At 34.3% G+C, this 72,089-nt stretch overlaps 4 protein-coding genes across 5 annotated transcripts; 1 reads left to right on the top strand and 3 right to left on the bottom strand.

The window, feature by feature from the left end:
- Positions 1–19,212: 19,212 nt before the first annotated feature.
- LOC145036651 (germacrene A hydroxylase-like) lies at positions 19,213–21,056 on the bottom strand. The gene is made up of 2 exons (XM_078985116.1): positions 20,142–21,056; positions 19,213–20,056 (listed from the first exon to the last, which is right to left on the bottom strand). Exons 1-2 carry the CDS (start codon positions 21,003–21,005, stop codon positions 19,439–19,441), a joined length of 1,482 nt encoding a protein of 493 aa, XP_078841242.1. The 5' UTR covers positions 21,006–21,056; the 3' UTR covers positions 19,213–19,438.
- Positions 21,057–40,671: 19,615 nt separating this feature from the next.
- On the top strand, positions 40,672–45,200 carry LOC145036648 (Alkaline-phosphatase-like family protein). 2 transcript variants are annotated; one of them, XM_078985113.1, is made up of 17 exons: positions 40,672–40,912; positions 40,981–41,074; positions 41,318–41,362; positions 41,454–41,621; positions 41,697–41,781; positions 41,844–41,950; positions 42,034–42,114; positions 42,246–42,298; positions 42,379–42,469; positions 42,588–42,719; positions 42,802–42,898; positions 42,980–43,124; positions 43,189–43,282; positions 43,357–44,208; positions 44,292–44,384; positions 44,461–44,732; positions 44,819–45,200. In XM_078985113.1, the coding sequence occupies exons 1-17, from the start codon at positions 40,788–40,790 to the stop codon at positions 44,946–44,948; spliced, it is 2,664 nt and encodes an 887-aa protein (XP_078841239.1). In that variant the 5' UTR covers positions 40,672–40,787; the 3' UTR covers positions 44,949–45,200. The 2 variants fall into 2 exon arrangements, with proteins under 2 accessions (XP_078841239.1, XP_078841240.1); XM_078985114.1 differs by lacking the exon at positions 40,672–40,912 and having other exon boundaries at positions 41,273–41,362.
- On the bottom strand, positions 45,187–49,113 carry LOC145036650 (ATP binding microtubule motor family protein). Its single transcript, XM_078985115.1, has 15 exons — positions 48,948–49,113; positions 48,741–48,843; positions 48,412–48,455; positions 48,049–48,078; positions 47,846–47,968; positions 47,717–47,742; positions 47,550–47,631; positions 47,421–47,462; positions 47,275–47,308; positions 47,126–47,201; positions 46,833–47,052; positions 46,490–46,581; positions 45,933–46,065; positions 45,655–45,861; positions 45,187–45,522 (listed from the first exon to the last, which is right to left on the bottom strand). Exons 1-15 carry the CDS (start codon positions 49,050–49,052, stop codon positions 45,334–45,336), a joined length of 1,506 nt encoding a protein of 501 aa, XP_078841241.1. The 5' UTR covers positions 49,053–49,113; the 3' UTR covers positions 45,187–45,333.
- A 4,340-nt stretch (positions 49,114–53,453) lies between these two features.
- Positions 53,454–55,032, bottom strand: LOC145036647 (putative aspartyl protease At4g16563). Its single transcript, XM_078985111.1, has one exon. The coding sequence runs from the start codon at positions 54,995–54,997 to the stop codon at positions 53,639–53,641; it is 1,359 nt and encodes a 452-aa protein (XP_078841237.1). The 5' UTR covers positions 54,998–55,032; the 3' UTR covers positions 53,454–53,638.
- Positions 55,033–72,089: the final 17,057 nt, after the last annotated feature.

Here is a 72,089-nt window from a genome sequence, read left to right as displayed (position 1 = left end):
CTTTTATGCAGGTCTCTTTATCACATATTTCTAAAGATTAGTGTAATACAACAACAGACTGGCTTAACCACTAACATGTAGATGTCCCTTTCTGATTTGATAGTTGATATGCCTAGGGAAAATTTGTTCCTGTTTTGTCCATTTGTTTGGTGTATCCAACCCTACAAAACGACGATTCTTTCCTAGTTTCTTACTGAAGTCCATGCAAATACAACTAAAAATTATACTGTTATGTATCCATTTTCAACCCAAATTTTTTTGTTTTATTTATTAAAATACATGTCTTACAACACCATACAATGATTCCATAGTTAATTATAAAAGAGTGTTTTAGCATAAATCTATAAAACTTTATTAATGCTTCGATACAAATACAATCATGCGTGAGCCTTTCCACGGTCAGTTAAACAACCTATAAAATAAGTATTCAACAACTATAAGCCGAGACTTACTGAATTCCCTCAAAATGTTCCATACCACAACACATATACAATGCATACACATAACTGCCTTCAAAATATAGCTGGTCCGCCCCTTAGCCTTCATCATATAGCTAGTCCGGCCCATTTTGCCTACACATATAGCTGGTCTGTACCTTGGCCTTTAGCATAAAGCTATTCTGCCCGAGCCTATTGGCCTTCAACACGAAGCTGGTTTGCCCTCAACTCCTACATAATATACTAACACATATAGCAAGCAACATTCCCACATTATAGGCAACTATCTAGCCTAGTTGTTTAAGTGTATACTACAGGAAACTATACCCTAGAATATAATGGATACATACTGGACCATACAATATAGTGAGATGAACTCACTTGGACAATTACTCCGATGATTAGCAGTTATTAAGATGATCCCACTGACGAGTGTCACACCCCTAAACCAGGATGGCAGTAACGTTTGGGGGCGGATGACGTCATGTACAATATCATAACAATTGAGTAATAGTATAAAACAACATAGCCATCATAAATATAATTGAAAGAGTTACATCATTATAAGTGTTACATGTTTCCAAAGTCGATTACAATATGATGACAAAAGATTTGTTTGACGCCTTAGCGTCCCATCCTCAAAAGCTTGTGGTTACCTGTTTTAAAGATTCTTTGAGAATACAAGTTGTTTGAAAAAGTTTCAACAATTAAGTTGGTGAGTTCATAAGCATTGTGTATGAGAAAATGTGTCGTTTTTCATTTGTGAAATGATAGAGTGTATTTTCCAGAACATCTGTATTTTCCTTTAAAACGAATTGTAGTCTTAGAAACCTCAAGACAGATATGTATAAGTTGTGTTTAAAATCTGTAATATGTAGTTTTACTTTACATAAAACCATTTGAGTATATGTTTTCCTGAAACCCCCGTTGTAACGTGAAAATAGCGTAATGTAGTTTTATCTACATAAAACCAGTTAAATGTTTATTAGCCCTGTAAACCAAATGTATTGTTAATACCCCATGTGAGTTATTATAACCATGCTAATAACTAGTTGGCCTATAACGACGTTCTTCAAGCGTCGGAATGTTATGACATTTGTCACTCCAGACCTGCCGGTCTAACTGTAGCTAACAATTTAGGTGTGAGATTATCAGTCCCGTATAGATCTATATACAAGTATCATGCTCTCCCTACAAGAGATTCTAGTTTATAATACAGGACTTAAGTTATGTACTTAAAAGTACGATGAAGCCAAAATGTCTTACAAAATTTGTATCAACAAGTTTACGTATGAAAAATCCATTTTTCTTGTAAATGTATGTATCACCCTTTCATAGTGTTTATATAACGGAAAAATAATTATATTTTTATATAACTATTTCTTTGTCCCAAAAGGGTAAAATAGCGTGAATGTTCCACAAAATATATCTATTCTAGTTTATCAATGTATCTTCCGTTGAAAATGAAAAATCTTTGTAACTTAACGACTTTGCATGTAAGAGTTTATAATTTTGGTAGTACCGTTATTTTACGTATTTAATATTTTCACGTAAAATGTATATAAAATATAAGAAAACATAAGTACCGGTTTGTATTTTAACACAAGTTTTCTTGTGTTTTACTTGTATTCCCCCCCCCCCCCCCTAAAATACAGAAAAAAAACATGAAAAATGTAGGTGTATGAACCCACCTCGATTATGTTCTTGGCTAGATAACGAGATAAAAACGATGATCTTCAAGTTAGAATATGTGGAGATAGTCGTATCCTAATAGTTTTAAGCACATAATGATATGTGTAAATGAGAGGATATAACAAAAAAAAACGTTTTGTATAAACACTAAATTATATAGAAGATACTTACCACAAATCTCTTGAAACCAACTTGAATAATAAACCTTAAGAGGTTTGATCTTGATCTTTAGAGAATAAAGGTTTGATTATGAGAGAATTGGTGGGGAAATGTTAACTGTTAATGAGGCTTGAATGGTCCCAAAAATCATGGTTATATAAGGGGAAATAAGATAAGGTGATGTGAGGTTTACATTGGTAAACAAATTATCACATTGGGAATCTAATTCAACCAATCAAGTGGCACCACTTGGCCACCTTTTGGGGGCCAAGGTATGACTGAAATCACCTTTGATATTTGATTCGAAAAACCAAAATATCTATGTTCTAGATTCCTAAAACCAAAATCCCTTATAGTGGGGTATAATTCATGCTTAGAACTCTTAATTATTTGACTTGTGTTGACTTACAATAGTTCATTTCAACATGGTTTTAAATATATATATATATATATATATATATATATATATATACATACATACATATACATTTACTTATACAAATGATGCCTCTTTGGCTATAGATGATTCATTGCAACAACGTTAAGATGTGGTTTCACTTATACATAATACATCTTTAGACTTTGCTTGATTGCAACTTTTCCAGTTGCTACAACAAGCGAACGAGCCTAACGAGTATAAACATACATTTTAACGAAAACCAGGAACTGCACAAACAGAGTCTCGATCTGAATACTCCTTTTGTCGGCTCCTGGAGTTCTTGAGACTCTACTCGGATACTCCTAAAAGTTGGGAAGAATTGAGCTTGAAAGCTACAGAGGTTTTGAGAGAGAATGAGGTGAATTTGTGAGGAAATGAAGAGAAAATCTATGTGTATATTTAGGAGACAGCACTGCACGCCATGCAAGGCCTGAGGAGTGCCGTACACATGCGTAATGCTAGCTCCTCCCCTCGTCTACCATGTGTCGCTGCCTCCTTGGTCCACCTCGCCACTTCTCGAAGGTCTCCATGTGGCCTATTCTCATGGCATCATGTGTCATGTTCGTATTCTCCCATGTACCTTGTCACTTAGAGGAGTGGGCTGTCGAGCATGCCACATGTCGCCTCCTGGAAGTGCCACATCATCAACACGCGTCGTTTTTGATATCTACGAGCTCCGTTTTTGACATTATTTATATTGCCAGAAAACTCTCGAAGATATCTACAACTTCCCTTTAGGTCCCAATAGATAATTCTAACTCTATCAAACAAAATATATTTTTATAGGCTTAGCCTGTTAGAGACCATTATAGAAAACACAACTCCTACTGTCTTTATATTGACGAAATCATAAGAACGGTCTCATTTATATTATTTTGACTAATAATATATCAATCTAAGATTCGATTTTTGTGTCCGCATTGTCGTGCTGCAAGTTTGAAAAAAATCATAACTTCCTCTTATAAAATCAGATTTGGATGTTCTCTATATGCACACTCTTGGTTTAACGACTACCACGGATTTTGTTTAGATCTCTTAGGCTAAAAAGCAATATGTCAAAAATTCACTTTTTACGATATGCTGACGTGTCAATTTAATTGCAAAACTTCGAAGAAGCATAACTTCTTAATACGAAGGCAGATTCCGACATTCTATATATCCATGGAAATCGTATTGACGTTTCCTACACGTTTACGAAGATTAATTTGGCTAAAGTTAATATAACTTTACATTGATTGTTTATAAATGATAGTTTGTATTGAATCCTACGAAATGGTAAAAATGGGGTGTTACAACTCTCTCATACTTACAAAGATTTCGCCCCTGAAATCCTACTCCTAGCTTACCTAGACGCTATCTTATCGGAGTTATCAAAATCTAGTCTACATTGTTGCATCTACACGTTTCATAGAACCTCTTTTTCTACCTTTGATGTACTTATAAGCTCCTCGCTAAGTTTTCCAAAAAGCAGAAACTCATCGGTTGGGAATTTCTGAATTTCTATCTTACGATGGATGGTCACCTTTAGATGTGAAATGTTGATTTGTTCTTTTAACTAGGAGCACTATTGACATGTTTTAAAGTAAGAAAATGGAGAAATGTATCTATGCCGTCCTACAGGAATCTACATTCCAGAACATGCCCCTAAAAAGGCTTTACGGTATGCTATATAACAATGTGTCCAAGTGACACCTTTCTATGGTATACCCTTAAAACACACACGATCCTAGTTTACTAGCAGTTTATCTGCCTAGTTTAGGCGTTCTAATAACCTAAAAATTAACCAAGGCTACTACAATGGGTTTACTTGTTCGAAATCTTGGAACCAATATTCTAAAACTGGTGAAGGACTCATACTAAGGCTTCCAACCTAAATGAACACTACGTCACCAATAGCCTTCCCTCGTGAATCTAACTACCTTACTTGTATCAAGGTATAAATATTGCTTGGGCAGTTCATTCCTATGCCTGCTCATGATGTGTCGTGATACTATCTAACTACTAGGACTTCGATGTCAAATTGTTCTTGTCATCATCCACCCTAGGACAGGAGACTCACGATCAATCATTTGGTGGTCACAAACACTCACAAACATTTTTCCACTGTCCTGGAGGAACTTATTCATCATCCTTGTTGTTTATTACTTAATATGCGCAGTCTATCATGAAATCTAAAATAGTACTGACACATTACTAGAAGCATACAGAACTATACTCGATTATCTATATAACATAACTCCTATTTGAATGAATGTGTCACACCCTCGAACGAGACGGCGGAAACGTCCGAGGGCTCGTGTGACTATCAATTGAAATATCATCACAATGAATATACATGAAACATAACAAGATCATCACCAAACATTAACATAATACAACCAGCATTGTTCACATCAAATATATTATTTAATAATACATATTCAGAACATGCGGCACGCCCCGATAGAGTACACGACGTGCATGTTTTTTTCTGACTATAAGTACCCGCCTCCATATATGCTTCTCATACCGCACCCTTATAGCTTAATCCCTTGAGTTCTCTCCACATTAGATCTAGATTTCCTTAATTTCTAGTATATCGGTGAAGCCCTGTGAACCCTAAATGCCCGACAAGTAGTAGCCTTCAAGTAGAAGCTCTATCAGTGCAACTTTTGGACTTTTGTCTAGGGAATTTTTGTAAGTTAAATTACACTCTATATTAATTTAGAGTAATTTATATTAAATTCATAATTGTTGTCATGAATTTATAATTAAGATTTGTCAGTAAATCCAACATCATATTACTGATTAGTCTACTTACGGGTATGATGTCTAGGCTGGATTTAGTAAGATGTTTAAAGTTGGATTTCCCAAAAGTATACTCTGTATACCAAATGGAACCTACCTCCTATATGATTCTACCTAATTGTTCCTTACTTGATAAATATTGATGTGGACATTGAGATTAGTGAGGAATCTAGACTATCATTAGTCGCCAGGAATATTAGACTAAAACTTAGTGACATTCGTATCTAGGTCACATCAGAGGATAAGTCAAGGATTTTGGTGGAGCGCTGGAGAATTCTCCCGCCACCTACCTAAGTTAGATAAGTGCATAGTTACTTTCAAATGTACACATAAATACAAGTATCCTATATGCTTAAATGCTATGTGCATTGTTTTCGTTGTGTTTAGTATATTCATACTATATGATATGATTATTCCTTGATCTAATCGTATGTTATACTTAATAATATGATTGGGTAGTAATGGGTTGTGTAAAATAATAATTGAGAGGCTATGATAGGGTTGTGTAGAATAATGATTATGATAGCTTAGTGAGAGTTGTGCGAAACAAATAAGTTGTGACTTGTTGTGTCTATCCAAAGTACTATTGTTCTGTCATGCCTGTCTAAAGTATCATTGTATTACTGTGTCTATCCAAAGTGTTATTGCACAATCGTGCATGTCCAAAGTACTATCATACTGCCGTGTTTTACCAAAGTATTGTTGTACTTCTGTGTAGTGTCCAAAGTATTGTCATAGTGTTGTACCTAATTACATAGGGAAATATAGATGATTGCTGTCAAAGATCTTTAGAAAAGATCTCTTGATATATAGGATTAGGAAGTGAGAGTAACAAGAATGGGGTAACTGGGTTACTTAAATGTTGAAGATTAGATAATTAAGTATTATAATATTGTGGGTTGAAAGTCCTATGTGCTCACTAGGTTTCCCAACCCGACTCACTCAGTTTCTCTATATCACATGTAGCAATACGAAGGTACTGATAGATAATGTAATTATCTGTTGACAGATTTAAGGGGTTTGTAGGCTACAAAAATATTGATGTAAGGCCTATTTATGCTTATGCTCTTGTATTAGTTATGACATCACATGCTTTCGAAATATAAAATCTTCTGAAATGCTTTGATTTTTTATTATATCATGTCAATGATATTTTGGGACCAATTCCGCATTAACAAATATTTTAAATAAGCATAAACTATAAGTTTTGAAAAGGCCATGAAAATGAGGATGCCATAGCGTAATAGAAAATTAAAGATTACACCCCCATAAAAAAACAGACATAAGTAGACTCCTGGCCTACAACACAGAGCGGGCGCACCAAGGGGGCCGCGGGGGGGGGGGGGGGGGGGGGGGGGGGAATTTCTAGTTTACAATGAATAACAACAATATTACGGTTTTAAAATATTTGTCTAAATATTTTTGGCTTTTTTGAGGGTCTTTTGAAAAACTTCATATCGAGAGAGCGATGATAATTTCTTACGACTAATTGAAATGATGGGTGAATTTGATGGTATAATGGAAGATCATGTAAGATGTGTCAAAAATAATGAAAATCATTGTTATTATGTTTGTCACAAAATTCAAAATAAACTAATTTCTCTTTTTGGCAACACGGTTGGAAATTATATCATTAAAATAATTAAAGAGGCAAATTATATTTCTATTAGTCTTGTTTGTACTCCGGGTGTGAGCCATCAACAACAAATGAATTTGATTGTACGATGTGAGAATATATGTTCTAACAATTCAAATACAAGTTGTTGAATATGTTTTAGCATTTTTAAAAGTGTGATACTTATGGTTTCAGACTTTTCAATGAATTTTTAGATGTGTTGAAATTGCTAGATCTTAATGTGGATGATATATGTAGAAAGTTGAATATAATGGGTCGAATATGAAAGGAAACATTAAGGAATTAAAAAAAACTACTTGAAATTCATCATAAAGCTTTATAATTTTATATATCCAATGTACTTGTCATCATCTTAACCAACCTTATGGCTAATGATATGACATTTTCTTGTGTTAAAGTTGTTTCTCCTTTTGGAGTTGTGCAAGACATTTATGTATTATTTTTTTAGTTCTATTGAAAGATGAAATATATTGTTAGGTAATGTTTCAACTTTAACCTTAAGATCATTATTTAAGGCTCGTTGGGAAATTAGGATTAAAAGTATAAGAACAATTAGATTTCTAGCTCCTCAAATAAGATTAGTTTTGCTAGAATTAAGTAGATCATGTGATGAACCAAAATAAAATAGAAATGTGAAATTGAAAGTTTACGTAGTTCTTTTGAGAATTTTAATTGGTATTGTTATTTGGAATGATGTTTTATTTGTTGTACTATTAATCAATTAGAAAATATAATGAATATTTTGTGTAAGTCTGAATATTTTAAAAACTATTGCGTTTATATGAATATAGAACCTACATTTCCATTAAGATATTGTATTATTAGAGAAAAAACAATTTGATGAAACCAATCATGAAGAAGAAACACAAACAATTAAAGAATACTTAAGGTTTATTTATTTTTAGTTGTGGTGAATATGACAATTGTTTCATTAGAAACTAAATATGAACAACTAAAAATTTGGAAAGTACTTTGGATTTTTATACGATTCAAATAAATTAAAATCATTCAATAAAACTAAACTTAAAGAAAATTGTATAAAGTTTGTGACTATTTTTTATAACGACAATGTGTATGGTGTGGGTTCAATTTTTTTCTAGAAATTAAAAGTGTTTCATATGACTTTGCCTATAATATGTTTTTCATGGCTTAAATTTTGGAATTTGTGAAAGTTGTTGATTGTTACCCAAATGATTTTATTGAATATAACATATTAGTGACCATTCATGTTACTATTTCATCTGCAGAAAGAAGTTTTTCAAAATTGAATACTGAACTTAAGGTCATCAATATCATATGAAATATTGAATTGTTTGACAATATTAATTATGTATACAGAAAAATATATTGGATAAAATTGATATTGATAGAATTATTAATGATTTTGTATCTAAAGTTCTAGAAGAAGTATTTTTCTTCAAATTAGTTATTTTTATAAATGTTGTAGCTATATTTGTGTTTTGAAAAACATTTTTAATGATCTTGTATGGTGTGTCGATTTTCGAATTTTTATTATATTTACAACTCTAGGGGACCATTTTATTATTCTCGTAATGTGCTCAAATTATGTTTGGACCGCCCAACAGATCACTACAAGAAATACAAGCATTGGAGCCGACACCTTTAGTGGAGACTTGCCCTTTTTCGGTGACAACAAGCCAGAGGGGTCCGCCGCTAAAGGTCTAGTCGCACCTAATACTCGTATTAACGATCTGTGTGATATAGCTATGTTTCAATCCTAGCTATTAAATGCATGTGTCAATCTAACAACAATGAAACATTGTCGTACATAGGCAACATTGTCGACGTCTTTAGGGGTGACGACATATAGCCACTAAAGCTCACGAAAAAATTATCGGTAAACTTTCCCACCAAATATTAATTAGATGTGCCGCTAGAGGTCATTATGCATCACTGCTAAATGCATTTACATTATCAATGATGAGTTTTAGGCATAACAAAACAAAATTAAAACTCTTAAGTGTGCATGTAACCTAAAACAAGATCTATGTTTTCACTATTGAACATATAACTATGAACATCGAAATAAGAACCCTAGGTATTTTTCTAAAATTACAAAAGAAGAAGGTTTAGGGTTACATTATTTTTAGTTTTTATTGTAAACAACTTGAAATCCTCTTATTGATCATTTGGAAACAAGCACCACAAGTGTCGTGCCTCTAATGGCTCACACTAAAGCTAGCAAGATGAAAGCTATGTAGATAGGAGAAGAGAGCTAAAATTTCATCCAAGGCTTGTAGAGGGAAGGGATTGCCGAAATTAAGGGCTAGGGAGGCCTTTATATTGCTAAACAATCTTGGGGCCGAAGCTAAGGTTTAAGGGATAAGACCTAGATTCCTTTGCTTGGTGAACAAGTAGCCCAATCCCTTATCCAAAGGGCATTGGACGAAAGTTCTAGGCCTTCCCTAGAAGTTTTTGTCCACCTCGTCTAATGAGGTTCTAGAGTCGTCCTTCCTCAACTTTCAATAAATAACCAAACAGTCTCTGTACTTTTAATTAACCAAATTAATCCAAAAATTAATTCCAGTTAATTTCTAATTAATTATTAATAATATGATTTCTAATTAATATATTATTTTCATAATACATCAATAAATGGTTTATTTATTATTCACATAATAAATTAATCTCTCTCTCTCTCTCTAAAAGTCATCATATCCAATTGTTGGGTTTGAGGGTAAACCAAAAGGACTATGTTATTATCAATTCAAGTATATGCCCGTTTTAGTTATGGGCTTATATACTTAATCCAACAGTCTCCCATGTGGATAAATCTATAACTATAATTGTCAGTATACCTTCTGAAACGATCAGCAAATTGTAGTTTCCAAAAGCCGTTCTTGAACTTTGACCCAGTCTGTTACGTGTCCTAAGATAACTGATTATATAATCCTCCATTGTTTAAAATATCATTCGGAAATGAGACATGGAACAAAATCAATCTCATTATCCAATACTTTGTTTCCCGATTTCTGATTTGTAATGACATATAACTTCTAATCAAACACATCAATTTAGTCTTGGTCGGGTCCGACACTATAAGTCAACACCAAATCACCAATGAGCCCAAAGATATCGCTTTTCCCGTTAGGGAAAAAGGAAAAAATAAAATTTGACTTATATGCTTGAACCATTTACTCATCAAATCATGCACAACAACACGTTTTATAATATCAAGTTACTGATATGTTTACGCATTATCAATGCACAACTGACTTGCAAACCACAACTCATATATCTCCATTTAAAGATTATAAGATATTATCGTCTCAAAATTACTTGTGATAAATTCCATGAAGTAATTCTCTGAGTGTAGGCTAATCCAATACTTAAATCTCCATTTCTAAGTACTCATGAACATTGTAGCAAGACCATTGCTATGTCTATAACTCTTTAGACAATCTACAATTCAATTCATGAAAGTCTTTATTCACTATTTACTTCCAAACATATGATCGGCTATGGAGTTTTAAATAATCGAATTACTCTGAAAGTAAAACATGCAAGCATGAAAAACAAGATTAAACAATTGACAAAAGATAATAAACAAACTCATAAATAATTATCTATTATTTAATCGCCAAAATTCAATTACATTTACTTTGTTATAAGTTTCTAAATAACTATCTAACTACTAAAACTAATATCATCTCTCAGACCAATGCTCCTAGCATGCCGAATGTGTTTAACCCTACACAGACTTTTTGTGAGTGTATCTGCAAGATTCTCTTCAGATGATACCCTCTTTACTACGAGTTGACCTTCTTCTATCATATATCTGATGAAATTGTATTTTCTATTGATATGTTTTTATCTGCCATGATCTCTTGGTTCATTTGTCAAGGCATCCGCTCCTTCATTATCATAAAAAATTTCCATTGGTCCTTGATGGCTGGCACAAATCCGATGAAGTTTTTCAACCAAATTGCCTCCATTGATGCTTCTCTTTCCACTATGGACTCTAATTCATTGGTAGAATCAACCATTGTTTCTTTTTGGAACTTTTCCAAGTAACTGCTCCTCCATTTAAGGTAAACACCTAGCCAGATTGGGAACAAAATTTGCCTCTGTTTGTTTGACATATGGCATCACTATAGCCACTTACTCTCAATGTATCACTGCCACCAAGTACTAGGACCCAGTCCTTAGTCCTTCGCAGATACTTGAGAATATTCTTAACTGCGGTCTAAAGAACTTTACCTGGATTTCATTGATAACAATTGACCGTGTTCAAAGCAAAGGATACATCAAGGCGAGTACATGTCATAACATACATGATAGATCCAACAACGGAAGTGTATGGAACTTTACTCATTCTGCTGTCTCTGCATCAGTACTTGGGATTTGAGTCTTACTCAGTTTTGTATTACTTTAGATAGGTAGTTCTCCTTTCTTGGAATTCTCCATACTAAAATGTTTTAGAACATTTTCTAAGTATGTACGTTGACTAAGTCCAATTAGTTTTTTACTCTTGTCTCTCAGAATTCTTATCCCTAAAATATAGGCAGCCTCTCCTAGATCCTTCATAGCGAAAAAATTTCCAAGCCAATACTTAACCTCTTGAAAAGTTGGGATGTCATTTCCTATAAGAAGTATGTCATCAACATACAACACTAGGAAGTTTACTATACTCCCACTAGCTTTGAAATACATACAAGACTCATCTTCACTTCTAGAGAAACCAAACTCCTTGACTTTCTAGTTGAAGCAAAGATTCCATCTGCGAGACGCTTGTTTCAATTCATAGATGAATTTCTCAAGCCTGAACACTCTATTGGGAAACATTTCAAAAACAAAACCCTCTGGCTGACTCATGTAAACATCCTCAGCCAACTTCCCAGTAAGGAAAGCAATTTTGACATCCATCTGCCAAATTTCAAAGTCATGAAATGCAACTATGACGAGTATTATCCTAATAGATTTTATCTTATCCACTGGTGAGAAGGTCTCATTATAGTCAACCTCTGGAGTTTGAGTAAAGCTCTTCACAACCAGTCATGCCTTGAAAGTGTGTACTTTTCCATCCTTGTCGGTCTTCTTCTTGATGATCCATTTTAAACGCACCATCTTCCGACCGACTTTTTTGATCAAACAAATTCCAAACTCGGTTTTCATACATGGACGTGATCTTGCTGTCCATCGCCTCTTGTCACGTGGCTGCCTCTGGGCCTACCATTGCTTCCTTGTAGTTAGCCAGTTCATCCAAACTTACCAGCATAGTATCACTAATAAACATATCACCATCTATAGTAATATGGGAACCATAGAACTCAGATGGCATTCTAACTCTAATTTAACGCCTAAGAGGTAATGAATTGTCAACTGGTTCAATTGGAATCTCTTCCTCTAGTTGAACCCTAGCATCTTCAGAGGTTCTTTCATCATTTTATTCTTGAATCTCTTCAAGATCAATGGTACTCCCAATGTACTCTTTGCCAATGAGCTCTCTCTCGAGAAAGACTCCTCTTCGTGCTACAAAGACCATGTACTCACTAGGTCTGTAGAACAAATATCTAAAGGACTTCTCTGGAAACCGATGAAAATACATCTCTCACTTCGAGGTTCAAGCTTGTCGTGAGTCTTTCGTCTAACAAAAGATTCACAACCCTAAACCTTGACATGTGCTAAAAAGGGAACCTTCCATGTCCACATATCATGAGGTGTTTTGGCAACCTTCTTAGTTGGGACAAGATTAGGAATATGGGCGGCAGTCTCTAAGGCATACTCCCAGAATGAAATTGGAAGAGAAGCTCGCCTCATCATAGAACGAACCATGTCTAACAAGGTTCGATTGCGCCTTTTAACCACACTATTAAGTTGTGGTATCCTAGGAGGGGCCAATTGTAGTACTATTCCACATTCCTTGAGGTAGTCGTGAAACTTGATACTAAGATACTCTCCGCCTCTTTCTGATCGGGGTATCCTTATCTTCCTGCCCAATTGATTCTCGACTTCATGTTTAAATTCTTTTAACTTTTCAAAGTTTTTTGACTTATGCTTGATTAAGTAGATATAATTATATCTGTTATAATCATCAGTGAAAGCCAAATAGAATGGATTTGCATCCCTTGTTGTGGATCTGAAGGGTCCACACACATCTGTGTGTATGAGGTCTAACAATCCTTCACCTCTTTCACAAGATCCAGTGAAAGGTGATTTTGTCATCTTACCCAAAAGATAATATTCGCATGTATCATCTGACCTTAGGTTAAATGATTCCAACACTCCATCCTTTTGGAGTTGGGCGATGCATTTCTTATTAACGTGTCCAAGACGATAATGCCACGAACATGCTTTGTCTATACCATTAGACGAATCAATTTGAAATACACTATTGCCTAAATTGTCTACACACATCACGGTTTCATACACACCATCACAAGGTAAAGCTTCAAAATAAAAATAAAAAACCATTTTTATAAGCAGAAATAAAACCATTCTCATCATTAGAATAATATCTGAAACCTCGTATGAACAGTGCATGGAAAGAAATAATCTTTCGTGTCATTTCTAACAAGTTGGAATAATTTATAAAATCTAAATCAACACCATTACTAAGCACTAGACTATAAACTTCAATCTTGGTGACTGGTGAATACCGCCTATTCCCCATGATCAAGTTCATTCTACCGTGCTCCACCTCCTCATTTCTTCTTATTCCCTGCAAATTAGAATAAATGTGAAATCCACAATCCTTTATGAAGGACCCAAGAACGAGAAGGTGATGGGTTATTAGATTAGATAGTGTATATACCTCCAAAGTCGCCTTCACCTTGTCATCTTTAATTTCTTGCAGATACTTTCTGCAACTTCCTTTCTAATTCCCTTTGTCATTGCAGAAGAAGCTAGTGACCTCTTTTGGATCAGAGAGAGGAGGAGCATCATAATTGGATTTACCTTTAGGTCCATTGCTTGACGACCCAACTTGAGACTTTCCCTTCCAGTTCTGCTTTAGATGACCTTTCCTCTTCTCCCCTTTCCCTTGAACAATGGCCAGAACGGGAGCACTAGCAGGAGTAGAGGCAATACTCTTTCCCATCATCCCTACTTCAGCTATTCACAGGAGGTTGTGTAATTGAGCCAAGGTGGTCTAATCGTTGTTCAGATGATAGGTCAATATGAACTTATCATAACAACATGGTAAGGAGTTCAAGACTATGTCAGTAGCTAACCCCTCATTAAAATGCACATTAAGCCTAACAAGGCAATCCACGTGTCGTTGTATCTTATGCACATGGTTTCTAATAGACTCTCCTTCTTTTATTTTGTTTGCTATGAGGGACTTTACCACCTCATACTTTTCTTGACGAGCTCGCTTATAGTACTTTTCCATAAGGTACTTGTTTATCTTGTACAACCAGTAATCCTCATAGAATCTTTGTAACTCAGGAGTCATGGTGGCTACCATGATGCAATCAACTTTTTTTGCATCATTGTAGTGCTTCTTGTAGGCGGCTAGTTCTTCAGGAGTGGCCTTCTCTTCGTCAATATCATTTATTTATTTATCAAGGACATACTTTTTGTCCTCGAAACGAAGGTCCATTTTGATGTTGCACCTCTAGTCGTTGTAGTTGGTGCCATCCAATGTAAGTTTCGAGCAGATTTTCAACAATGAAAAGTTATAGAAGGAGAAGGAGGAAACGGAAACATCATTTGAGGTAGACATCTATAAAAAGAATGTAGTTTTAGTGAGATAAGAATAATCCTTAATATAACAACCTAAAAATGAAATAATAAGGCTAGGATCCAACTAAAAAATTCACAACTTTATTAAGAGATACTGTAATCTAATTGTAAATTTTATAAAGGTAGGTGAATAACAATTTACTAATTCCACCAATAGAAAATGAAATTTGAAAAGAATTTAGTTAATTGAAATTCCTAGATCTTTTGAGATCATTGAAACTATTCAATGGCATGTTTAATCTCATATTATGCTCCTCTATTTGTGACTGGGATACCGAAGATCACAAACAAGATGTGAATAACCATGCAAATTAGCTTGGTACTCTCGACGTATTTTATCATCTTATTTTAATATGCTGGTTAACCTCACACACTTTATTAATAAATGATAATTTTCAAGATACCTATTATTACTCTTTATAGTAACTATCAGTGTGCCGGTAACCGCACGCACTCCACTAACTACTATAAAGTATACTATGCAATTTATGGGTTAGCATACAAATTCACATAGTTCTTAAAGTAACTAGGCCTGTGTTTAGTTGTGGAAAAACAATTTTCATTTTCCGTTTTTCATTTTCATTTTTTGTTTTTCGTTTTCAGTTTTCATTGGAATTTTTAAAAAACACGTTTAGTTAAAATTATTCATTATCTATTTTCAGTTTTAGAAAATTAGAAAACGCATGTAGACGTGTATATTTCTATTGATTTTCATTTTTAGAAATCGGTAGCGGTGGTAGGGTGGGAGTGGGGGCAGTGATGGTGATGACAGGAAATGGTGGTGGTGGTGGTGATTACGGCGGCAGTGGTGGGGTAATGGTGATGGTAGGTCGGTGATTGTGGCAATGGTGTTGGGTGGGTGGGTGTGATTATGTGTGTGCATTACAAGGGTGGGTATGGGTATGTGTGTGTGTGTGAGTGTGTTGTGGGGGTGGGTATGGGTGTGTGTGTGTGTGTTTGTATGTATGTATGTGTGTGTGGGTGTGGATGGGTGTTTGTGTGTGTATGGGTGGGTGTGTGTGCATATGTGGGTGGGTGTTTGTGTATGTATGTATGGGTATATGTGTGTGTGTGTGTTTGGGGGTTTGGGGGGTTGTAGGTGTGAGTGGGGGGTAGGGTGGGTGTCTGTTTATGGGTGTGTGTATGTGTGTGTTTTTGGGGGTAAGGCTAGGTGTGGCTGTATGTTTGTGTATGTGTTTGTGGATATATATATATATATATATATATATATATATATATATATATATATATATATGTGTGTGTGTGTGTGGGGGGGGGGGGTGTAGGTGTGTGTGTTTGTGTGTGTGTGTGTATGTGGGGGATGGGCTTAAGAGTGAGTGGGTGTGGGTAGGTAGGGATGTGGTAGGTTAGGGTGTTAAGGTGAGGGTAGGTAGAGGTTGGAATTAGAAAAATGTGGAAAACCATAATTATTGGTTTTCCAAAAAATTTCAACTTCTTTTAAAATTCCAAAGAAGTTGAAATTTTTTGGAAAACCAATAATTATGGTTTTCCACATTTTTCTAATTCCAACCTCTACCTACCCTCACCTTAACACCCTAACCTACCACATCCCTACCTACCCACACCCACTCACTCTTAAGCCCATCCCCCACATACACACACACACAAACACACACCTACACCCACCCACCCACCCACACACACACACACACATATATATATATATATATATATATATATATATATATATATATATATATCCACAAACACATACACAAACATACAGCCACACCTAGCCCTACCCCCAAAAACACACACATACACACACCCATAAACAGACACCCACCCTACCCCCCACTCACACCTACAACCCCCCAAACCCCCAAACACACACACACACATACACCCATACATACATACACAAACACCCACCCACATATGCACACACACCCACCCATACACACACAAACACCCATCCACACCCACACACACATACATACATACAAACACACACACACACCCATACCCACCCCCACAACACACTCACACAAATTTTCCATAAAAAAATTTAGAAAAATAGACCAACTAAACGCGTTTTCAAAATTCTCATTTTTTTTGAAATTTTTTCCGAAAAACGACTCATTTTTCTGCAACTAAACGCACCCTAAGATTGCAATTTTAATAAAAATGTGTAGTTACTTTAATAGCATTATACTTTTAATGAGAATTAATTTGTCCTATCAAACCTGTTCGGCTAACGACCCTCCACCATACAAAAGAGCAGTAGATAAGAATTGATACCCAATGACGGTTATTTTATAGGTCATTTCCTTAAACTCTCCTTATAGTATGACTTCGTGAATGAAGCGTACTAGCGGTTTGACTGACTTAGTCTTATACATATAATAATTATTGAACTTTTAATTTTACATATAATGTAAGGTGCATTTTAAAATGTTTTCAAAATACTAGGTTTATATTCAAATTTTGAAAATTAAATAATTAATTTAAATTTAAAAATAAACCAAAAGATTTAATAATTATCTATTAATTAACATTTAATTAATTATATTAAATCAAATAAGGATTATCTAATCAAATTAATCAATTAATTTAATCTTAATCCTTATATCCCTAAATTTTCGAAAATAGATATATGATTTATCTAATTTTAATTATCCTTTTTAAGGCAAGTTAAAAGATAATTACCAAAACTAAAAAAGATCCCTAACCTACCATTTTTAAAATCTTGCTTGGGGAGGAAGGTAAGTGATTCAAATCCTTACCTTAATTTTGAATTTCTTGGGGAGGAGGGTTAGGTTTCAAAACCTTAACCCTAATTTCGAAACTTAGGGGGCAAGATACCGTAATCCAATTTCGAAATCTATAGCCTTATAGGGTTTAATTAATTTCTATAAACCTAATTTGATCAAATTTAACAATTATAGCAAATTCAACAGAAAACAAACCTAATGCTCTGATACTACTGATGGGATTTAGGCATAACAAAACAAACTTAAAACTCTTAAGTGTACATGCAATCTAAAACAAGATCTATGTTTTCATTATTGAACCTATAACTATTAACATCAAAATAAGAACCCTATGAACCCTAGGTAATTTTAGAAAATTACTAAAAAATGTTTAGGGTTACATACCTTTTAGTTGTTACCGTAAACAACTAGAAATCTTCGATCTTTTGGAAGGAAACACCATAAGCGTCGTGTCTCTAATGGTTCACACCAAAGCTAGCACGAGGAAAACTATAGAGAGAGGAGAAGAGAACCAAGATTTCGTCCAATGCTTGTATAGGGAAGGGATTGCCGAAATCAATGGCTAAGGAGACCTTTATATAGCCAAGGAATCTTGGGGCAAAAGCTATGGTTTATGGGATAAGCCCTAGATTCCCTCGCTTGGTGACCATGCAGCTCAATCTCTTATCCAAAGGGTCTTGGACGAAAATTCTAGGCTTCTCTAGAAGTTTTCATCCACCTCATCTAATAAGGTTCTAGAGCCTTCATTCTTCAATTTTTCATAAATAACCAAACAGTCCCTGTACTTTTAATTAACCTAATTAATCCAAAATTTAATTCTAATTAATTTCTAAGTAATTATTAATAATATGATTTCTAATTAATATATTATTTTCAAAATTCATTAATAAACCATTAGTTTATTATTCACATAATAAATCATTCTCTATCATCATATCCAATTGCTAGGTTTGAGGGCAACCTAAAATGATTGTGCTACTATCAGTATAAATATATACCAATTTTAGTTTAACCTTATACATCTAATCCAACAATCAACACTGTCAACATTGTTATCAATGACACCTGCGACATTGTTATCAGTGACAAGAATATACCAATGACTCATAGTGGTTTTAGCGGCGGCTTTGGATTCTTAGCGATGTCATTAATAGCGGCGAATTTAGATCATTAGCTACACAACAATTGTGGCGACCAACTAGCGGTGACTTTTAATATCTTTTGCGATGTCAAATGTCGATGCTAATGCTCTTAATCCTTGTAGTGGATGAGCTAAAAGAAACAGTTTTTTGAAAAAGTTTTGTTTTACCGCCGGATAAACTAATAAATATTTTTTACAGAAAAACATAACTTGTTTTTAAATAAGCAATCCCGAACACCCTAAGTCTCATTAACAAAATGATAGAGTACATATGACAACGTCAAAGAGACACGATCAAAACAACCTCCATGTTCACTAACACAAAACCTTTCATCAAAACAAAAGTATACAACAAAGTACAGTACCCAAACCTTCATCATCTCAAAAATAATTTCTCTATACTTAGAAAAACTTCCAGTAATAATTCTAACTCTATATCCTTTTCTTTATAATGGCTAAAGACTGAATTCTACTTGATAGAATTTAAAGTCAAACATCTTTGGCTATTTATTGATTTGAAATACAAAATAGAATTTTGAGCGAACAAAAACATCAAACAGGTGGCCAACAAGCCATGACGACATACATATATGTATAACAAAACCTTAACAAAAACATAGAAGTAAGCTTCCTGGACATTATATGCCAACTTGACCCTTCAATCGACTCGACTGAATATTATTCATGCAGCTTCATTAAGCCCCATCAATTAGCGAACTTGTGTGGCTTCATTACCACATATAACTCGTTCTTTCTTTGAACCGATGCTCCAAAGAGCTCAACCATGTCAAGATCATCACCCTTTGCACCATTTGGAAGTTCCCAATCAAAGTAGTAGAGCATATGAGCTAATGGAACCTCAACATTAGCTATACCAAGAACAGCTGCAGGACACATCCTTCTTCCGGCTCCAAATGGAAGATACTCAAATTCTGATCCCAACACGTTTGTGGGGTTGTCCCTAAACCTCTCTGGTACGAAGCTATCAGGGTTCGCCCAATATTGAGGATCCCTATTGATTGCCCAACCATTGACCATAAGTTTTGTCCCAACGGGTATATCATATCCTCCCAGTTTGCATGCCTCCCTACATTCTCTAGGGAACAACAACGGAAGTGGAAGATGCATCCTCAAGGTTTCTCGCACCACTAGCTTCAAGTAGTCAAGATCCTGAATGTCTGCCTCTTCAAATCTTTCTTTTCCTTTAAGAGCTTCCCTGAGTTCGGTTTGAGCTTTCTTCAGCACCCTTGGGTTCCTTATCAGTTCTGAAACTGCCCATTCTAATGTTGCTGAAGATGTATCAGTCCCCCCTCCAAACATATCCTGGATCATTTCATATTAATTATGAGTAAGTTTAGCATTAAAGTACTTATGAAATCACTTTTGTCCCCCAAAAAGGTTAACTCACCAAAGTTACTGCTTTAACATTCTTTGTCGTCAACATGAATTCGCCGCTAGCTTGGAGCCTTAATAAGACATCGAGAAGAGACTCCACCTCATTAGATTCTTTATGTTGCCCAGGGTGTTGGGTGATAACGTCGCTAAGGATCTTGTCGAGTCTCTTGTGTATGCTCTCGAGCTTCTGCCTCTTGCCAGTGAGTGTGTGGATTATTTTCTTGGATGGAAACACATCGGCAACATCAAACCCTCCTGTTAGGTGAAACAACTCTTTCACAATATCTATAAACTCTTCTTGGTCTTTGCATCCTTTACCAAATGATGTTCTACATACTATCCTAGCAATTGTATCGAAAATCATTTGTGAAAGATTAACTGGCGAACCAGCTGACTGACGAAGGGTTTTGACAAGATTATAGCACTCGTCCTCACGAATATAATGAAACGACTTTACTTTTTTGACACTCATTAGTTCCAAGGTCATAAGTTTTCGTAGTTGTCTCCAGTAATCACCATAGGGAGACCATACGACGTCGGTGTTTTGGTATGCGACAATCTCAGTGGTTAAAACCACTGGTCTATCGGCGAAGGCGATATCATGAGTGGTTAAGACCTCTTTAGCCCAGCGTGGATCGGAGATAATGATGGTAGAAAGCTCTCCGAGTTGTAGATGCATGAGAGGTCCATATTTCCTGGCCAAGTCGCGGAGACCATGGTGAGGCAGGGAACCTATCAAATGGTGCATGTGTCCGATTATTGGGAGTCTCCATGGCTCTGGGGGAAGGTTTTGTTTTGATTTGGAAGGGCTGAATAGTTTACGGATGAGGAAGAGAAAAAGAGCAAAGGAAAGGAAGGTAGTGAGAGAGACTTCCATGGTTGAAGATGGAGAAAGTATTTGAGTTTTGGGTGGTGTTTAAAGGGTGAAGTTGAGTTCCTTATATGTGATGAAGTTCACTTGAGGACAGTCTCACTGGATAATAACAATTGACTCGAGTCCACGATTCCCAAAGAAGAAAGGAAAAACAGATTAATTGATTAAACAGTCTTCGTTTTTTTAATTTTATTTTATGTTTATTATTTTAATAAAATAAGCTTACATTATCATTTAGTACGGGTTAATAACATAAAAGATATTAGTTTTACACTTAACAAAACTGCACAAATGGTTCGTGATTTTGAAAATTGTCCCTTTGGTTCAAAAATATTTGGACTAGCACCAGAGATCCAAATTTTTGATTTTGTTGCGAGTTTGGTCTAATTTACATTAAACATTTTCATAATGATGAATTTACCCTTATTTTTTCTTTTTCAATTTTTTTATTATTTAAATATTTTTCTGATTAAAAGAAAAATAAAAAGAAAATTTTCCTTTTATATTTTGTTTTTTATAACATAAAAAAATAGAAAATGAAAATGCAAACTCTCTCTCTCTCTCTCTCACACACACACACACACAAAAGTTGCTCATCTCCTTCACCACCAGCCACCACCACCGGAGATGGAGGCTTCCAACGAAGCAGGTTCCGATGTTTGAGGCTAGGGTTTCGAGCAACATATATATGAGAAAGGGGCGAAGGGAGAAGGACGAACTGAGAGGATAGATGAATTGAATTGGGTTTGCTAGATGCTCAGTAGATCTTAAAGATGAACAAGAAACCCTCTAATAATGACGCCCTTTTCTCAGATCAACGCCATGTTTTTCAAGTTCCTTAGGATCCAGATTAAAACCCTAGATGCTCCGTAGATCTTAAATATGAAAACCCTAGTTCCAGATGTGAAGGGTGACGGCGCAAGGGTTTTCACGAAGCTAGGGTAAGGGTTTCTATCGGCAGCGATGACGAAGTAAATCAGAAGATTGACGACACAGCTGAACTAGACCTCATCGATGGAGGTTTGGTCACACACCGCTCGTTTCTCTTCTTCTCCGACGAGGTGTCAACGTAGCAAAATCTATAGCGCCTCCACCCTTCTAGTTTTCCGAAACCCTAAGTTTTTAGATCTTTTTTCACCCTATTTTTCTCTCCTTTTTTTGCTAAACAACCAACACATCCACATCTCCATCGTGGCGGCGAGATGTTGCTGCTCCGGTGATCGTTGTGTGGCGGCAGTGGCAGCTAGTGGTGGTGGTGGTGGTAATGTTTGACCGATGGTGGTGATGTTTTTCTTTGTAATAGAGAGAGGGTGGGAGGGTGCAATGTTTTATTTTTGTTTTTTCTAAGTACATAAATAAAAAAGAAAAAGAAAAAATAGAAAATGAAAATCCAGAGGGTAAAACCGTCAATTTTAAAAAAATTCATAACAAGTTGGATCAAACTCGCAACAAAATGAAAAGTTTGGACATCTGGTGCTAGTTCAAACCTTTTTGGATCAAAGTGACACTTTTCAGCTAACCACAAGGACCATTTGTGCACTTTTGTCTTTATAATTTCATTCTAAATTAGCCATAAATTATGTTTTTGTTGTTTAAAAGCCATTATTTTTTGAACACTTGTCAATTTTAACCTTTTAGTTGGTTTACAGGTGACAAAATGTCTACATGGCGGTTTGTGTTGATGAGTTACGTGTATTAATTTTTTTGTTGAGGTGGCGTGCTGACTAAGTTTGCCATGTCAGCATCATTAAAAACCCAGAAAAGGTGGTGGAAGAAGAGTCAAACACGTGACCACTTGTCTAAACAATGCCAAATTACAAATGTTTTAAAAACCAGTTTTTTAGTTGAACCGATATGATGATCGGTTTCCGGTTTAACCGATTCGACCGTCGGATCAACCGGTTTCAATATTTTCAATGTTATTTTCTATTTTCCTATACATACATACATATATAAATCATGAATTTGATGTTTACAAGTTCAAACATTAAAAATACACATAAAAATAAGTTATAGATGGATCAAAATACATTAAAATAACACATAACCATAAGTTTTAGAGTTTTACATTAATCCAAATACGTCAAAAAGAAAATAACGTATAATACCGAAACAAAATATAGTTTTAGATAAATACAAACACATCAAAAAACTTTATAACATTTATCATACGTTTTTATTTAGAGAAAACTAAATAGATTTGAAAAAAATCTCCAAAGTCTATTATGTAAATGGTTTTTTCATGTGTTTTATTCGATTTAACTGGTTTATTTTGACCGGTTCAACCGGGTTTTTCTAAAAACCAGCCGGTTCAATCCGATTTAGAAATCAACATAAAATCTATGATAGTTGAACTGTTCCCTCCTCCGGTTCCCGATCCAACCGGTTCGACTGGCCGGTTCAAATCGGTTTTTAAAACATTGCAAATTACCACTTGAACTATAGGTCAAAACGTTTATTAAATTCATGACTAATTTATATGAAATTTGAAAGGAATGAAATTTGAATATGGGAATTGATCCCACGAAGTTAAAGTCACAAAAAACACCTCTTTCCGCATAAGTTTGTATTTTTATATTTCCTTCAGCTTATATGTTTATATATAACATACTAGTTGAGAGACTTATATGTTATACGGGTTGGATAAAAAAGAATTAAATATGAAGGTTTAAACCAAAATTTATTTAGATTTTAAATTGTAGATTTGCAATTTAAAATTTAAACGAAAACATATTAAATACTATATTAGTAGTAATATTGTAATTTATTGATTATTTTAAATTAAGACAATTATTAATTGATGTGTAATATGATGTGTTAATTAAGAAAATGTAAAAAAAAATGAGAAAATGACAAATGGAAAAAAAAAAACATTTATTCAAAATACCAAAAAATGATATTTGTCCAAGTTAATGAGAAAGTGACCTGTGTTAAAATTATTTTTATTTATTATGGAAGATACAAATTTTCTTTTGTCTTTTTTGTCTTTGCTTTTTTTTTTCAAAAATAACATATTTTATTAATATATATAAAAGGGAAATCTCCAGAAAAATCTCAATATTTTCGGAAAAGTTACACTTTAGTCCCAAGATTTTTTTTTAAACAAAAATGTCCTGAAAACCGGCAAAGATTTGCAGTTTGACCCTTTTTGACCGGTTGAAACCGGTACCAAATTAATTTAGGACTATTTCGTAAACTAACCCAAAATATTTGGACTTTTCTGTAAAAAAATATTAGGAAATTTTTTGAAAACAAAAATATTAGGATTTTTCTGCAAACAAAATTCTTATTATTATAATATTATTATTATTATTATTATTATTATTAAAAATATAAATAAGAAAACTATTTTTTGAACTTGTATTATTAATATTGTTAATAAAACATATAAATGCATTTAAATAAAGAAATAATCACATTGTTTAAGGGTGGAGGTGGAGGAGATTGTGATGCTTTTAGCATTGAAATCATGAATTTCTGCTTGTATATTTTTTTACTTTGTATATGATCATTTAACATTTGTTATTATTGTTTTCAATTCAGAATATTAATACTTAACAATTTAAAGGAAGTTGCATATTTGTAAAATTGTTTATAAATAGTTTAAGGTAGAAGTCAACGGTCAAGTTCAACAGTCCATGTTGACCCAACTCGTCGAGTTCATCTACTGACTCGTCATGTTGACCCCAAAACGAAGTAGATACTGGATTTACAAGCTCATTCTCGTTCCAAACTTCTAAATCTTCAAGTCTCTTCAAGAAATGCACCAAACACACATACTTTAGCCTCTTACACACTCAAAATAGGAAGTTAGCTTAATTAGGGTTTATTTGTGGACGTGAAGGTGGTAAGGGAGGCTGGAAGGAGGACTTAAGGTCATTTAAATAAGGTGCAAACACTAAAAATTAGGGTTTTCAAACATAACCTCAACTCGTCGAGTTGGGTCCTCCAACTCGTCGAGTAGGTCCTAAGTTTCACGCGGCCTGATCAGCTTCTACACGACGAGTTGGGGCATCTAACTCGTCGAGTAGGTCTAAAAATATGAATAATAAACTTTATAATTTATACCTGGGAGTCGGGATATTACAATTTCTTTTAAATTGTGAAGTATTAATATTCTGATTGAAAACAATAATAACAAATGTGAAATTGACCATATACAAAGTAAAAATATACAAGTAGAAATTCATGATTTTAATGTTAAAAACATCACCATCTCCTCCACATTCACCCTTAAACAATGTTATTATTTTTTCATTTAAATACATTTATATGTTTTATTAACAATATTAATAATACAAGTTCAAAAAATAGTATTCTTATTTATATAATAATAATAATAATAATAATAATAATAATAATAATAAGGGTTTTGCTTGCAGAAAAGTCATAATATTTTTATTTACAGAAAAGTTATAATATTTTTGTTTACAGAAAAGTCATAATATTTTGGGTTAGTTTACGAAATAGTTTCAAATTAATTTGGTACCGATTTCAACCGGTCAAAAATAGTCAAACTGTAAAAAAATTTCCGGTTTTCAGGATTTTTTCGTTCAAAAAAAATCTTGAGACTAAAGTGTAACTTTTTCGTAAATATTGAAACTTTTCTGACAATTTCCCTATATAAAAAGCATATATACTTTATATACATAAACATATATGCTATCACTTATTGATTTCCCAAATTTATATATTACCTATTTTAATACGAATTAAAGATAAATAACCATTTATGTGTATTTTCATATATAAATACACATACCGTAATGATACCTATATTGACATACTTTTGATGTATAAAAGCATACTTCATGTATTTTTATGTATAAATAAGATATTTAAATGTATATTTATGTATTGTTTGTGTATAAAATGTATTTATAAGTATAAACACACTTTTTAATGTATTTATATATATAAAAGAAACGTACTGTATGTAAATTTAAGTATAAAAAACCTATTTATATCTATAAATACATATTTTCTATGAATAAATATATTTTTATGTATTTATTTGTAAAAAGAAATATTTAACATAAATAAAAACGTTTTTTTATGTATTTTTGTGCATATAAAATATATTTATATGCATATACACTTTGTAATGTATTTATATGTATAAAATGTATTTTATATATATATATATATATATATATATATATATATATATATATAATTATAAAAAACATATTTATATATATAAATATGTATTTTCTATGAATATATACATTTTATGTATTTATTTGTATAAATACATATTTTATGTGAATAAAACGCTTTTTTATATATTTATATGTATAACAACATATTTTATCTATTTGTTCAAATGAAATATGTATTTGTTACGTATAAATATGTTTCTATGTGTTTATATGTATTAGAATACATTATATATTTTTTTATATGAATAAAAGAGTATTTTATATGCAGAAATTTGTTTTTTTTTTTTAATGTAATTAGTTGTATGAGTACACGTTATATAAAATAAAAGGTAGTTAATTGAGAAAGATGATTTCGACTTAGCGGAAAACACATTCCTGCCATCTCCAAAAGAACTCACCGGTTGGCAACCAGCTGGCCAAAAACTGAAACACTTTGGGAAAAATAATAGTTTTTCTGTAACAAAAAAAAATGTTAGGGCTAATTTAGAATTAAGATGTAAAATTAATAGTTTATATGGTATTAACCCTATTGCGTATTCCAATAAATTACATATTGTCGTGGTCATATTATATTACTAAACATATTTTTAATCTTTAACTTGTTACCAGTATTAAAGTTATACGCATCTTTGTTTAAAACCTAAAATGAGTTACATAAAAAAAAACCTTTATATTTTAAACATTTTTTTCGGATTAATATTTGTTTCTAAACTTTTTAAAAGGTATACAATTCTGATATTCGTTTTTCAAGCCCACCACATTTAATTAACTCCTTCATTCGGTACAAGTACAACCGATTTCAACCGGTTTCTAGATGCGTTTAGTTTTAGATGAATCACACAAAAACATTATATTTCGTCATTTCCAAGTTAACGAACACATTTTCCTTAATTTGTGTTAACTAGGATGCTTCATTATTTTTCCGAAAAACTTATCAAAGATACCGGTTTAACTAGAAAAGACTAAAAAACCACCCTTAACCCCACAAAACATTAAAAACAATAGGTAATATGAACTAGAAATTGCTCATTTCTGCTCATCGAAAATTTACAATTGTATTTGTCAAACTAGTAAGTTTCAATGTCTGTTTTGAAGGGCACGTAATCCATAAATTTTCCATTAGGCATAGACCATTTTTCTATTTTTTTTTAAACACATAGACATTTGCCGTAAAAAGAATTCTACATATGAATCTTTTCTGAAAATTACTTACAATGATAGTTTTGTAATTTATTTTCTACAAATGAAACAAATCTATCACATACCAAAGTCTTTTAGCCAAAGTCTCAAATCCAATGAGTACAATATTTAAACACATAGACTATTTCTATTAAAAAACTACACATTGACCTTTTTCGTAAATTATAAGGACAAATTTTTGAACTTATTCTATATATACAGACCAAACCTGCCAATATTTGAAAGTATTGTATCAAAGTCTAAAACCTAAAACTATTGTGGCCAAAGTCTAAGGGTGTGTTTGGTCGGGTCTGAATCAACGATTTGGGCTGACTCGGTCAAACAGTTGTTGTTTGATAGTTGGCTTTCTTGGTCAGACGTGTGGCTATTTTTTCTTACCGGGTCAACTTTGTATCATTTGCTGACTGGGAATAAAGACGTTCCTACCCTCCTCTACCATCCTCTGTATTGTTTATTCCCCCATTACCCATTATCGTAACCTAAAAAAAGTGCACAGACACAAATCGCTGCCTCCTCCATCAAAGGTTCTCCGTCGTATCGTCAGCGCCGGTCGCTGCTTTCTCGCCACCATCTAGCCGCAATCAAGCCGCCATCTCGCCACCATCTCACCGGCTGAAGAGAGGTCCCCATCTCCGATCGGCTACTGTAATTCATCAAAACATGTGCTATTCTTCTCCTTGTATGTTAATAATTTTTGAAATCAAAATCGGGTATGCTTTGATGTTATGAAATATGAGATTGTTTGTGCTATGAAATCAAAATCGGTTATCTTTTTCAGTGTCTCTCGCTGCCACACTGCCACATAACATTTTTTTGCATACAATTCAAGTGATAGATTATTGTAATTGATGAATGTAGATGCTTTAAAATGATATACTCATTCAATTTCACCACAGTTAGAGGTTAGATTTTGAAAATTGAAATATGAGTTGTTCCATGTGAAGTTAGGATCAAATTGATGGATAAAGAGAAGAATTTGGTGAGAAAGTTTATAGCTATGCAATCCGTTTGTTTATAAGATATGCAATCACTTTGGTGAGAAAGTGATGTAGTGAGAAGAAAGTGGAGATTGCACTTCGCTTTGTTCATAAATTGATTGATAAAGAGAAGAATTTGGATCAAATAATGCTTATGATTTTGTTACTACATGTTTGATTAGTAGAAAATTGTTTTATGTAGTGAGAAGAATTTGGAGCAAATAATGCTTAGGGTTTTATTACTACATGTTTGATAAAGAGAAGAATTTTGATCAAATTGTTTTATGTAGTGAGTAGAATTTGGATCAAATAATGTTTATGGCTTTGATTAGTAGAAAATTGTTTTATGTTTGAAATTATTCTTGATCATGATAAAAGTTATGATAAATTAATTTATATAACAGCATGGTAAAATGATCATTTTTCATCACTCAGCACATTCAGTCAGATGTATAATCAAATAACAGGATTTCTTACTCAATCAATATTTCTTACCCAGACAGACCTTTCCCAGTCAGCAACTATTAAACGGGGCCTAAGAACCAAAAGTATACTATTAATAACCAAGATGCTTTTTATTATATATAATAATTGAAAAAAATAAAAAATAAAAAACAATATTTACGAGAAAGTAGGAGGTAAAGTGCTTAATTTGAAATGAGAACTTGAAAGTTGTGATTTTATTGAAAAAAGTTGAAACAATAGTTAATCTCAAAATTAAAGTATGTTAGGGCCTTAGGGGTGAGCATTTAGACCGGAACAAGTTGTTGGAATGGACCGATTTGAGAGAAATATATGGACCACAGATGGGATCTATTTTTTTTTTTTTGGAAAGGGAACTTCCCTAACGAGGGTTTCCGGGCCAGCTTTCGCGCACCGACTAATCCCCCGCTGCAAACATAAAGCTTTGCCTCATGCCCTGGAGTCACTGCACGCGAACCTCCATGGCCACAAGGGCTGAGTGGTGCCAGGATTTGAACATGGGTCAATAGGTTATCCACCATATCTTCCACATGCCTTACCAAGTCACCACAACCCAAGTGGTTATCTATTTTGACATACCAATATCGGTACCGATGCTAGTTTTCCAGTTCTTGGATCTATAAGACCTTATTTATTAGCTTGTTCTTCCTTTACATTTTGGGTCAAGCGTTCAAACCAACTTTTGTGTCATCACTATGTTGTGTGGTGGACGTATTTCCAAAACCAGCCCAATCACCATTAGGATAAGAAACCAAATGATCGACATGAGACAGAAGAATTTATATTAAGGAAAAACATTAAGGTCCCTGAGGATCATGTATATTGAGGAGGATCTATTGAACCACATAAGAAATATTTGGAGTAGTAAGGATTAGATATTGTAATGCACTAGCAAGGCTTCAAAAGAGAGTTTGTCAACCACAAGTTTCCCACAAGCAGAAAGTTTAGGCTTGGTGTCCATGGGTGTGCTATAGGGGTTAAACGTAGACATCATAGCACGAGATAGAATTTCTTTGGTAAAGCCAGTCTGAGAGAGAAATAGACTTGCATGGTTTGAATAGTCGTAATGTCTAGAAAGAAAGAGGTCCTTATTTCCTCATGGAAAACTCATATGAGAAACAATAAATAAATCTCATAATAAAAAATGGATCAAATGATTCGAGAATGATATCCTCGCGACATATAATGTAACGCCCGCGTTTCCAGGCAAGGCATTTTCGTTGATGTAATAGTCTAGGTTAACCCTCGTAACTTTTTTGAAGTATTAATGATGAAATATTTGAGTATTATGTGAATTTTGTGTATTTGTGTGCTTATTACTTAATTATAAAGATATAATTAATAAAGGATAAAAATAAGCGTCAAAATTAAAGTGTGAGATAAGCCCGATATTTTTACATAAAGTTGTAGTGGTCGAAACAAGGACGCCGAAATCCGAGTTATAACGAATAAGTTATGACCTGTCGAAGTTTCGCGACAAAACAGGCATGACGCTGAATGATGTAAAATATGAATTTAAGATAGAGCGGTATCTAGCCTTAGTGATCTAAACGAAAGTCGTAGGGTTCGTTAAACCGAGACCGTGCATAAAAAGAACGCCCAAATCTGACTTCGTATGAGGAAGTTATGATTTTCCGAAGTTTCAACTTAGCAGGATGCAACCCGAATCCTCGATTTGAGATTGAGTGATTTTCAGCCGAAACAATCTAAATGAGAATCGAAGATCTCATCGATAGTAGTGAAACGATAAAAATATAGGCAAAAACGGACGTCGGATGAAGAAGTTATGATTTTCTAACGGAGTTTTCCTGTCTCGGCCTATTAAAAATAATATATTAATAATATATTAAACTTAAAGTCAAAATTTGCCAATGGAGTCTAAACGAGAGTTGTAGAGCATAATCTCACCTACGTGTGGATATAAATAACATCAAAAACGGAGCTCGTATGCGAAAGTTATGAATTTATAAAGTTCGGGGAGTGAAATGCAAGGTGGTGTCAGAGCTCACGAGGTGAGAATTGCAAAACTCACGAGGTGAGTAGTTGATGGACGTCTTCCAGGGAAAGTGGCCATGTCGAACACAATGACATATCGAGCTCACGATGTGAGAATTAAAAACTCACGAGTTGAGAATTAAAAACTCATGAGGTGAGAATTGAAAAACTCACGAGGCGAGCCTGAAATTTTTGCCCTATAAATAAAATTCAGAGGCAGCCGATTTTGGTTGCTCCATCTCTTCTCTCCCACTCCCGGTGTTCATCCCAAGACCCGAAGCAAGTCCCGAAGCTCGAAGATCCCGATAAGAAAAGAGTTTCCGAGTTAAAGCTTTGCCCGCGAGAAGCCCAGTGTGTGAAGTGATCCCGGTTTCACCGAAGAATACTACTCTTAGAGCCGTAGTGTTGTCTGATCATCTTCTGATCAAGTGAGTGTGTAGTTACCTTCTTCTAATGCATAATTACGAAGTATTTTATACAAAATACGTGTTATGTGTATATTTTGTTGTTTTATGTGTGAATGTGTATTCACTTTCTTCTATCTCATAGATATTATTTATTCTCTATAAAATACGTGTTATGTGTATGTGTCTCATCTGTTGTTTGGAATATGTATAGAATGAGAATGCTATACAGGTTTTAAACTATGTATAAAAATATATATTTTTTATCTACTGATATGTTGGGTAGAACATGGGTAGATAGTTGATGTGTGATAAACAGATGAGAGGCCTCGATGTTGTTGTAGTTGATCTAGTTATTCAGCGGAGTATGGATAACGACCACAAACTCTTTCTAGACAGTCCTGTGGAACGCTAGCAGGTTCATAACCTGTAGGTGTTGTGAACGATGTGTTCATCGGTGTACTCTATCCCCCTCATGGTTGCCTTTAGGATATCTATTGTTGAGGAAACCCCTTAGCAGTAATGTTCGTCCCGATGAAAATCCTAGATTAGGTCCCTTGAGATAGATGTTGTTTTAGGGACATAAAGTGAGGATCACGGGAATGGGTAATCGGGTTATTGTTGGTTGGTGAAATTAAATATAAATATTTATTGTGGGGTTGAAAACCCTATATGCTCACCAGGCTCCCAAGCCTGACCTACTCAGTTTTATTTGTATTACAGAAAGTGGCGCAAGGGCATAAGATGGATGAATCATCAAGTTGTTTTTTGTTTATGGGCCTGTATATGTATATAACTATTGTATGGCTTGTAACATGTCGTTTATGCTTTTTGGTCTGTATCGGAACATGACATCCCGAATATTGTTATATAATGAAAATGCATCTCTTGATGAAATGCTTTGATAAACTTTATTTTATCATATTTTGTTTTGGGAATAAATTCCGCAACTCTTTTAAATCAATTGATTTACTCTGAAATTATTTTAAAAGCATAAATGAAACTGGTCTTTTCTGGCCGTGATTTTGGGGATGTCACATATAATATGAAATAAACGGTCTTCGTGTCATTTTTATAAGTGAAGAGAGAAATGTCTGAGTGAGTGCTATGAAAACTAAGAGAGGTGATGTAAATGGCGAATCATTGATACCAAGCATGAGGTTCTTATTTAAGACCATAAAGGGATTTACATGGTTGGCATACATATTTCCGATGTTGGGGTGGGGATAATTAGGAGATTGTTTCATGTAGACTTCTTCTTTGCGAGCACCATGAAGGAAATCATTTTTAACATCAATTTGATGTATAGGCTAACAACAAGAAATGATAATGCTAATCACAATGTGAATGGTAGTTGGTTTGACAATCAGGATAAATGTATCATCAAAGTATACGATATGCAGTTAAGAGAACCCTAAGTAACTAAGCGACCTTTGTAACTGTCAAGTTGGCTATGACTATCGAACTTGTATCGGTATAACCACCAACAACCGCAATATTGGCATGGGGAGGAGTGGGAACAAGATCTCAAACATTATTGGAGTTGTTAATATCCATTTCTGTATCCCTAGCATATTTCCAGTTTGAATCACAAAGAGCTCGGGAGGTGGAACGAATATCGGAGGTGGCTGGAAGGTTTAGAATTTGGAAAGGTTTCAAAGAACCTATATGAATCAATGTTTTCATGCTCTCTTGTGGTAGAGGCAGAATGGGTACGGTTTGAGTGGTAGAAGTAGAAGAGGGAGAGCTTGACAGTTTAGGTGAAACAACTGAAATTGTGTCTTTGTTAGGAGTGAGAGTACTGAAAGAAGTCGTAGGTGTAACACCCGACTTTTTAACATAAAGTACACCTAAAAGAATTCACTTTTAGTTTATAGAACAACTTAGTGTACATTTATGTTCATTATTTTGATACAAGTATTTATAAAAAAGGATCATATTCAATAACTTAACATGTTTATCCGAGCCGATCGTTACCATCACAACTACTAATCTTCGCACTCTTAATGAGTTTATCTGATCTTGAATTATATACACAATAATAAAAAGCAAGCTACAAGATCTTACTGAGTAACATTATCAACAAGATATATATAATAGTTACACAATTGATTATATCAACAAATAAACATAATATAATAAAACCCCAGAGTGTCTTTCAAACAACTCAGTATATACTCATACTAAATATTACCACATAGATTTCCCCAATTGATAGGTTTTATAGCTACTCAAGTTGTCGTTTCGACTAGTAACTCTTAATACTACAACTACTAAAGCCACCCTTTCTACTCTAATAACTATTTCATGTGGTATTATGGCCACTCTAGCTACCACTATTATTTAACAATATTCTCGGGTGGCATTAAAGCAACAATGGTATTACAACCACTAAGGATACAATTGTTGTTTAATATTGTACAAGTATGGTATTATAGAGAAATAAGGTTTCCATTATTGATGATGATGTGTATATATATAATCGAACCTTTTTCCGGATATGGGCAAACATGGTTCAACCAAATATGGTTCAGCCATTCAGGTTCAGCCTCATCTATTCAGGTTCGGCCTCAACCAAATTCTTCCTCGACTAATCAGGTTTGGCCTCGACCAATCAGTTTCCACCTCGGACAATCAAGTTGCTCCTTCCTAACACAAAAGTACAATGTTGTGGTCCTTCCCAATGAACACTTTTCATATATATACTTCTTCCTAAGACAAAAGTGTTGGATTTGGTATAAAAGACCATAACAATAATGGGTATAAACTTGAATTTATAGTAGCACATACCTTTTGGGTTGCCCTCAGACCTAGCAATTGAATATGATAACTTTTAGAGAGAGATGGAGAAAGAGAAGGGGGAGAGATAGTGATTTATTAAATTGTTATATGGTTAATAAATTAATTGGAAATCAAAATAATTGATTTGTTAATATATTATGAGAATAATGTATTAATTAGAAATTTTATTATTTAATTAATAATTAATCATAAATTAATTGGATTAATTTTGGGATTAAATGGATTAATTAAAAGTAGGAGGACTAAATGTGAAAATATTCAAGAATTGAGCATTGAGCAATTCTAGAACCTCCCATAAGAGGTGGACGAATTCTAGATGTTTTCTAGGATTTCCTTGGGTTCTAAAGGTGCATTGGATGCCTTAGGGATGAAACTAAAGGATTATGGTTATATTGGAGATAACGCCTTATCCAACACCTTTCTAGACTCCTATATAAACCCATTAGGGTTTAGAATTTCGTGACATACTCTTCCAAGAGGCTAAGGGCCGAAATTTTCCTTTCCTCACCTCTCTCTCTCTCTCTCTCTCTCTCTCTTTCTATATATATATATATATATATATATATATATATATATATATATATATATATATATATATATATATATATATATATAGCTTTCCTTGGTTGCTAGGGTTTGGGTGTGAACCATTAGAGGCACAACACTTGTGATGCTTGCTATCAAAGGTTTTCAAGGAGGAGTTCAATATTGTTTACTACAACAATCTTAAAGGTTAGTTTTTATTGTTCTTATAAGTTAATTAGATCATAGAAAAGTTAGATAACCTAGGGTTCATAGTATGTTGTTATACTTGTTGTGAGACCTATATGTTATACGGGTTGGATAAAACAAAAAATTAAATATGAAATTTATTTAAATTTGAAATTTTAAACTTGACATTTAAATAAATTTTTGTTTAAACATTCATATTTAATTTTTTATTTTATCCAACCCGTATAATTTAAAAGGAAACATGTTAAATACTAAATGAGTTGTAATGTTGTAATTTATTGGTTATTTTCAGTTAAGGCAATTATTAATTGAGGTGTAAATATGATGTGTTCTTTAAGAAATTATATAAAAAAAAAAAAGAAAATGACAAATGGAAAAAACATTTATCAAAAATACCAAAAAATGACATGTGTACAAGTTAATAAGAGAGTGATATGTGACAAAATTATTTTCATTTATTAGGGAGGATTTGAAAGACTTAGATCCAACTAGGTTGCATGTGCCCTGATTATTTGAATTGTTTGAATAAATTTCCTCTTAGTGCATTCTAAATGTAACCCCCAAAACCATCAATGGTATCAGAGCCGTGAGTTATCTTTCATGGATTTGCACATTGGTGAATCGAAAAGAAATCTAGTTTTGATTTAGTCGCAACTCATGACATGAGCACAATGGCTCACGACGTGAACTCAATCTAATGCAAATCTATTTGTTGTAAATCAGGTCTCACGACGTGAGCTATGAGGCTCACGACGTGAGCTTGTCCAGATCCGAACAATCTGAGCCTAATCTGCCTTATCAGCTTTTAATTGATATCTTCTTGCCATATTTTATCCAAAATCCGTTTTTGGTATGTCTTGCATGATAAATTAGAAGCCTAGGAGTTAGGAGAATGGTATTTGACATATTTAATTATTTTGTGGTTAATATAATTGATTTGGGTCAACTTCAATTTAAAGTGTTTACATACCAAACGATCACAATTATTGTAACATCCGTTTTTCATAACAAATATTATTTCAAGGGGTAAAACTTGTTTATAAGACAAATAGGAAAAATAAAGCATAAAATTTGCTTTAAGTTATTTATATATGACAAGTTATAAACTAATTTTCTATTACTAGAAAGTCGCGACGCAACTATGTAGATAGCGCAACGCGATGGTCGAGTCGTGGTCAATGGAAGTCAACGGCCTAGGTCGCGGCACGAGTAGTGATTATCACAACGCGATGAGGTGTCTGGTGTTGGACATGTGCATAGAAGTTGATACATGTGTCAAGTGAGAAACACATAAAAGCAGGATTACAACATGTGGCAGATGGCCGAGACGTGTGGCATTGATTGTGGCACTAAGGTCTTGTGGTCGCGACGCGATTCCTCGGTAGATGTCATTGATTGTGGCGCTAAGGTCTTGTGGTCGCGACGCGATTCCTCGGTAGTCTTGTGTATATAAATGGAGTTTTGTTGTTCATTTGAGAAGTTTGAGAAAATGAGATTTGAGAGAGATAGCTAGAGAGTTAGTTCTCGGGACCGTTAATCGAAGAGTCAGTGCTGGAACGTGATGGTACGAGTTGTCGATCGGGTTGAGGTATCCTCTTTGTTCTGTTATTAAATTGTCGTGTTTTATAGCGTAATTATGATGGGTCGTTGAAATCCGAGATAGTTGTTAGAAGTCATAATATAGTGCTATTGTATGCTAAAATATTTTATAAGGTTGTAAATAAAGAAATTTTGGGGTGTACCTAATAAGAAAATCTGGACATTGCGACTAGACCACTTCGATGGTATTAAAAATGTTATATTATAATGAATTTGTAGTAACGATAGACGTATCTCCTTTGGAAAAAAATCGATGCTTTACAAATTTAGAAAAATAAAAAGAACTGACCCAAGATATTTCTTATTCGAATTATCTATTACTATCTTTAGTCCACGGTTAAAGAAAAAACTATATTAAAAAAATAAAACGTATTGTTATATTGAGTGTTTAAATATCCCAAGAGTCCAAAATGGATAGTTTAAAGTAGTTTTATATTCGTATGAAAAATCAAGAAATCAGTGTGCTTATCCTTATATCAGAAATCATCAGTGAATATGTGATACTATCTGCAATTTTAAGTTGCTTGCATTTGATATATTTACCAAACACACCAATAACGACTAAAGAGTAGAGATTCAAAATGGATAAAAGACGATGGCTGTGGCAACCAGGACTTACCTCTTCGGCCGATGACCGCAACTACAGAAGACCACACGAGCAAAGTTGTCAAAGTTGGCGGCTTGTTTTCTCAAAGCTCTTTGTTTTAAAGATCGATAAAGAAAATATATTTCATAAGCTTGATTAAGATGGCTAATTTCACATTGGAAAGTCATATGTAAATTATTGAACATATATGTACATGTTAGTACGAAAATAAACTTGAAATGGTGATTAAAACATATTGGAAACGTGTACCTACTATGTGATTGGAATATGGTTAAAAATGCAACCTTATTTTTTTACGAACTTAATGGTGAATTGAACTAAGGCGTTGTCCAAAAGAGTGAATGTAATAATTCAGAAATATAGGTTATTGTATAATAAGATATCTGATTCTATAATTATCGGTGTTAAATAGGGTTAATTGAAAATGATTAGGAGGGATTATTGGATTTAAACCCAAAAATTGTCAACCTTTAACGGCTCAATAAATCCAGATGATTTAGAAGGTTTCAACAGTTGCGAAACTAAATATTATAAAGAACCCGAAAAATCATGTGAAATGCACATAGACATATTGTAAAACGGTAGAGAATCGATGAAGAAAGCGGAAGAAGTTTTTGAAGGTTTTCAAAGTTGTTTGTTTCTCCCGATTTAAGTTTAACTTAGTTGTAAAAATAGCTTTAGATTATGTATTTTGTGGTTTGGTTCAATGGCATATTTCTGTTTCAGCCAAGAAATGACTCAATTTGATAAACATTAAATAGATATTTCTTGGTAAAAAAAAGATACATTAATCTAGTATTGTAATGTTTTTTCATGGAATAGTTGTTGATTTATATTGGAAAAAATGGATATAGGAAGTAGTTATTTTATAATAATAATAAAAAAAAGAGAAATTAAATATCCTCCTGCTTTTGTTCCTACAAATCCTCCTACCGAATTAAATTATGACATGTGTCATATTAATATACTAATGTTTCCAGTTATACCATTTTCCATATTTTGTTATGATATATAGATATAGATATCTTATAAAATCATTGTTTACCATTCTATATATCCTTATTAACCCTATATAATATTACGTATCATACAAATCAGGAAAAAAAAAATTGTTTCTTCAACCTCTCAATCACGAAAAAAAAAAATTGTTTCTTCAACCTCTCTTTACACTCGCTACTGCCTACTTCCATCATCCATAACAGGTTTCATTATCCTCTGCAATGTTTGTTTTTGTTGTTATATTATGAATTATGTATGGAATGGTGTTTTGAATATGGTTATCATGTATGCAAACTACTTTATTTTTCCTTTCTTTCGTGTTAAAATATTTAATAATTCTTACTTTTCTTAATTCATATTCTGTCATCGAACTTCCTTTGCTGAATGCAATTTGATTTTCGTCTTTATTGAATTGAAAACTGTTTTTTTGGTGAAGGTGCAGTTTACGTTTTTTCTTTCATTAAAACAACAATCATGACAACAACAATCGTTGTTAAGGTGCATAAAACCAACATGCTGGAATATATCGATGTATTAGGCAACAATGTTTACAAATAATATGAACTATTTATGTTACAATCTCCTAAAGGAACATGTATACAATATATTCTGCCACATGGATCATAATATAATTTCACTTTCAATGTTGTCCCATATTATCATTAATAACAATTATATTTCAACTATTTTTTAAAAGTAATACACATTATATCATCCTACTTTCCAAATCTGCAATAGGATCCCAATATTTGACTTTACCGCTTAGACTTTGGCCTAAAAGTTATTTCTTCATGCATTAATCTTTGACTTAAGCCACTGAGTTTGTTATTCCACAAACAAGATTTTATAACAATAATTTTTTATTATTGTTCGTAACAAACTATGTTGATCAAGTCTATAATTGTCAATTTGTTTTAAGTTTAAATAACAAACTATGTTGACCAAGTCTATTATTTTCAATTTGTTTTAAGTTTAAAGGTAATCTCCTTAATCTTTAGCTTAAGCCACTAAGTTTGTTATTCCACAAACAAGATTTTATAACAATAATTTTTTTTTGTTCCTTACAAACTATGTTGACAAAGTCTATTATTGTCAATTTGTTTTAATTTTAAATAACAAACTATGTTTACCAAATCTATTATTGTCAAATTGTTTTAAGTTTAAAGGTAATTTTCTTATGACCAAGGGTATAATTGTCAACACGAGCACATACTCTACAAATTATAATTTCTTTCATGAATCTTATATTCTTATTTATATATATTATCATTCCAATTATACCGTCAATTATAAACACTTTCCAAAATAATTACATGTATATTTATCATGTTTCAATATATAGAATGCAAATATTTATGATTAAATCGTTTAATGATTAAATATTAACTTTAAATCTTTTCAAAATCATGTATCCTTATCAATCTAGAAACAATCATTTAACTTAATCTTATTAAAAATGATTTAATTCATCTATTTTTTATATATATTTTTATTTAATATAAAATCACGACCCATGTTTTTCAATTATATCTATATATTTGTTAACCAACTTTAATTAGTTATTATTTTCACAAATATTCTTTAATTCCATTATTTGTATAATCACTATTATAGATGTTTCAACAACTCTATTTGTTAGAGGTGTTGGCGAAACTGTTATTTCCATATGTTCAGCATATGGACATTGCTTACTTTTGATTTATTACCATATCACATTAGATAAACCTCATAATTGCAGATGCATTCATTAAAATTAATAAGATATAAACTTTTTAAATTGTTATACTAATTATTTTAGATTAATATATACTTTTATTTTAATATTTAATATGTGTTATGTATGTTAGGACATTTAATATAATTATGCTCTATAGAACATAATATAATTTTAAGATCCATTTATAGGTTAAAATTTATGTAATACACGTGTTGATAACATAAATAAGCAAGAATAACAACGTACTTTGAAAGTATGTTGCTATAAATAACATAAATTGTTCATGTTACTATTTTTTGTTAATAATTTTTTTTATAGTTTTTAGAACTCAATTTTCGGGACATAACCCTAAAATAACAATCGAAATTATATAGGTTTTGTTGATAACCCTAAAATAACGAAGTATACTTCGAAATTAAAAAAAAAAAAACAAATAATATTTAAATAATAAATTCCAAAGACGTTTGTATGTTTTTTATGCGTTCTTCCGCGTTTAACGCGAGTTATAATCTATAATCATTAGACTAAAAGAAAAATGCGTAAATAAAATTATATATAGTAATAAATAAAGTAGGTTGCTTAAATCATATAATCATCAATGGAATCGGATGACTCTCTATAAGCCATCAACCGAATCGCTGCAAGCCTGCAACATATTACTGCAATACTATGAATCCATGTCTACCTCTAGTATCATATCTCAATGGAGATGTCACATCGGCTCTCCATGGCGTTTAGGAACCCATACTGTTCAGTCTAAATAACAAAAATACAAATCATTGAAAAAAAATTGTTATTTGTTTAGGATTTATCAGTTTTTCACGATGCGAGTGAAAAGGACCAACTACTAAACAAAATAGCACTAGAAGAACTTCTCATGCAACGAAATACAAACTTAGATTATAATTGCCAATTTTCGTAAATTAGGGACCATTTCTGTAATTTTGTAGAATCAAAGGCTAGACAACGAATCAGCGAGGACTTGTTGGATGTGGGAATTCAAATTGGCACTGTACATGGTACCCTAAACCTCCATGACTGTAACAATGTGATGAAATACCACACACTTTCAATTTCAATGCATTGATCACCTTCAAAAACCCAGACAATGTCTTCGTTAACCTGCACCAACTTCACACTGCTCACCGCAGCTGCAATTCTACTTCAGATCGTCGGTCTCTCGCTCTTCGTCTTTGGATTCTTTCCGATTAAACCAGCTCTCTCCGGTGTCAGGTATAAATTCATTTCCAAAAGTTTCAAATTAAGAATGTTACAGTTTGATTGACTTAGCTCCGAAATAGCGGACCAGAGAGCTTCCGCCCTTCCTCATGTGATTCAATCGAGGTTCAAAATTTCACAGCTCTGCATCCTGACCAGCTTAAATCATTATACCAGGTAACTTATAACTCGACGCACCACTCATAGAATGAAAAGTACTGTTATTCATCGTATTTCACCACGCTAAAATCAACTTTCGTCCGTTGTTAAGTGTTCTTTTGTATAATTTGAGATAAATTGGGCGATATACCTTAGCTGAGTAATGGTGACTTAACTTCTTACACTTGTAAAAGACAAAATCACTTGCTTTTTCAGCAAGCATTGGATGCCATTTTGACATGGTGAACTTCCATAATGCAGGAACTTTCTGAGATCCCACCTTCTTATGATCGACTGATACTAATGGTATGAAGCAACACAATCTATTTTTTTTGTAAAATAGAAGTAGAAGATGCATAATAAATTCACTTTGTCAATATAATTGTGTGGTATTTAGGTTATTGATGGTCTTCCAGCAGAATTTGTTCTTGGAAGGGATGATGAGCCTCCATCAAAGATCTATAAGGATGCAATGCCATATACTCAGTCTTTATTAGCCAATAAAATGGCATTGGGTTATCATGCAAAGGCTGCACCTCCAACTGTTACACTACCACGCTTAAAGGTACTGAATTTATTTTTGTTATTAGATTATATGATCTGATTTCCATTTCCCTCATACATTGGTCATATACAACAGGCTATGACTACTGGCTCAATTGGAGGATTCTTGGATGTATTGTTTAATTTCAATACCCAAGCACTTTTGGAAGACAATATCATAGGTGAGTTGGCAAGATCTTATTGGGTATATCAAATTGCCCATCTAATGACTAATTTGTTACAGGTCAATTTTTTAGAATTGGTTGGAAAATGGTTATGCTTGGTGATGAAACATGGCTTAAGTTGTTCCCAGGTTTATTTACAAGGCATGATGGAGTTAGTAGCTTTTTTGTAAGTCTTCACAACTTGTTGATTTCTTTACTCAATTTTCTTTATTCATTAACTATATCTTACTATCATTTTTGTTGAAATAGGTTAAAGATACTGTACAAGTGGATAACAATGTTTCTAGGCATCTAAGTTATGAACTTTACAAGAATGACTGGAATCTTCTGGTAATATAAAATTTCTAAGTACAGAATCTAAGTTATGAACTTTACAATAATAACAGTTATTTAAACTATTTATTACAGCCAGACAACTTTATATGGCATCAACACTAGAATTCTCTCCAATTTCATTTCAGATTCTTCATTATCTTGGTTTGGATCATGTTGGACATCTTGGAGGGCGTAGTAGGTAATATCTTAGCTTTTAATAACCCAACTCACTCTTTCTAAAAATAATAAAACTTCATTGTTGTTAATTCTCTATTTCAGTACCTTAATGGGACCCAAACTCAAGGAAATGGATGAAGTTATAAAATTGATTCACTCGAGTATTATCCAAAATCATAAACAAACTCTCTTGGTTTGTACCTCTTTTTTCTAACATGTATCAAACTACAATCTATTTCTTGACGTGAAAGTTGAATCCTGTTTGTTTATATATATAAAAATCTTTTTCTTGATTTCTATTTTTTATGTAGGTGGTTGTTAGTGATCATGGTATGCAGGAAAATGGTAATCATGGTGGATCTTCATATGAAGAAACAGACTCATTGGCACTTTTTATTAGTCCAAAACACAGTCATGTATCAGTATCACCCACTATTAATCAGGTATTTTAATTTTATTAGTCTAAAGTTCATAATTATGTTTTCCTTATAAATTATAATTTAGCTTTTTAAAATTTTGGTTTAGGTTGATATTGCTCCAACATTGTCCCTCCTTTTTGGTGTACCTATTCCCACAAACAATGCTGGCTATCTAATTACTGATCTATTTCTTCCATTACAAGGTTTGATAACTATTTTCCTTCACAAGGGTAATATCGTAATTTGTTAAATGTATGTTGTTGATTCTTCTCTGATAATTTCAGATCATGAGCTACTAAGAGCAATGGAACTGAATTCATTACAGTTGTTGAAATTACTTGAAGCACAAACAACTCATTCCACTTGTAAAAGTTTATATCTAGATGCCATTTCTCTCCATAAATCTTGGAAGATGAAAAATGATTTAAGGTAAAGTGATAAATTTTATAAATATTTATATTTCATGATAATAACTCTGAATAATTTTTTATAGGTCTGCTAGCAATGATGAGTTTAAAAACACTGTATTTGCATACAATGAGTTTCTAAAAACAGCAAGCCAACAATTATCACACACAGCAACTGATGTAAGCCATTTCATTAATCCATTTATAAATATATTCTTTCTTTTTCATTTGATTAATTTTTTTACACAATGCAGAAACCCATGGGTCTACTTGCTGTAGGTGTTACAACAATGCTTCTATCATGTATCATCTTCTTATTCCTCCTTTTCAAATTGATCCAAGAAACTTATCAGAATCTAAAACTCCAATTATCCGAAGCTTTTATAGCAATTATTATCATAATTCTTGTTTTAAGCATGGGATCAAGCTCTTTAGTTGAAGAAGAACAATACCTATGGCATTTCATGACCTCATCTTTCTTCCTCATATCACTTCACGAAACATTCAAATCCAAATCCACGAATAAAATCAAAACCTCAATTTTAATTTCAATAATTATAATTTCCGGAAGGGTTTTGCGAGGGTGGCATCAAGGTGGTGTAAATTGGACTCATCTTCCCGATATTTCAAAATCACTCGAGAATTCTTCAAGTTTTTACATAAAACTTCTCCAAATCCTCTCGGTTTTTGTTATACTTGTTTTATGTTTTTACACTCTTTCTTCCTTAAAGAGTTGTGTTGTTATATTGATTATGGGAAGCTACCTTTGTGTTGGATTGTTGGTTTTGAATTATGTGATGAAGTATCAGGGTGATGGAGATAATGATAATGATGGGATTTTAGCAGCTCAGATGATATATGGTTTAATTGTTGGATTGACAAGTGTAATGGTTGTTGGATCACCTTGGATTGTGTCTTTTGATTTAAAAGATTTGGTTTTAAAGATTAAAGATTGTTTGTACCTTAGTGGGATAGCGTACGTATTTGGGTGGTGTTTTTTGCAACTTTTGTTGCAAAAGCCAGTGAACTCCATGCCTATTTCATTGCTTCTTGTGCAAATTCTTGCTACCATTTGTTGTGGTTCGGATTTTAAACAGTGGGTTGAGGTTGGTTTTCAAATTTCTATTTTTGCATTTAAAGTATTTATGATTGTGATAAAAATGAATATATGTATGTTTTTTAATTCCAGATTGGTGCTATATATTATTTGGGAATGGCGGGCCATTTTAGTCTTGGAAACACCAATACGTTAGCTACCATTGATGTTGCTGGAGCTTTCATTGTATGTTTATTATCTTCCTTTAAGCATAATTTTAGTCATATATGTTTTCTTTAATCAATCATTCATATATATCTAGGGAATCTCTACTCATTCGACAGTGCTTAGTGGGTTGATAATGTTTGTGATAACATATGCATCTCCAATGTTATCTCTTCTTAGCATGGTGTTGTCGATTTCTATGAAAGACATAAACCCTAAGTTTAAGAACATGGGACAACTTCTTAAGACAATTCTTGGGTTTCCTTGTCTGGTTCCACTGGGGTTAAATTCGGTGCTTTTGGTTGCATACACCATCATACTGCTTTTAATGAGGAACCATTTATTTATATGGACAGTGTTTTCACCAAAGTAAGTTCTTTTTGTGATTCCCCCATTAGTGTTTTTAATCATTATATATAATTTAAGGAATTTGATTATGTTACATTTTGTGGCAGGTATATATATGTGGTAGTGACAACTGTTTGTGTTCTTGTTGGGGTGCTTATTGTTGCTTCAACAGTGACTTATATTGTTTCTGTGGTTTTCCTGTTGAGACATCGATATTATAAGCATTCAGCATCTTAAGTTTATAGAAGGAGGGAGGATGATAGTTGACTTGGGGTTTAATTTTTTTTTTTTAGTCTGGCTTTCTTAATACCCTTTTGGCATCTGAGTATTAGTGGAAAATTGATTAGTGTTTTGTAGAATTTTACTTAGTCTAGGATTTGTACTACGCTTGCTAATCTTATATACAAACAAAAAACATTGTATTTCCTTGGAGAATATTGTACACAATGCATTTTTCAACAAATTCAGTCCCATATTGTTTGGAACAAATTTATATGGTTGTTAGTGTAATTGAACAAACTATGTGTATGGTATGTATCCGTGTGTATATGATATGTCTATGTATAAGTGTGTAGGTGTATTATCTGTAGTACACTAAAACACATGACTTTTATATTACATTTCAAGAGACTAGAAGCACAAAAGAGAAACATGATGAAGCTAAAACACCAAAGCCAAGTCCCATGACCAAATAAAGCGTCTTAGTTTGTGCTAGTTTGGCCTTGATCCTCTTCCTCACTTGCCTCATTACCTTGTTCTCCTCCTTAATCACTTGGCACTCTTCTTTCATAATCATATTCTCCCTCCTTAACTATTTATACATGATCACCAAACAACAAAAATATATCTTCTTAAACTCAACTGTTTAATTTATTATACTATTATATGGTCTAATTTATTATACTATAATTGTTTTCAAAACAAATATAATTTGGTGTGTTACCTCAAGAATAGTGTTGACAAGCTTCTGTGTTGCTTCCTTCCATGAGGCTATTGTTTGGGAAGTGATAACAGATTCATGGCTTGAATTCACCTCCTCATCATCAGTTATCATTGAACCAGAAGTAGTGGGATCAGATAGAAGAAGTCCCTCCATCACAAACTCCTCTCCTATCAAATTCACTGTCTCACCATCCAACTTCTCTCTTAACTGCACAAACCCTCACACAGATGAAGAAAATGAGGGCAAAATCGTCATTTAATATGGATAAATCTGTCAACCTTTTTTAAGATTCTCTCAGCTATTTGCTGCTTCACATCATTCAGAGCAGATATCTCCTGCTGCTTCCTGTCAATGTCTTCCTTGCTGTTGCTATTCATCACCCGTGATGATGATGCCTTTATATGCTTTGCCCTGTTAAAAAATTTAAAAATAAACTCTAAGCAACCAATTTATTCTCATCGTACAAAAATACTTTTCAGGGACCATATCTGTAAAAATCAGCAAACCAGAGGGACAAAAATGGTAATTTACCATGTATATTGATTACTTATTGTTTTTATTATTACTATTATTGCTTTTAGTTTAATTTTTTTTAACTTTAAGTTTATTTTTGTTATTTAATGCAAAATATATATAAATGCATACAAAAACAATAAATCAAAGTACTGTATTGCTTATATGCAACACAAAGGTTTTACATAAGATATTATAACCAATTTGAAGTTAAATATTTTTAGATTTAAATTTTTTGGTGAATTACTTAGAATGCAACAACTTTTCACATTTTCTCCTACCTTATACAGCAATTTTCTTATTCAAAATCACACTCAATTACCTTGCTCCAAACCTTAGAGTGGATACACTCTCTGATGAATTAGATAGACTCGGTGAGCAACAGCAAAGCAATGCAGTCTGGGAGCTTCCTCCCTGGATGTAAGGAAAAAAAAAAAAGATTAAAAGCAAGAAATAGCAATGTACTTTCATTTCTTCCTATTACAACATTGTACTTAAAGAAATCTACCTTTTATAGCAATGTCATCTATAAACAAAGAAATTTTAACTGTTATAATCGGTAGATTGTTCAAAGTACAATGTCCTAAACCCTAATAAAATAAATGAATGTACAAATGCTGTAATAGAAAGAAATGAAAAGATGATAGCCATAAGATTGTACTAACAAGAGCATCTTGTAGGAGGCGAGTGAGCTTTGAATCACGAAAAGGGATGTGTAATGATTTGGCATGTTGACTAGAAGTCAAAGCACTGATCACATTTCCAAGTGCAGAAAGTGATTTGTTAATGGTTTTGGCTTCTTCTAGAACTTTCCCTTCAGCACCTGTCTTCTCTACCTTCTCAGATCCAGCCAAATCCACAAGAACAACCTTTCCACTGCTCACCCTGTTCAGTTAATAATTTCAGAAATGTAAATATGATTTCAGTAAACTGTAAATTCTCAAAGAAATCATAAGACCTTTTCTCATTTGTTACTTCTTTCTGAATAGTAAACATGTAGATGCAATGACTTCTACTGCTTCCCGCATTCATTTCTACATGAGTTCACAAGTCAATCAAACAACTTTCACAAGAGAGAGAGAGAGAGAGAGAGGGAGGGAGGAATACGAGTCTCTCCAACAGCTCTGTTAGCTATCCCACCCTGCATTAGTCATTACCAGGGTTAAGAAGTAAAAGATAACTGAATATTTAGTTTTTTTAAAGAGTATTTTTGGACTAGAAAACTTATAGTAAAATTTTGATATTGATCTTACACATAAGACTTTTAATGCTTCTTCGCCATCTAGTATAGGGATCTGTAGAAGGGTAGTTTCATTATCTGTTAAGCTGATAGGGAAATGCAATTGATTGGAAGATTCCATATGAAAGATATTGAAACTTACTTCTGTTACTCCAGACAACAATATCCCATGTGATTTATGCTCTTTGATCTGTATGTTGTCCTTGGATAAATCAAAAAGGTCTCTGCCAGAAACACTCCCAATTGCAATTATAAAACAGAGTTGAAGAGGAAAGAGAAAGACACAAAAAGATAAGATCAGTTGCTAACCTAACTCTCTCCATATAAATTTCCACCTGCATGTATAACACAATAATTAAATTGCATCTAGAAAAGGATTCTTGAAAACAATGTCTCATATTCTAGTTCAAATGGAAAACAAGAAGAGGTTTCTTATACCATTGAAAGTTTGATCTTGTAAGCAGTTGCTTCACCACAAGCGTTTATAGCATCAAAGAGTTCATCTACCACTCTTGGTAGTAGTCCCTTCTTAAGGTTGTCAGCTTCCAAAATGTTGGCTCCCTGGTCAAAAAAAGTCAAATATGGACTTTATTTAAAACAAGTGTTATTGAAACATTGTATTTTACTGTAATGCACATCACCTCCATAGTAAAAGTCTTCCCTGCTCCTGTCTGTTAAAGTGCATAAGAGAATTCATTAATATCATATTAAAGGTGAGGGATATCTTTCAAAGCTATTTGAACAATAGAGATAGCTAATGAAAAGCATATAACAAGCGAAAAGGATTAATTGCAGTTCTTATTTGGCTTAATTAATAGTGACACAATCACAGAACAGATTACTGGAGTTGATTGAATCGGCAATAGCAATAACCAGATAACAGAATACAATTATCATAAAGTTCAGATAATTAACTAAACTAGGTATTCCGATTTGTCATTCATCTCTTGAAACGAAAATCAACTGAACATAATTAGCTCATAAGAATTAGATGCGATACATACCTGTCCATATGTGATGATTGTACCATTAATTGAATTAACAGCATCTGTTGCATACAGATGAACATTCAGACCGAGAGTAAATATGCATACGTTACTTCAACAGACTCAAATGATAAGTTACATTCCACCATATCTTCTATATATACGTGTGTGTGTGTGTATAAACAAATCCTAAAACTCATGTATTGAGTGATCTAGACGTAACACGAAGGTTTAGCTCAGATTTACCCAAATTACGATGTTTACCATAAACTTAGAGAAGAACTCAACAAAATATCATAAAATTAAGTAAAATAGTCTAGTAAAAAAGACAAATTAGCACACGATACCTCTAACGATAGGACGAGCCAAAAATTCGTAGACGTCAGCTTGTTCAGAATCTTCATAGAACACCTTATCAAAGCTGAACATATATTGTTCATCTTTCTCGTCCTGACAAAATTAATGAACATTACTTAGAAGGAATAACAGTGTATTGAGTTGCAGTTTACATTATCGCGGAGGAGGATTATAAAACAAAGAAGATCTTCAGCAACCTTGATAGAAAAACTCTGAGAATCGGAGCGTGTAATGCATATAGCTTCTCCATCCTCTCTTAAATTTAGAGGCCTGAATCTCGCGCATACGCAAATGCTTGCCATGATTAAGCGTGTGTTGCTGTTGGAGAGACGATACAACTGCCTTCTGCTACTCTAGTCTCAATATATAAAATTTCAATTTCATCACCACCACCTCTACTACTTCCCGCGTTCCGTTACAATATATCCGGAGTTTTGTGGGTCGGATCGGGTCGGGTCAAGGTTAGGCACGTAAAATTTTAGTTCTAGACCTCTAGTAGTGTTTGATATTAGTTAAATAATATAATATTTTATATTTAAAGTTAAGATGTAATTACTTGACAATATTTTTGCCATGAAACTAGTATTATCCGTTTGTTTAAGTTTTTAATCATTTTTATAATCCCATCATCATTTTGAATAAGATAACAAAGTAAAAATCAAAAACATGTCCCATCGACTTCTTGAATGAGATGAACAAAATAAAAAGACAAAAATGTTAAAAAGAGAACTAAAGTCAAATCAAGAACATAACACGAACCTATATAAAAGTCCTAAAATTAAATAAAAAGCTTGGAGTTTCAAGTTTTGGGGTTATTATTATTTGGATTAAATATGTATTCATTCTACAATGTTTTTTTATATGTTTAATAGATATCAAACTCAAATAAAATATGTAACCATATTTCACTTTTAGTCTACATTATATCTCAAAATTGGTTAACTCGTGAGGATGCGAAAACAAATATTAGTGCATTTTGATGATGCTTATGTTAGGTATTATTCCACATATGAAAATATAGACAAGTTAGCTGAAGAGATAAAAAGAAAGGGGTTGCATCTGTTGAAGGGTTGAACCCAAATTATGGCAGGTAGCTAATCAAATAAATATCTTTCCTCGTTTAACTTCTTATCTTAAAAGCATTGGTTAATCAAAGCTTTCAATTTCTTATTTCTGTTTTAGGTACCTAAGACTCTATGAAGCTCTTGGGAAAATGATTGCACCTCCTAAAAGCAACATACCAATAATAACACCAAAAGAACTACCAGAAGTAGATGGATTTATTTTTGGATTCCTATCAAGATTTGAAATGATGGCTGCTCAATTTAAAAGCACTTCTTGATTCGACTGGTGGTCTTTGGAGAACACAAAAACTAGTTAGGAAGTCTGCTGGTATCTTTTATAGTAATGGGTGTCAAGAGGGTGGCCAAGAAACTACTCCATAATTACCTATTTATCCTTTAAAAATGTAAGAGTATATTACATTTTTGGTTCACATGATACATCGAGTTGTATACAACATCAAAAAACAGGTTGAGACACGAGTTTGATGCTGCTCATTAGGGATGTAAACCGATTCGGAACCGGCCTGAACCGGACCGGAACTGAAAGAAGTAAAAACCAATTAAAGAGTAAACGGGGAACTTTGAACCGAGCCGAATACCGCTAATTGGTTCCAACCAATTCCGATTCTGGTTTTGTTTTCGGTTAAAAAGCTCATCCCTAGTATTCATTATGAGATTCAAGCAGCCGACGCTACATAATAGAGTTTGATGCGCTCAAGGAATGCGACTGATCCATTAGCTTTCTTCAACTTCTGTTTCAAATAAATGAAATCTATCCGAAAATAACACAAAACAATCAATCTTTTATCTTATTTTATTTTATCACGAAAAAAATTACCCTTACAAAAATTCTTAGGGCTGTCCATATATACCATATATAGAGGAAGGTTGACTTGAGATTTTAAAAAAATAAAGATTTTGAGATTTTTTGATTCTTATATAATTATAATTATTCCATAATCATCTATAAACAAATAAATAACCAATGTTCATAAAAACATCAAACCATATAAATAAATGTTATAATTTATCCCCAAAATTTACTATAATCACAATTCATTAATTATCTTATATTGATCTTATTAGGGCAAGAGGAGTGGTCACGTGTGATTTGTGAGTGAAGGTGAGGACACAGGTTTTTACCATTTCACAACCAACCCACCAGGGTATAGAAATGGTGTTCACCGGTGGGTTGGTAGAGAGAGAGAGAGAGGAGGAGAGGGGGGGAATGTGAGGGGCCATACTAATCAGATGCATCGTCTTCATCCGTCCTACCACTCATGACACACCCAACCCACCGACCCTGGAGAGGGTGTTCACACGTCTTCTGAAGTGCCACCTAGGATTTTCACGTGTGGAATTCGTTCCACTCTGGTTAGCCTTATAGTAATAAATTATATACAACACCAAATTCATAGTGGGAAGTAGGGGTAATACTATATTTGATATTAGATTCTTTAGTTGCATTTTTTCTTCTCGAAACCAAACCTTCCATTTTCCAAATCATACTCCACGTATATATCCCGTTGTTGGTAATTTCCTATGATTATCGATGGCCCGATGCTCACATTCAAGCTGCTTGGAAAGATCTTCATACACGTCACTCGGGCTCCACCTGGGAGAAGTAATCGGCCATCGGTAGTGACAATTTCGCACCACCTTTAAAATGAAACGTTAGCTCTAGAAACATCGGTACTCTGCCTCCTATGGCGGCGTAACACATACGGAACCCCTCTGGTGACTCCGCATAAGTAGCTCTATTACAATTGCCTTTGTACATTTGAATTTCAAACTCTTTTTCGACTAGATCGTAGATGGGATTATCCATCGTTGTGAATGTTGACCCATAATCAATGATGGTTCCGCCGTTACCATCAGCTCCAGCCACCAAAACACGATATGGGATCTTAACGCGTTAACCACCAATAGTGATTTTTCGGAGGTTTAAGTAATAGTATTCTTCAAATTGCTCAAATCCTTGCAACTCTGGGTTGCGGAACTTGGTGTAGCTGATAATGCTTCCATCTCCATCTCCGGTGCCGAAATTTGAAGAATCCCGATAGAGAAGAAGCTCGATGCTTACAGTCAAACTGGTGAGAGAGCAAACACTACGAGAATTTTTGGAGATCTATCTGAACGGGTAAAGATTGGAATCCACGCCCAAACCCAACAATACCATCTGGTACTCCTGAAGATAAAATAGAGCATCCGACAGTGAAATCAACGACATCTCCCTCAGGGAAATGCAACGTCTTCGACAACAGTAATCTGGATGTGTTCCCGACGACATACATTTGCTCGTAAAAACAAATCTAGTTGGTGTTGCATGGAATTGGATCATGTGATCCAATAACCCACCCGCATTTCACGTCATTACAGATGAGCTTCTTAGAAGTGGAAGAAAGTTCAGGCACGAATTACATGGGTTTTGGGTTTGGGTTTGAGTTTGGTTTGGTTGATGGGACAATCAGAACATTTATATTGAGGCGGAGTACATGGGAACCAAACAAGGCTGCTTCCGGTATCCATGATAAAGGATAGTTTTTGAGAGTGTGACCCGAAACTTAGAAAAAACGAGTATCCGCCAAATCCATTAGCAAAAAAAGGAATTTAAGCGATAGAAGCAGAAGCAGAAGAGTTGGGGTTGGGGATTTTCAGGTGGTGGGCTCTGGCTAGAGAAGAAGATACGAGGTAGTTTATGGTCCGCAACCGTTGATGTTAGCTGGTTGTGAATTCCGTATTAGGTACTGCAATGTGTGTAGGGAAATTTAGGGTTTATGGTGGAGATCTGGATACCAACTTGGATCGTGATATCACTTTCCGAACTGATATTTCTATCTTATGTCTGGGTTACAAGAAAATCAACGTAGGATAACTCAAGTGGACATTTACGATTCTAGGCACAAAAATCGTAAGCCAATATGCTAGAGGATCCTATGTCTTTGCCCCTTAGACCCTGCCAAAGGGGCGTTGTCCCTTTGGAAACCCCGGACCCAGGGGCGCTGCCCCTGGACCCTCGACTAGTCATCGAATGAGCTTCTAATTCGATCATATATATGCGTGCACTCCGCACAACCCCGTATATATATTAGAGTATAAATTATGAAGCCCTTAGCTCACATGTTAGTTACAGTTACTTAAAATGACATGGTAACACTAAAATCACCAACAAATGTGTTGTGTGAGGGAAAGTTTGAAGGTGGTCTGTAAAGAAGAAGATGATGATGAAGGCGAAAAAGAGAGACATAGGATGGAGATAATAAAGTGAGAATGGAGAGCTGAGACGTAGGTCACGTAGCCATGGAAGTTGGAATTAGTTAAGAAAAAACGGACTGTTGGAAAGGTTTTATTCTTGACTTTTTATTGTGCATTACTACTTATAGCAAACTAAATCTCATTTTTGTGGTGCATAAGTGCATTACTCTTTCTTTTTTCTTTAATAATAAAGATTATATATTCCAAGATTATATGCATTACTACTTATGCATGATTTGGTGGCTGGTGCGGTCATATCTTTGACTCACATACCATCTGATTAGTCCTCTTTCCAAAATCATGAGAGTCTTGTACGTTGTCTTGGATAGGACAATTTGCCTAGAACACATTTCGTTAACCAAAAGAAAGAAAGAAAAATCAAGATGATAAAAACACCAAACCATAAACTAAAGTTACAATTCATCCCCAATTATATATAATTCATTTACTATAGTGTAACTATTTTTTCGAAGTCTATGACTTAAGACTTATCTTATTATAGTCTCGTATTATAGATTAACACCAAATTCATAGCTGGAAAGTAACGTAATGTTTTCCTTTTGGATTCTTTAGTTGCATTTCTTCTTCACGAAACCAAATCTTCCATTTTCCAAATCATACTCCACGTATATATCCTGCTGTTGGTAATTTCCTATGATTATCGACGGCCCACCATTCACCTTTATTGGAAGGATCGTCATACACGCCACGCCGGGCTCCACCTGAGAGAAGTAATCGGCCATCGGCAGTGATAATTTCGCTCCGCCTTCAAAATCAAACATTAGCTCGGGAAACACCGGCGGCTTGTCTCCAATGGTGTAACACAACGGCGACTCCTTATCAGTAGTGTTAATTCTTTTATACTTGTACATTTGAACTTCAAACTCTTTTGCTACAAGATCGTAGATAGGATAATCCATGATCGTGAATGTTGTGCCGGAATCGATGATGGTTCCCCCGTTGCCATCAGATCCGGGCACCAATAAACGATCTGGGATATTTACATCTTTGCCACCGATGGTGATTTTCTGGAGGCTTAAGTAGTAGAATCCTTCAAATCTTGAAGGATTCTTAAGGAACTTAGTGTAGCTGATCATCATACCTCCATCTCCGGCGCCGGAACTTGAAGAATCCCGATAGAGAACAAGCTCACTGCTGACAGTCTGATTGTCATCGAACTGATGAGAGACTAAACAATATGAGAACTTTTTAAGACCCATCTGAGCGGGTAAAGAGTCGGGTCGACGTCCAAACCCGAGAATTCCCTCTGGTAGTCCTGCGGATAAAACTGAGCATCCGACAGCGAAATCAGTGACATCCCCCTCAAGGAGATGCAACGTCTCCGACAGCAGTACTCCGGCTGTTAACCCAGACCCATACACTTGCTCGTAAGAACAAACCTGTTTGGTGGCGTTGCATTGAATTGTCTCAGGTGTCCGAGAGACCCACCCACATTTGGTGTTATTACAACCGAGAATTTTAACAGAGGATGAATGTTTGGGCATGAATACGGGGAGTAAGGAGGAGGAGGAGGAGGGACAATCATAACATGTGTAACGATCAGTACATGGGAACCAGACAAGGCTGCTTCCAGTATCCATGAGAAAGGATAGTTTTTGAGAGGGTGATCCGAAACTCAGAGGAACCGAGTAGTATCCGCCATTTCCCCGAGGAAAGAGAGGGACTTCGGAGGTGGAGTTGTTGGGGTTTTTCAGGAGGTGGGCTCTGGCTAGAGAAGAAGATACGAGGTAGTTTAAGGTCCGAAACAATGGATGTTGGATGGTTTCGAATTCTCCAGAAGGTACTGCAATGTGTTGTGTGAGGGAAAGTTTGAAGGTGGTCTGTGAAGAAGAAGATGATGATGAAGGTGAAAAACAGAGACAGAGGATGGAGATAAGAGTGAGAATGGAGTGATGAAAAGTAGCCATGGAAGTGGAATTAGTTAAGAAAAAGGCGGGCTGGAGACGTGTTTCATTCTTCTTGTGGTGCATTACTGTTTATATAGCAAACTACATCTATTTTTTCCACATCGAAGTACAATTCTCAATGCAACATTTACTTTACTCTTTTATGATAAAAGTTATATATATTTCAAAAGTCTTGGTCTTTTTTTCTTGAACATAGGTCTTGTTCTTAATTAGTATATCACATTTCAACAGATTTCACCTTCGGTTTAATCAGCTCCATATTTTTTTTTATGTATTTTTAATTTTTCTAAATACATATATACATAAAACCAATAATTTGACATTCAAAAACAAAAATCATTATCGTAATTTTTATATATTTTTTATTTTAACGGGTTGATCGAAATCTAATCATTCAAGCACAATAAACCGAATAAAACAGTTTTTTACCAATTTATCACACTGGTTCAACACGGTTTTTAAAGAAATCTTAATGATCGATGTTCCCGGTTCGAAAGACTGGTTCAAACCAGTTTTTAAAACATCATTCCTAATAAATAAATTTTTTTTTGACACATGTCACATTCTTATTTATTTTGTCACGTATAATTTTGTGATATTTTAAATTAATTTTTATTCTATATGTAATTTTCTGGTTTTTTCATTTTATTAAATTGTAGATAGTATTTAAATGCAATAATAAATACAAATCAATTTTATTAATTAACTTTCTTTTTAATTTTCAAAATTACTAAGTTAAATATTCATTAATTTTTTTTATTTATTTATCTAATTTATTTGTTAAATTTAAAAGAGAAAAAAAAACACTTTAATTTTTATAATTCAATATTTTCTCATTTTTCTTATAAATTTAAACTTCTTAAATGTTTAGAATTTTGTATTTAGTTTTTATTTTTTAAATAAACTCATGTAATATATGGATCTCACACCTAGTTAATAATAACCACAAACATTAATATATTTCACTATAAGCTATAATGTATTTTATTTGTTGCGACTTAAATAACCTTCTTGTATCTATGTATTCTTTAAAAAAAATATTACTTTTTTTAATTTAAAACTTAAAAGAAATGGCTCACCCCACTGGTCCTTCACATCCTCTTTCTCATCTCGTATTATTTGAAGACGTCTTGTTCTTAAAGTGTTATTTAAGAGAAGAATATATATATATATATATATATATATATATATATATATATATATATATATATATATATATAGAGAGAGAGAGAGAGAGAGGGGATGATTCAATTGAGAAAAAAAAATTGAGAATGGGGAATCATTCTCAGTCACTCATTTATTTTTGCCGTAAGAGCCTCCCTCCTACCAGCAGAAATGGGAAAGGAATAGACATGTGTTTTCCAACAAAACATGTTTCCTTAAACTATGTTAATCATTACTTTAATATATACAAAAACATAGTTTTTTCGTTTTTTTTTAATGTTTAAGAAGCTATTTTTATCGAAAAATTATTTTTAAATATACCAAAATTCATGATTTTTATTCGCTACAAATAGACATCCATATTGATATAGTTTTAAGATAAAATTAAAAAAAAAATTATATTTTCAGCTATCGTTATTCATAAGTGAATAAAAATTAACTAGGTTTTTACTATAGTACATTCGTTATTCAGCTATGAATAAAACTATGTTTAATTTTTTTTTTTTTTTTTTTTTTACAATTTAAGTATCATTCATATATGAATATAGCATATAATAAACATAGTATATTCATATTTAAATATTACATGATGCATTCACTTATGAATATTACATAGTATATTCACTTGTGAATATTAGATGGTATATTCACTTATGAATATTAGATAATATTTTCATATCTGAATATTACAGAGTATTACATAGTATATCACATGTGAATATTACATAGTATATTCATTTGTGAATATTAGATGATATATTCACTTATGAATATTACACAGTATATTCACATATGAATATTACACAGTATATTCGCATATGAATATTACACAGTATATTCGCATATGAATATTACACAGTATATTCACATATGAATATTATAATATATTTTCACAAATATATATAATTTTTATATGTTATTCACATATGAATAACATACAGACTTGCATATTTGTTTTTTTGTTTTAATAATCATATACTAAGAAAACATATTCATATATGAATATAACGTGGTAATTTAATTCATGCATTTCATCAAACAGTTGAAGTGCATACAATTTAATTTTTTTTTTAAATGTTAAAAAATGATATTTTGACTATTTAAATCTTACAAAAGAGTAGATTGATAGAGAATTATATGAAATTTTTCAAAAAAAAAAAAACGATTTGATATTTTTCTAACCTCAATTTTCAAGTTTTATTTGATAATCGATGTTGAATTAATGATATGAAGTGGATTTTTGTTGATTATCGTTGATGTTGATCTAATAACATTGGGAGTATAATTAATTCATAGATGTTGAAGATCTAATCGTATTCAAGCACAATTGAAGGTTGAATTAAAAGAACCAAAAATGAATTTTTGTTGTTAACTGTTGAATCGTGTTGATTATTGACGAAGATAGATGATTGATTAGCACTGGATGATGTTGATGATGGTTTAATTAAAGAAATCTAGATGATTGTTGAAAGTTGGAGAAGAAATTTGGATGATGAACGATGAATGGGTTTGAACTACAGATACGTATTTGAGATTGAAGGTTGTTCTCATATTTACAAGTTTGCCAACGTGTCCTTTTATGCTTGAATAAAATGAGTGGCTGAGAATGATTCCTCCATTCTCAACCTTTTTTATTTTCTCAATTGAACTCACACACACACACACACACACACACACACATATATATATATATATATATATATATATATATATATATATATATGAGAAAATTGAATATACATTACAGTCCCACCTAAGCTTAGGTATTAAACCTCATGAAAATACATTGTTTTATTATATAACTAGACGAATCACCGCGTGTTGCGCGAGAATAGTATTATATAGTTAAAATAATAACTTTTACTAAATTATTATTTAATATTTCTACTTTGAAACAAAATGTTAGTACTAAAGCAAACATATAGTTAACATATTAGTTTTATTAAACATTATAATTTAACTTTTAAGTCATTGTGATATATAAAATTATTTGATAATTTTATAAACCATTTAAAATTATGTAAATTATATATCAAATGATTGATAATATAACGGGTAACAAAACGTATGAACAAAAATATAAACTGCAACTTTTAGTAACATAAAAATAGAAAACCATATATTATAACATTTGTATTAAAAAAGATATATATACAACGAATAATAAAAAAATATGAAAAATAAACACTATAAATTTTAATAACATAAAAAACACTAAAACATCTATTATAACATTTATATTAACTATTCATATTTAAATCACAAATCTCTTCAAATACAATAATGTTTTTAATGAGCAAAACTTTACAACCTTATAAAAGAAAGGAAAATAAAAAGTTATTAGTGATTACTAATTAATATTTATAAGTTAAAAAACTATTGAGTTGTAACTAATAAATATATATAAATTAGAAAACTCTTGAGTTGTAGTGTGAGTTTCAAATGAATGCGGTTCTTGGAAATGTATATTTTATTATTATTATTATTATTATTATTATATTCATCTAAATAATTGGTTTTGATGCATCATTTTAATCCCTTCAATTATTAGACATAAAGATATCTAATTATAAAATTATAACATACATAGGTGCATATACATGTTAAACAAATCACATATAATATATATATATATATATATATATATATATATATATATATATATATATATTCGTAAATGTCATATGTAATTCTTGTCGTAGTAATATGGATAAATTACTTTCATATTAAGAACATATCATGATAAGTCTATTATAAATTAAATATCAAACGTTCAAAATTATGTTATATTTTAAATATTGTCTTTCAAATATGTTGTGTAGGATAACCCAACAAAAAAATAAAAAATAAACATAATCAAAATAGAAAAACTACAATCAAATAAATAAGAGCATTGAGTGGTTGAATATATAAATAAAGATGTTATATAAACATACATTTAAATCAAAAGAAAAAACTAACATTTGTCAACTTTGCTCAAACAAAAAAACATATATCCATTTTATGAATCTTCATTCTTCATTTAACACCATTCAACCATAGAAACTTGACGACAATTCTTCATTAACCTGCAATCAAAATATTTTTCTTGAAAAAGAAGAATCAGAAAGATATTTGAAGCAAAACATTGATGTTTGGAGAGTCACATTCAAGATTGAGTAATACACACAAATCACATATAAAGATTAAATAAGAAACTGAATATAAAGAAAGAATAGAAAAGTTTCATTTGTTTTGGTTGAAAGGAAAATCATATTACCATTGTCATCGATGCGATATAACCCATTTCTTCAAATCATCATATTTGCATCGTGAATGCTTCAACTATATGAAAACTTTTGAATCACAATATCTTCAAATCCTTCTTACATGTAAGATTTTATATAACATAAAACATACAAAAGATTGACCTTTTTATAGTAAAGTTTTCACTAAATGATAATTAAACATAATATAAGTTATATAACTTTTGAGTGTTAAATCATAATTAAGAAAACTTTTGAGTTGCATTAGTTAAAAAAGGGGGTTTCAAATGAATGTGGTTTGAGAAAGTTAAAAAGGGGTTTCAAATGCATGAGATTCAAAAAAAAATGCTAGCATTATAAGTATGTATGAAGATTGCGGTTAGTAAATTCACGATTATCACTTGAAGATATAGATTCAGATTGACACAATAGTTTTGATAAGGAAGCAAAAATATTGATTATCGAGGATGATATATTTACCAAGTGAAAACAAAACCAGTATATTTAATAAGTTAAAACGACATATTTTAAAGGTTTTGTATCTAAGCTTAGGTGGTGCTGTAATGTATATTCTCTCTCTCTCTCTCTCTCTCTCTCTCTATATATATATATATATATATATATATATATATATATATATAGAGAGAGAGAGAGAGAGAGCGCTTTAGGTTCAAATGTTTCTAAAAATTATTGTGTTCATAAATACACCAATCAGAAATTAGCAAATGATTAAATAATTAATTAAATCAAAAAGGGTATTTTCGGTTTTTTGCAATTACAATTAATAGGATCATTTAATAAAATCTCTGTAATTAAGAAATCAAAAGAAATTTGTAGACCAGATCTCTCTTTTATACCCATCGACACCAGTTTCTCCTATTCTTCGTCTAAACGTCAACCTCGACCTGATCCCTAATCCTTCAATCATCGACCACAAAACCTCAACGGTCCTCTTTACCGCCGATATTCCGCTAGTCACTGTCATCACTCGCCTCCACCATGTTTGATTTTGTGTCTTGTGAGCAAAGAGGTTGCTACGTTTTCCACACCATCTCGACGGCATAATCATGAAAACAGGTATAATCGTGCTTAATTCTTAAGTATTATTTTGTCATATTTTGAATTAATTCTTTGAATTTTATAATATATGTTTGACCGATACATATGAATGTATTTAAAATCATTAAAATATAGAGGTCTAATATTATGTCATCCTCTTAGCTATGCCGTCCAATATTAACTTTTGCATCTCAACAACAAGAATACTATGAATACTTTGTAACCAATGGTTTAATAAAATACCAATTAAAATACCTTAGTTGAGGTAATGGTTTAATCTTTAATGTATATAGCCAATTGAGGTTAAAAATTTTAACAATTTTAATTTTTTTTATTCACAGTGAAATTTTTTATTCCAATAACATGATGCTTTAATTTGCTTATGATTAGTTATTTCATAATCTTAATAATACAAATTCTTTAAGAATATTCAAAACCATTCTAGGAGAATTTTTACGGTATCATTCTTGCAGAATAAACATGTTTCTTGATAGTTATTAGACTCTAAGGTGTTGTTTGTTTTTTTAAAAAAACCACTTCAAACCACTTATTGCTGCGCCGCGCAGCACTTGGCCATTCGCAGCTATTTGTTTTTCAGAGGACTTTTGACTTAAAAACTGATGCACGTTTGCTGCGTGGGTAGCAGTAAACCAACTGCTTCAAACCTCTTCACGTCTTAGTTTAACTTACTGCAGCAACCTGCAAACGTTAAAAAACAAACATATTTTTTATTACATGTTGCAGCCGTTTGTTTCACCTTTTCTGCTACAGATGATTGAAGAGGTGGTCCGCAGACTTCAAGCAATTTCTCTTCGAAAAAACAAACAACACCTAAGTGATATTCTGTTAGAATAAAGTATCCTAGTGGGATAGATACTATCTATTTGGACCTTTTTACCCTTGGAGGGTCTTCTTCCTACTTATTGTTCCTTTACGAATATGGTTTATATATTCTAATTGTTTTTTTCTTAGTCACCTTTTGTGTTAACATGATCTTTTCATTCATTTATATTTCAAATGTTTTGTTCGTTGGGTATATTCTTGATAATACAAATATTGGTATGAACCTCCTTATCATTTCATACAACTTGATTCATAAGCTTGTTCTAGTTTTATGATTTCATCTCCACTTCTTATCCTTCTTATTTGATTTGTAATTGTATGTTATACATCATCTCAAGATCCTATCTACACCCCATATATGGTGGATGATGGATCTAGGGGATTACATGTGGCAAAAGATCATGGAAACCCTAAAAGGGAGAATGGTGATTTTATGTGCTTTATGTTCATTTTCATGTTGATTATTATTACAATCTTGTGGCAAAATGAAATCCTAATGATACCTAACCCTTTAGTACCACCATGATCATGGGGACTAAATTGGGATGATGAACACATCTTAAAATGTGTTTCAAAAGGAGAAGGATGGATAAGCCAAAAAGGAATCACGGGTGGCTACAATTCTGTTTTCCATCAGATTTGTAGTCATGTTGTAAAACTCATATCTTGAGCTCTAGAACTCAAACGGACCCCAAACCAGTTCCAAAAGTTCAAAAATTGAGTTGGCTAACTTTCTTAAGCATGCCAACCTCACTGATAAGGACTTTATCTATAGGAAAGAATGGAATCTTTGTTGTTAGGTCTGATTTGTGTCTGTTCTGATATGTCATTTTGTTTTCATCATTTCTAAGGCTTGGAAAAGGATCCAGAGTGATTCCAAGTTTCTATATGTTCCTTATATTATGAATTTAAGATCTGGAGCAGATGGGGTGTTATTTATTGTCACACCCCCGAACCAGACGGCGGAAACGTCCGGGGGCTGTCGTGACTCAATTGAATACCATCACAATGAATATACATGAAACATAACATTATACATCACCAACATTTGGAATGATACAACTGGTAGCGTTTACATCCATTACATTGTTCCAAAACATTACATTCTCAAAAGTAACTGTTCGATACTAAATTAAACCACAGCAAAACGTCATAGAGTACAATTCATCCTTCACTTTATCTGTTACCTGAGAATACAAGTATTTTGAAAAAAACGTCAACATATGAAAACCAGCCATCCGTCAGATTCCTCTTCGGGGTCTTCCTCGGGCTCCTCCTCAGGCTCTTCCTCGGGCTCCTCCTCTAGCCATCCGTTGTTCCCCTGGTTAGGGAAGTAGGGGTCTACAGGGTGATGAAAACCAGCCATGCGGTCTGCAAGAGTGCGTAATTATGCTAACGTTATTCCTAGGATGCTACAATTATCGCATAGATCAAGTAGGCGTTATCTTTTCGGTGGTAGGGGTATAGTTTTAGGTTCCCTAGCTATTCCGATCTCATCAAGACGTGTGTTAGTTTTACTTTGAAGAGAATGTAGTTGATCAGGCTACATTCACTCCTTGGTATCACTAAGAACAGTCCCGAATTAACCGAGACACTAGTATTATTTTTGTTTGGTTCGGCGTTATGTTCCTATTCCTAATGCAAGCAAGGGTGTTTTATTTACTTGTTTTGTTCAGAGTTATGTTAGTCCTTGTTTTTGGTTTATAGTTGCATATCCATGTGTGGCTAGATATGCTAGTTCACTATAAACAAAGCTCTGATACCAACCTGTCACACCCCCGAACCAGACGGCGGAAACGTCCGGGGGCTGTCGTGACTCAATTGAATACCATCACAATGAATATACATGAAACATAACATTATACATCACCAACATTTGGAATGATACAACTGGTAGCGTTTACATCCATTACATTGTTCCAAAACATTACATTCTCAAAAGTAACTGTTCGATACTAAATTAAACCACAGCAAAACGTCATAGAGTACAATTCATCCTTCACTTTATCTGTTACCTGAGAATACAAGTATTTTGAAAAAAACGTCAACATATGAAATGTTGGTGAGTTCATAAGTAATGTTTGAAATCCAATGTTTGTAATGTTTTGAAAAAAAATCACCAGAAAATCCGATATTTTCTGAAAATAGAATAACGTAAAAATATGTGAAGATCCGTGAGTATGCTTGTTTGAATTCTATAGATGTAAGCGTAAGAGTTGTGAAATTCGACATGTAGTTCGTAAGTGTACTTGTTGAAAACCCTAGGAAAACCCGACGCTTTCCTATCACTTTGCTTTAGTTATTTTGGGTACTGTTATTTCGTTACGTTAGAGGTATTTGTTGAGCTCCGGAGGCATTGAGTATACAGAGGGTGGTGAATTGTTGTATCGTACGTTAATGAAAACGTCCAATTGGCAACCATGCTAGTGATCCCTTAGGCGTCACTCGCACTTATTCACACAACTCAATCCTCCCGGACTTGTGTAGTCCCACGACCGGAGAGAAAAAGTGAAGGTGCGAAACCCTCGGTATTTCCCTGCGTCGTTCAAGACCATTGCAATTGCGAAGGGCCCGAAGCCCAACCCGCAATCGTGAGTTACCGACTTTACTAGCAGCACTGAAGGACCCTTGGGGACCAGCAGCATGTTTGCCATTGAAAGTCCTTTTACACGCGGTCGAGTCGCATTAGACCCAACTACATGTAAGCAAGTGTCCTTTGGGCCTAAAGATCATGTCATCGGGCTAGCTAGGCTCGACAAGCATGATTTGAAACTTTTGGGCCTAAGGAGTGTACGTCGACGTATTGAGTAATTCCACGAGAGTAAAGAGTTCCAAGAGTTTCATATGTGTATTGAGCGTTATAATGTTAGTAGTTTTGGATTTGTTATTGATTCGAGACCGAATTAATTCGTTTGATAACGATTGTTGGTGATATTGTGTATTGTAATTTATTGAGAGTCGTAGTGTCAATCTTTGTTCACAACGAGTGTATTGAATTACCCTTGAAAATTTTCTGTTTACAACCCCTCTTAATTTTGTAAATTTACTTTTTCACCCCTTTAGGTAAAATAATTTCCGGTTTAGTCCTTAAACCATTTTTCTTGACATTTTAACACCAAAAATTATTGAAATTAATATTTTTCAGCATATTTTTCATTTAAAACAGTTTAAGTCCCTGAAATTGCAGTTTTCTCGGTTATAACCCCTCTTTTTCGCAATTTTTACATTTTTGGCCCAATTTGGAAAATTTTTGCAACTTTGGTCCTTTTTAAATTTGAAAAGCGTTTTAAACCTTTGAAAAGTACATGTAACACTAATAGTCCACTGTTTTACAGGAAAACACAGTTTTGGCCCTCCAAAACAGAAATTTTCGCATAATGGGCCCTATTGGGCCGAAATTGTCATTTTTAGCCCATTAAGCTTGAAATTTATGTTTTTGATCTTCCAAAAGAGTATATTTTCAGAAAATACATTATGGAATCTGTTTTGACTCATCTCACCCATCAGAATTCGAAATATTTCATTTTGGGCCCTTTAACTTTGTATTTTTAACATTTATGTCATAAAAATGAGTTTTTAGCCCAAAGTATGTATTGTTAAGCCACTTAGCTATTTTTCTTGGTATACTTTGTATATAGTAGTATATTTCATGCTAGTATAAGATATATCTCGGTTTTTAGCAATTCATAACTAGATCTAGCATCAAAATCATACAAAACATACATATAAGCATAGAAATCAACCAAAACATACACATAATGATGGATCTACACCTTTACTTGTATTCTCCCCCACAAAAACTTATAAAAACTGAAAATAAGGGGGTATGAAGCTCACCTTGAGTTGTAGTTTCGGTTTTGAAGAGAGAAAAGAAGAAAATTTCGATCCTAGCAAGTCTCCTTGGTAGATCTCGAGTTTAGTGACTTCTAAGGTTGAAATTTATGTTTTTGATCTTCCAAAAGAGTATATTTTCAGAAAATACATTATGGAATCTGTTTTGACTCATCTCACCCATCAGAATTCGAAATATTTCATTTTGGGCCCTTTAACTTTGTATTTTTAACATTTATGTCATAAAAATGAGTTTTTAGCCCAAAGTATGTATTGTTAAGCCACTTAGCTATTTTTCTTGGTATACTTTGTATATAGTAGTATATTTCATGCTAGTATAAGATATATCTCGGTTTTTAGCAATTCATAACTAGATCTAGCATCAAAATCATACAAAACATACATATAAGCATAGAAATCAACCAAAACATACACATAATGATGGATCTACACCTTTACTTGTATTCTCCCCCACAAAAACTTATAAAAACCGAAAATAAGGGGGTATGAAGCTCACCTTGAGTTGTAGTTTCGGTTTTGAAGAGAGAAAAGAAGAAAATTTCGATCCTAGCAAGTCTCCTTGGTAGATCTCGAGTTTAGTGACTTCTAAGGTGCATGATCACAAGTTGGAATAGATTTAGAAGAGATTTTTGATGAAATGAAGTAGCTAGATCATGGATTAGTCATCAACTTACCTTAGATGATGTGTTTGTGGGAAAAACCTCCTTGAAAAGCTCTTGATTCTCGAAATTTTTGAAGAAGGAGGAAGGAGATGTCCTTCAAGACTTAGAGAGAATGAAATGAATTTTTGTGAGTGTGTGTGTGTGTTGTGTTCGGCCGAGAGCAAGAAGAGAGAGGAGAGGAGTGTGGTTCTTGAATTGATTTGCATGAAAACATGAGATGGTGCATGGGAGTCCTATGGATAATTATGAGGTGGCATAGGAAAGTCAACTCTCTTTCTTTGGTTGGGCTTGGGCCGAGATTTGGAGAGAAAAAGATGAGTATTGGGCCTTGTATGCTTAAGCCCATTTCATGGTTATGTTAAGTGATGTTTGGCCCCAATTAGTTATAAATGTGATTTTTATGAGCTATTAAGACTAAATTAGGTTAATTATGGTCCAAAATAGTTCATAATATTTGATTTATTTCATTCTAGGCCCAATATGGCCCAATATGTTGAAATAAATGAAAGTGGGTCCAATTAGAGCCCATTTAAGAGTTCTAAACCCAAGATAGTCAAATTGGAAGTTTATTGGTCCATTAGGCCCAATAAGGAAGTTCTAGTCCAAAATGGACCTAAATAAGAACTTCTAGGGTTTCCAATTGCTTGTTGACTATTTGTAATGCTTGTATGGTGTATTTGATTGCAATTTTGTTGTCACAGAGTAAGCATCATACATGCCCTTATGTTTTTGGATTCATAATCCGACTTAAGTGTTGTAGTTACAAGGCACAAAATTTCTAATTGTGACATCATCCCCCCGTTAGAGGGAATTTCGTCCCGAAATTCTGTTTGAAAGCTAGATTTGAGAATGCTAGAATAGGTGAGGGTACTTTTGCTTCATTTGATCTTCGCGTTCCCAAGTGAATTCTGGCCCACGCTTTGCGTTCCACCGTACCTTCACGATCGGGATGCGGCTCTGTTTAGTACGCTTTACCTCCCTGTCCATGATTTCGATTGGTTCTTCGACGAACAGGAGATTCTCATTGATTTCGATTTCATCAAGAGGAATGACAAGGGTTTCGTCTGATAGGCACTTCTTTAGGTTAGAGACATGAAACACGGGGTGTACACCGTTTAGCTCTGCGGGTAGTTGCAGTCTGTATGCTACTGGACCAATTCGGGCGACGATTTCGAAAGGTCCAATGTATCGTGGGTTTAGTTTTCCCCGCTTCCCAAAACGAATGACTCCTTTCCAGGGCGAGACTTTTAACAGTACTCGATCACCGACCTGAAATTCTAAGGGCTTTCGGCGTTTATCAGCGTAGCTCTTTTGTCGGTCACGCGATGCTTGCAATCGAGCTCTGATTTGAACGATCTTTTCCGTGGTTTCACGGATGATCTCCGGTCCCGTTAGTGCTTTGTCCGACGTATGTGTTTTTGCTAGCTGGGTGTCACCTACTTCAGCCCAACATAACGGTGATCTACATTTACGCCCGTACAGTGCTTCGAAAGGAGCCACCTTGATGCTCGAATGGTAACTATTGTTGTATGAGAACTCGATTAAGGGTAGGTGGGTATCCCAAGACTTTCCAAAGTCTATCACGCATGCGCAGAGCATATCTTCGAGCGTTTGGATGGTTCGCTCGCTTTGACCATCCGTTTGTGGATGATAAGCGGTGCTCATATCGAGGTTTGTTCCCATCGCTTTATGGAGTGATTGCCAAAATCGGGACGTGAACCTACTGTCCCTATCCGAGATGATAGATGTTGGTATTCCGTGGAGTCTCACGATCTCGCGAATGTATAAACGCGTCAATCTCTCCATCTTGTACGATTCTTTAATTGGCAGGAAATGGGCAGATTTCGTCAGTCGGTCAATTATTACCCATATGGTGTCTAATCCATCCGACGTTTTGGGTAGCTTGGTCACGAAATCCATAGAAATCCCTTCCCATTTCCACTCAGGGATTGCCGGTTGCTGTAACAATCCTGAGGGTTTTTGGTATTCCACCTTTACTTTGGCGCACGTAAGGCACTTACTGACGTAGGTCGCGATTTCCGCCTTCATGTTAGGCCACCAATAGTGTTGTTTAATATCCAAATACATCTTATCGGAACCGGGATGAATGGAGTATTGCGTCTTGTGGTCTTCCTTCATGACAACATCTCTAAACCCTCCAAATTTAGGGACCCAAATACGGTTCATGAAATAGTATACTCCATTCTCCTTTGCCTCCAGGTTCTTTTCCATTCCGCGCAATACTTCGCTTGCTCTATTTTCCGTCTTCATGGCCTCTGACTGGGCTACTGCAATTTGAGTGGCCAGGTGCGATTGAATGGTTATCGAGAGAGTTTTCGTACAACGATTAGAGTACTCCTTCTGACTTAAGGCATCAGCTACCACGTTGGCCTTGCCTGGGTGGTACTTAATCTCACACTCATAATCGTTTAGCAATTCAACCCATCTTCGTTGCCTCATGTTCAACTCCTTTTGGTTTAAGATGTGTTGGAGACTCTTGTGATCCGTGAAGACGGTGCACTTTGTACCGTAAAGGTAATGCCTCCAAATCTTTAGGGCAAAGACTACAGCTCCCAACTCTAGGTCATGGGTCGTGTAGTTTACTTCATGCGTCTTTAGCTGGCGGGATGCGTAGGCTATCACTCTCCCACGTTGCATGAGAACGCAACCTAAGCTCTGATTTGACGCGTCGCAGTAGACTACAAAATATTCCGTTCCTTCAGGCAGAGATAGTACAGGTGCGCTACAGAGAGCTTGTTTCAAGGTTCGAAATGCAATCTCTTGTTTGTCTGTCCATTTGAATGGTACGCCCTTTTGCGTAAGCGAGGTAAGTGGCTTGGCGATCTTAGAGAAGTTTTGAATGAATCTCCTATAGTAGCCTGCTAATCCCAAGAATTGACGAATTTCTGTGGGCGTTGTCGGGATTGCCCATCCTTCTACAGCTTTGACCTTAGAGGGATCCACATGGATTCCATCTTGGCTGACTACATGACCTAGGAAGTTCACACTTCGCAGCCAGAACTCACACTTAGAGAGTTTGGCGTAAAGTTTTTCTGATCGCAGAGTTTCTAAGACTTGTCGGAGATGTTGGCCATGCTCTTCCTTGCTTCGAGAATAGACGAGGATGTCATCGATAAAAACAATGACAAAGTTGTCGAGGAACGGTCGGCAGATTCGATTCATTAGGTCCATAAATGCGGCAGGGGCATTCGTTAGACTGAAGGGCATTACGACAAATTCATAATGTCCGTAGCGGGTTCGGAAAGCGGTTTTTGGAATATCCTCTTCCCGGACTTTGAGTTGGTGGTATCCGGACCGTAGGTCTATTTTAGAAAAATAACTAGCTCCTTGGAGCTGGTCAAATAGGTCATCGATTCGTGGGAGTGGGTAGCGGTTCTTGATTGTGAGTTTATTTAACTCTCTGTAATCGATGCACCTTCTAAAAGATCCGTCTTTCTTTTTGACAAAGAGCACCGGAGCTCCCCATGGCGAGTAACTAGGTCGAATAAATCCCTTGTCCAAAAGTTCGCTGAGTTGGCTGGATAATTCCTGCATCTCGGCAGGAGCCAGCCGGTAGGGTGATTTAGCGAGAGGAGTTGCTCCTGGAATAAGGTCGATTCGAAACTCAACCTGTCTCTCTGGGGGTACTCCCGGAAGATCTTCAGGAAACACGTCCGGAAATTCACATGCTACGGGAATGTCTCGAACGTTAATCTCCTCCTTGGTTTTATCCACCACGTGAGCCAGGAACGCCAGATTGTTCCTTCTTAGATATTTTTGTGCCTTGATGCACGAAACGAGGCGAAGGTTCATGCTAGATTTGTCTCCGTAAATTACTAGGGTTTCGTGATTTGGAAGACGAAGACGAACGGCCTTCTCATGGCACATAATTTCGGCATGGTGGGGGCTTAACCAGTCCATGCTGATGATCACATCGAAACTCCTAATTGACACTAGCATTAGATCTATTCGAAAGACGTGTTGATTAAGAGTTAGGGTACATCCGGTGTAGATTTCCCCAGTGGATTCGGTTTTTCCATTGGCCATTTCCACCGTATAGGTTTCATTTAGCTTTTAGGGCAGTTGTTTTAATAAATGCTTAAACTTATTGCTTACGAAGCTTCGCTCCGCTCTGGTGTCAAATAAGATGCATGCATAAGCGTGGTTTAAGGGAAACGTACCGGTAACAACAGAGGGGTCTTGAATAGCCTCACCCTGACCCATGGTCAACATCCTTCCTGTTCCTCCATTTCTTAAATTGTTGTTGTTAGGACAGTCTCGGCGGATGTGTCCAGTCTTCCCACATCCGAAGCAGGTGTGGCTAGGCCCTGCGTTATTGCCGCTGGCATGGGTGTTGTTGTTGTTGCGATGGTTGTTGTTGTTGGTTCCCTGATTTTGGTTCTGGGGAGGGTAAGCCTTGCAGTACTTTGCAGTGTGTCCCCTTCGGTTGCAACTGGTGCACTAAAAATCCTTGCATTCTCCATAGTGATGGAAACCGCACTTGTTGCATTTGGGAAGATTACCGGAATAAGGTCTGGAAGCATTTGAAGTGGCTGAGGTTGGAGCATGTGGTGCGGCTGGAACCGGTGCGGTAACAGCATTAACCGCCACAGTCTGCTGCTTCTTGGAGGTGTCGGGGCCCTGGCGCCCTTTCCTCTTATTGTTCTTTCCCCTCTTGCCATCACTTTCCTTCGTCTTCTCAGTCTCCACTGGCTTCTCTCCCTTCTTGTTGTTATGGTCATACAACCTTTTTGCCAATCTTTTCGCACTATCAAATGTTTCGGGGTTTGCAGCTATCACATTCCCTTGAATTGGTGATGTGAGTCCCCAGATGAATCGCTCAATCTTCTTTCCTTCCGAGGTGATCATACCCGGGCACAGCAGAGATAGTTCGCTAAATCTCGATATGTAGGCATCGATATTCGCGTTCTGCACAGTGAGGTTCCATAGCTCTTGCTCCATCTTCTGTATTTCGCCTCGTGGGCAGTACTCAGCCATTAACATTTCTTTCATCTCTGTCCACGGCATAGAGTTGGCTACAGGGAGCGTCATGGATTCTACATGTCCGTTCCACCAGGTGAGCGCTTGATCTACAAGAGTGCAGGCTGCGAACTTTACTTTCATCTGCTCAGGACAATCGCATATCTCGAATACCGACTCCACCTTTTCGATCCATCGCTTCAGAGTGATCACCCCTCCAGTGCCGTTAAAAGTTTGTGGTTTGGCGTTTGTGAAGTCCTTGTGTAACAGCCCAGAATCTCAGGTATTGTTAAAATTATGTTTTTGGGGTGTTCTAAGAGGGGACTCGGCGAGTTGGAGCCAGACTCGCCGAGTAGGATCGCAGACCTGGTCGCGGGTTCGCGACTGGACTCGACGAGTCCAGATATGGACTCGGCGAGTCTGCGCTGTTTAGCGAAAAACCCTAGCCGTTCAGATTTGGGATGTATAAAAGGGACTTATTGGCCGTCATATTTCGTTTTAGCCTTCTGAGAGGAACTCTAAATCGATTGTGTGCATCTAGAGCAAGGTTAAAGGCCATTGGTGATCTTGAAGGAGTTGTTGTGCAAGGAAGAGAAGGGCTTGGCTAAAGGAACAGCAAGGGAGTCACGTTCTGAGGATTGGGGACACAGAAAGTACATCATCCAGGTAAGAATTCGAGTATGCTCTGCTATGGTGATGTGTTTAGAGGATTAGGGTTTATGGAACCCTTTTTGTGGATAGATTGAATGTTACCCTAGTCCCCCAAACGATTGTAACCCCATGTTGGGACCTTTGGAGGTCCAGAATGTCCCATGCCTGTGCATTTCGGGAAGTGATGAAGGTTTTGGATTGAAATCCTTATGCCTTAGGTCAATATGTAAATTATAAGTCTTGGGGTGTAGCATGAGCACCGAAATGAGGACCTTACGTGACGGACCAGTCTAGGAAGGCCAGACCTATGAATGGTCGGAGCAGTTCTGACCTTAGGAAGCAGTTTGAGCGGCTGCATGGCATGGACTCGCCGAGTCCGATGAACAGACTCGGCGAGTAGCTTGAAGAATAACTGGGACTCGTCGAGCTGTTCTTCAGACTCGGCGAGTGGAGTCGGGGTGGCCCCGCGATTCTTCCAGGAGTAACTCGTCGGGTCAAGGAGGATACTCGACGAGTAGAAAGGGAATCTTAGAGGATTGGAGGACGACTAGACTCGCCGAGTCGCCAGGGTACTCGCCGAGTCCGGTCGAGTTGACCGTGGACCGTTGACCAGAGTTGACCTATGTGTGATTTCTT

The sequence above is a fragment of the Lactuca saligna genome, chromosome 3 (assembly GCF_052625555.1).
Source record: "Lactuca saligna cultivar CGN05327 chromosome 3, ASM5262555v1, whole genome shotgun sequence".
NCBI classification, from domain to species: domain Eukaryota; kingdom Viridiplantae; phylum Streptophyta; class Magnoliopsida; order Asterales; family Asteraceae; genus Lactuca; species Lactuca saligna.
The sequence above is the reverse complement of the archived record's forward strand: the minus strand, read 5'-3'. Positions and strand labels throughout refer to the sequence as shown.

Excerpts from the sequence above, each read along its gene's own strand:
- LOC145036651 (XM_078985116.1), bottom strand. The coding sequence starts at position 21,005 with ATGGAAGTCTCTCTCACTACCTTCCTTTCCTTTGCTCTTTTTCTCTTC. Across the intron at positions 20,057-20,141 it reads ATGTTAAAGCAGTAACTTTG|GATATGTTTGGAGGGGGGAC; the intron begins GTGAGTTAACCT and ends GAAATGATCCAG.
- LOC145036648 (XM_078985113.1), top strand. The coding sequence starts at position 40,788 with ATGTCTTCGTTAACCTGCACCAACTTCACACTGCTCACCGCAGCTGCA. Across the intron at positions 41,622-41,696 it reads TTACACTACCACGCTTAAAG|GCTATGACTACTGGCTCAAT; the intron begins GTACTGAATTTA and ends CATATACAACAG. Across the intron at positions 42,115-42,245 it reads AGAATGACTGGAATCTTCTG|ATTCTTCATTATCTTGGTTT; the intron begins GTAATATAAAAT and ends ATTTCATTTCAG.
- LOC145036650 (XM_078985115.1), bottom strand. The coding sequence starts at position 49,052 with ATGGCAAGCATTTGCGTATGCGCGAGATTCAGGCCTCTAAATTTAAGA. Across the intron at positions 48,079-48,411 it reads CAATCATCACATATGGACAG|ACAGGAGCAGGGAAGACTTT; the intron begins GTATGTATCGCA and ends GCACTTTAACAG. Across the intron at positions 47,309-47,420 it reads AAGCATTAAAAGTCTTATGT|GGTGGGATAGCTAACAGAGC; the intron begins GTAAGATCAATA and ends TGACTAATGCAG.
- LOC145036647 (XM_078985111.1), bottom strand. The coding sequence starts at position 54,997 with ATGGCTACTTTTCATCACTCCATTCTCACTCTTATCTCCATCCTCTGT.